Raw genomic sequence first — 72,089 nt, forward strand, 5'->3', positions numbered from 1 at the left:
GGGGCTGACATGGTTTGTCTTTTCAAACATATACTGTAGATCATGGCTTATTTCAAGCATAGCACGTTTCCCGTCTTAAACACTTGAACCACTTCTTGTGGTTAAACAGTTTTTACACAAGCTCTCTGATTACTCTACACTGCAGGGGACTTCTTTTTCACTTGCAGTAGAGAGTAAATAATTAGGCTATTTGCAGTTCATTTGTCAAAACAATCTAAACCATCCAATGTCAAGTGTAGTATGAATGTTTGATCTCACACTAGTAACACCATTTAACCATTTAATTGTGTTGAATTTAACATTTTTTTTTTTAAGAAACATGGCACACCCAAAAACTATTATTAGGATATTTATTACAGACAGATGTGTACATTAGATACACGCTCATGAAATAACACAAGAAGATGAATGCTCCATTCAGCAATCAAACATTTGTGTATTTGTTGCTATGGAATATGTTTAAGAATCACAACAGTTCAACCTAAAACGTCTACTGACCCCTGCAAGCCCCAAGACCAAACTACAGCTTTCTTATGGAAGAAGTAAAGTACAGGCTAAAACATATATGAACCCTATGTAAAACAAGCAGGTGAATGTTAAAATTATGGAAGTACCACTTGTACATCCAAAGTACAGTTACAAAGTATCCATACACACTTTATGAAAAATGCTATCTTCATTGATGAAGCAAATTAGGAAATGCTAAATGTTTTACAGGGAATGATTTCACACTTTAGACATTAGGTAGTTTCAAAATCTCCCATTGAAGAAAAGCTTTGAGATACATTCTTCATTACACTAAATACAAGAGCTATTTAATTATCAAAATATATATATATTTAATTTGCATGATTTAATTTTCAGGTTTGGAATGCACAACATGTATTTTTTTAACTATATGTCTCACCATTTTCATTCAAATTGATGTTGAATATATTTCATGATTGCCTATGCTGTCCCTAATCATTCAAAGCATAAATAAAACATGTCACACTGTCCATTGCAGTCCCATTTAAACTATTCAAATGCAATGCTGCTTCAACACATGACCTTTTCAGACAATGGACATAAATGCAAAGCATTCACTAAGTGCAATATTTGCCTTAATTCGTGGACCTTTTAGAAACAAGTCAATAGTCTTCAATATAATATTTCCCACAAATAAGCAAGAACAACAAAAAAAAAACAAACAAAAAAAAAACAAAACATACAAGCTATTTATTTATTTTTTTCAGTAAAGAGAAGTTGTCATCTTGTGTCCATGTTAAGATGACACATGTAATGACTTTCAAGTCTAAGTAGCCTTTCTCTATTCGTCTTGGCTGATGATTAACATGTAGTCTAAGCAAAGCCAAATCTATTGCACTTTTCCAATCCTGCCCTTTTCCAGGGAACAGAAACAACTCACTTATATGTTATAAATAACTAGTCACATTGTAGAGCTTTTCATATTAACACACAACTAATGATCTGTAGTTAAAATACACTATTTAAATCATCATAACATAGGTTTTCATTTGAAGCATGGCATATTTTTCGATTGGAATAATACTTAAATATTAGTGTTTACTACCTACCCATGATCAACTTTGTGATAACATTAATGCCCACTAACAACAAACATTGACAAGCAAAGTTGTAATGGGGATGAACTGGTTCTCTAATGATTATTAATTACACATTGGAGCAGACAGATTCACACACATCATCTTCACAACCCAAATGGAAAAAGTGAGTCTGTATCATGGAACGAGCTGCTGATTGCACAGAGAAAGAGAAACAGAAATACACAACAGATTTAGAAAGAAATTTATATATTTGCATATCAATAGCGTGTCGTGTACCAGTCGTTGTCAGTCATCTGCACCAGTTCATTAACCACATCCAGCAGGTTGCGGTTGTGTTTCTGCAGAAGACGCTGATTTAATGCTCGGTCACCAAAGCCCATCTCTACCAGCACAGCCATCATGGCATCCTGAGAAGCTGCATCTTCTGGGAGCTACACATCCAATACAAGCATGTTAAACTCTTAAGGGCCTGAATTAGATTTGATTAAGACAATTATGTAACACACTTTTCCAAATGAATGTGTGTATAGCAAAAAAAGTGTAGACTTTTCATTGTCTTACACTATAGTCAATCACTATTAAATTAGAATTTTAAATGCGGTCTTTGTGGGGAAAACATTATTCCACTTTATATTTGGTGTCTTTAACTACTATGTACATTCATGTTGTTGCATTGTACTTACATTTAAAGTACTTGCATTTAACTACCTTTGAAGTAACTGATAAATTACCCATAATACCCTGTCTACACCTTGCACGTCCGCTGACACGATGTAATGGCTTGAGGCCGTCTATACTGACACAAACGTTCTAAACCGCTTAATTTGTGTAGTGGGGTGCAAAATGGAAAGCAACATTTGATTATTGTCAGCGCAACAGACACACCACAACGGAAGCTTCCAGTGTAGACAGCATCATTCTTTATAAAGGGGTTCTATTACTTTTGATGCGACACTTCGCTCGCCTCCGGTGTAGACAGAGTGTAACTCTAAATCTAACAATACCCCTACTCCTAAACCTATGCATACCTCAAACTCAGTAGCAGAAAATGTGAATCTTGTGAGAATTTTGAAGAACAACATGTAGTTACACAGTAAATACATTGTATTGTAATGTTAATAGTACACAGTTGTTAAAGACAAATAATATAAAGTGTGACAAAAAAAGTGCTTCTGTAGTGATGCAATCGTAATACCAATAACCAGTCATAATACATACAAAGGACAACATTTTAAATATATGTATTCGAATTTTCAGCATTAAAAATAAAGGGTGGCTCCGTCAATATGTCTCCCCCATTACTTAGATGTCATGTGCATACAAGATACAACCCGTTTACAAATACTCCTTCTCCAGCTGAGTTACTGTTAAAACCAGGTGAAATGCTAAAACAACATAAACTCTCACCTTCTCAGAACCAGTTTGCCCAGTAAAAAGAGCTTTATAGGCAGATGCTGCCACAGACAGGGCACCTTTCACCAATCCACCTGTGATGCTATTAGCCCTGAAGGATAGAAACGAGACCGTGAGAATGAGAGTATTAGAAAGAAAAGAAAACAATGCGACAACATTGACATAATGAGGAAGATTCTTGAGCCCAATGTTAAGTATGGAGGACCATACTTAAGGCTACATTAAACTTAGCTTTAGTGGTTGTTTGAAGTGTGATTTACCTGAGCTCTTCTGTTTCAGACTTTGCAGATACAGATGAGTTCTCAGGGTCAGACTGATTGGGCTCAGAATCTAGAAAAGAAAATGCAGATCAACTCCGAAGCATGACTTTGTGTGTGTGTGTGTGTGTGTGTGTGTGTGTGTGTGTGTGTGTATTTATCACTTTGTGGGGACCAAATGTTCCCAGAAGGATAGTAAAACCCAAAGGTTTTGACGTTGTGGGGACAATTTGACATAAAAACAATTATGTCTATTTAGAGTCCTCATAAAACATGGAAACCCAACATGTGTGTGTGTGTGTGTGTGTGTGTGCGCGTATGTGTGTGTGCATAAACTGATATTTCCTGCTCTAAATTCGGACTGGATAAGACACAATTGAAGCTTTTGCAAAGTAGTTGATATATGCTCACCAGTTGAAATCTACATTCATTTGCAGAGCCTGCAGTTAGGTTAATGAACAAAATTATTTATATAAGAATTGTTTATTGTGATAAATATTATTATTAATACATTTAAATGATGGTGTGTGTAATCTTTTCATTGTTAAAATGCATTCTACCATACCAGCTTAATATGTAGATAAAAATACAAGTAAGCTATCCATAGATTGATTTCCATGAAAACTGTAAAAATTTGGCTCTGTGGCTCTATTAAAATATTGCTCTTTTTGTCTCAGCATCCCAAAAAGCCTGACATGGAAACATTGGCTCAAACAATGGCTTGAGTTTGGGGTGGAACAATTAGTTAGACCGAACAATATGCATTTACGCGTTTGACAAATGCTCATTATTTTTGCAATTCTGTTTGGTGATGTTAGTGGTGCAGAAATGACACACTTCACCTTTAATTAAAATAATACATTGTATAATGCTTTAATATATCATGGTGTTTCCACCCACCTCTCTCTTTGTCTCCTGGCTCTCCTGGATCTCTCCCCTCCTGCTCTTCTGCTCCATTCTCTGTCTGCTCTTGCGTCTCTGTGCTGGATGAATACATTTCACATCAATAAGAAATAAGTTCAGGTCATTTTGCTATAAATCATATGTGACTGTTAAAGAAATTCAGGCAGTGATTAGTATGTGAATGAATGTTTGCAATGTTTGCATGCACTAAAGCTGGCATGTATTACACATGAATTGGGAATGTTCCATAGAGCATATTCTGTGCTTTAAAGGAATAGTTCACCCAAAGGGAACATAAAGGCAGTATAAAAGTAATCCATAAGTCTCTAGTAGTTAAATCCATGTCTTCAGAAGCGATTTGATAGGTGTAGGAGAGAACAGATCAATATGAAATTTTTTATTTTTTTAAGTTGTTTTTTACTGTAATTCTAAAGTAACTACGTTTCCATCCAAGTATTTTTTGCAAAAAAAATTTTAGCACATCAAAATAAAGCTGATGGAAATGCAAATTGTCACAAAAAATTCACAAGTGTCCAATGCTGAGTTCACTTTCATAAAACTAGCTTTTGAACCTTTTAAATATTTTAAATCTAACCCTCTTTACCTCAGATCACATTTGCTGAGCTTCTTCAGAAAATATAAATTGCATTATGATGATAAAATAAATTTTAGATGACAATCAAGTACAGTTGGTCATTAAAAGTTGCTGGTGAATTATGCGGGACATAATGCAGTTGTGATGGCGATGCTTTTGATTAGATGATTGTTCAAAATAGAATACCAGGTATATATCAGATGTAAACCCTGATATTACACTGCATGAATTTTGCTTTAATAGCTGTGAACACTGCATATAAACATCAATTGATGGTCCTTATACTAAGACTGAAAGTTCTGCTGCTACTTAGTGCAGGTTGCCAGCTTGAACAGGGCCATGACGATTCACTTTCGGGTCGGAACCGGTGGCACCTGCGATAAGGACCTATATTACAGTCCTATCAGAAGGGCAACTGCTCCCTTTTGATTGCAATTCCTCCTCTTCTGATTGCTTTTATTTGTGAAATTAAAATAACAGTAAGCTGACAAATTTCAATTTCAATACTTTCCCCATTTTACCAAAACTTTGTAGGAAAACAATTAGGGACATCTGGGAGGCAAATTAGTGATAAATACTAATTTCTGTATGTAAACGGCTTAAGGGCAGATTTCCTTTGCGATAAACCAAAACTTGTGCGACTAAGTGTTTTTTTAGGCCTGACGTCATCACGCAACATACAAAAGCAACTTACAAAAGAGGAAAATAAAATTGTATTATATTGATAAAAGTCCATTTAAATGGAAACAGGCAGAAAACGACAAAGTTCGCAAAATTTGTTTTACGCATTTTCACTTTGTCGATAACAAAATAGTGTGAAAAGTGGATGGAAACTAGGCTACTTTCACATTCAGCCACCTACTGGTTGGAGCTTGTCAAAGGTGAAGATTTATAGTAAAAAAAAGGACTTCAATATTGATCTGTTTCCTACCCTCACCCATCATATCACTTCTGAAGACATGCATTTAACCACTGGACTTATGTTTACGTTTAAACTGCCTTTGTGCTTTTGGACCTTCTGAGTACTGGTCACAACTCACTTGCATTGTATGGACATACAAAGCTAAATTGTTCTTCTAAAAATCTTAATTTGTATTCCGCAGAAGAAAGTCATACACATCTGTGATTGCATGGGGGTGAATAAATGATGAGAACTTTCATTTTTGGGTGAACTATCCCTTCAGTGAAAGCAAGAAAATGTGATCTTTTGTACAAAGTAGTAGTGACCTAGAAATACTGCAGAATCTCAAATACTTCTTATTCGTTTTACATCATAACGTTCCTTTATTTAAAAAATCCTATAAGGTTTATCTACTTTCAGGTTTCAATTAGATTTTTTTTTCTTTAATGTGGTATCAAACTTTTGGTCCCCTCTGTATAACTGCTCACATGCCAACTGCATACTCACCAGGATTTAACTGAGGGCCGGGGTGCCACTACAATGACAGGAGTTAGTGGAACAGTGTCCAGTGTCTGTGAGGCACAGAGCATGTCATTAGCATCTGCAGTAGTGGCAGTGGGGCTCTGGATCTCTGCAGTCTCCACTGATTCCAGTTTGTCCCCCTCCACTGATCCCTCTACAAGCTCTTCTTCGGGCTGGGAAAGGGCTGAGCTGTACATGGACTCCCCTAGAGGACGGGTGGTGTCAAAGCAGTCAGGCAGTATGATGATGTAGTCTTCAGAGGACGCAGATGAGGTCCTACTGCGGGTTTCCTTAGCTGCTACGACATCCTTCACTTCCACTTTCTTATCAACTTCCTCCTCTGCTTCCTGTACTTGATCCCCACGTGCAGGTTCCACTAGGATTTGCTCAATGTCAGACTCTTGACATTCATCTGATTATAAGTAAAATAATTTTAAAGTCTATTCAATTTGTTATTGGTAATAGTTACAAGTCAATTAAAACATTTGAAATTGAAGATAACAAATAAATTACATAATATGGCTGATTAAGTAACAGTCAGAAAACGAAGATTATTACCTAGTTTTAACAACTTATGCTTCTTTTAAAATAATAAAAAATGAACAATACTGTATGCATTAGTAAAATCATCAAGAGGGTAGATAATGCACTCTGCCAACACAGGATTCAGTGACACATAGATAGCAGTCTGACAAGCGACCGATTATCTTGTAGCACTTTGCATTATCTTTCCACAATAAAAGTGATCCTACCTGTGCTAATCATCTCTGTTGGACCTGTCAGTAGGGGAGCAGGAGTGGATATCTCAGCTGTCTCTGTCTGGGGTGGAGCAGGGGCAGAGACTCCTGCTGTCTCTACTCTGAGTGGTGCTGGAGCAGATATTACCCCTGTTTCAGGATCTTTCTCCACTTTTCTCTCACAAAGAGACACCGAACCTTGGGGTGCTGGGCGTACCACTGAAAGATGGCAGAAATTATGTAAATGTAATCTTTACCCACTTTCAATGGAAAGTACTGCTAAAATTCATTAACAAAAACCGCACAAACCTTTAGCGGGGCATCTCCAACAAAGTGTACCATGTTCTGCAGCTCCACAAAGAGTAAGTGAGCGGATCACAGACGGACTCACAAACTGAGGTCCAATGATGCTCTCCTCTCCTTTCTCTTGAGCTGGAACTCCCTCTAATTCTGTCCCTTGGGCCACATCTGTAGCAATGGCATTAGAAAATGTACAGAATAGCTTGTAGCTATCATAATCACTGGCAGTAATATACCAACAATAAGATTGAAATGTAATGCTTTACAAATATTTGGAGAACACGTTTACCCAAGATGTTGATGACTCCTTGGGCTTCTGTTTCTTCTTGGATTAGCCCCAATGTTGCTTTCTCCTGAAGAGGTCCATCATGGGGCAGAGGTGATATGCATGGAGTAATGTCTTTATACATACAGAGAAAAAGGGAGGATCAATGGTGACGACCGCTAACTGACGTCAAATCAAAGGCCGAACCTGAAGTCTACATTAAATTATTAGGACCTCATGAAATCGCTTGAAGATTGTCTCTCATTTTTTTAATAGCAATAGGCTTTAGTTATGTCACAGCAATGTACCATTATTTGCTTGTTGGTTAAAGGTGGTTTTGGGGAGGGGCATTCTCATTTAAGGGTTTCAAATCTGGCTTGTTTGGAGCATTTGTTTCCGAACCTGGTGCGTTTTTGTAGTTTGGTTAAATTAGGCATATATGAACACGGCAATCATACTCAAGTCCACACCATTGGACAAGGAGGTCTCGGACCGATTGCAAATGAATTCTGGAGCGTTTCACTTGTGGTGAGAATGCAATCCGACCCAGTGGACCAACGAACCAAACAATATCCCAATAAAAGCTATGAACACACCTGATGGATCTTTGGAGAAGACATCTTTAGGTCAGCTCGTCACTGTAATTCACCATCAAAACAGAGATATAGCTTTTGGTGATTATATTAGATATACAGTCAGGTTCATAAATATTGGGACATCGACACAATTCTAATCTTTTTGGCTCTAGACACCACCACAATGGATTTGAAATGAAACGAACAAGATGTTCTTTAACTGCAGACTTTCAGCTTTAATTTGAGGGTATTTACATCCAAATCAGGTGAACGGTGTAGGAATTACAACAGTTTGTATATGTGCCTCCCACTTTTTAAGGGACCAAAAGTAATGGGACAGATTAACAATCATAAATCAAACTTTCCCTTTTTAATACTTGGTTGCAAATCCTTTGTAGTCAATTACAGCCTGAAGTCTGGAACGCATAGACATCACCAGATGCTGGGTTTCATCCCTGGTGATGCTCTGCCAGGCCTCTACTGCAACTGTCTTCAGTTCCTGCTTGTTCTTGGGGCATTTTCCCTTCAGTTTTGTCTTCAGCAAGTGAAATGCATGCTCAATCGGATTCAGGTCAGGTGATTGACTTGGCCAATTCATAACATTCCACTTCTTTCCCTAAAAAAATTATTTGGTTGCTTTCACAGTATGCTTCGGGTCATTTTCCATCTGTACTGTGAAGCACCGTCCAATGAGTTCTGAAGCATTTGGCTGAATATGAGCAGATAATATTGCCCAAAACGCTTCAGAATTCATCCTGCTGCTTTTGTCAGCAGTCACATCATCAATAAATACAAGAGAACCAGTTCCATTGGCAGCCATACATGCCCACGCCATGACACTACCACCACCATGCTTCACTGATGAGGTGGTATGCTTTGGATCATGAGCAGTTCCTTTCCTTCTCCACACTCTTCTCTTCCAATCACTCTGTTTCAAGTTGATCTTTGCCTCATCTGTCCATAGGATGTTGTTCCAGAACTGTGAAGACTTTTTTAGATGTTGTTTGGCAAACTCTAATCTGGCCTTCCTGTTTTTGAGGCTCACCAATGGTTTACTTCTTGTGGTGAACCCTCTGTATTCACTTTGGTGAAGTCTTCTCTTGATTGTTGACTTTGACACACATACATCTACCTCCTGGAGAGTGTTCTTGATCTGGTCAACTGTTGTGAAGGGTGTTGTCTTCACCAGGGAAAGAATTCGTCGGTCATCCACCACAGTTGTTTTCCGTGGTCTTCCGGGTCTTTTGGTGTTGCTGAGCTCACCGGTGCGTTCTTTCTTTTTAAGAATGTTCCAAACAGTTGATTTCACCACACCTAATGTTTTTGCTGTCTCTCTGATGGGTTTGTTTTGAAATTCAGCCTAATGATGGCTTGCTTCACTGATAGTGACAGCTCTTTGGATCTCATATTGAGAGTTGACAGCAACAGATTCCAAACGCAAATAGCACACTTGAAATGAACTCTGGACCTTTTATCTGCTCCTTGTAAATGGGATAATGAGGGAATAACACTCACCTGGCCATGGAACAGCTGAGCAGCCAACTGTCCCATTACTTTTGATCCCTTAAAAAGTGGGAGGCACATATAAAAACTGTTGTAATTCCTTCACCGTTCACCTGATTTGGATGTAAATACCCTCAAATTAAAGCTGAAAGTCTGCAGTTAAAGCACATCTTGTTCGTTTCATTTCAAATCCATTGTGGTGGTGTATAGAGCCAAAAAGATTAGAATTGTGTTGATGTCCCAGTATTTATGGACCTGACTGTAATTGCAGGTTTAAAATATGAGTTTTATAATTTCTAAGGTAATTCTATCACGATTGCTTCTCTTTTTTGGATAACGGTTGGCAGAACAGAAGTAGGTCGGCATTAGCAGCTTTTTGACAGTTTAAAAACTAATTTTGTACGTGGGTTCACTCTTTCTGCTGTGTATGTGTGTCTGTGGGAGAGAGGGAGAGCTCTGTGACTGTGAGAAAATACACTTCTAAAGGGGTCATGACATGAGGAATCACATTTTCTTTGATCTTTTGACACATAAGAGGTTTCAGAACTGAAAACTTCCTCCTTAATAGACAGAACATTTATTTAAACCAGACATTTGGAAGTTGTGGAACGTATGACATCACAAGGACCAAATACATCTGCATATGACTGCCTTTTCAGCAAGACCTCAACGTTTATTTTTTGTCATTGTACTCTTGGCCCCAACAACTGGAGTTCAAACAGTCAGTCACAGATGAAGAGGACAGAGATGGGCCTGTCATAGGAGATTCAGCTACAGCAAAGGATACTTGCACAGGACACCTTATTACTCATAAATTTTAAAAGATGCGATGTCAAGTTATAACTTTAAATAGGAGACCCTCATCCCGTTTCATCTTGCAGTTTGCTCTCTTGCTTTTGTGCTGCTTTGAAGGTATCCTGGACCATTTTTGCACCCATCTGTGTGATTTTAAATAGTTTTTTTTTGTAAACATGTACTATAGGATATCTTTGATCGTTTTGATGCGTTTCCGGTGAGGTGCGCCACGTTTTAAGAGCAGTAAAATCCCAGCTTTTAAAAATGCCTCTCATTCTGCTGTGGCCACTGACTGGGAGAAACACATGCAGTCCTATGTGTAAACAAACAGAGAGGATGTGTGAGATGTCGCTCCTGTGAAGACCAGGCTCTCTGCTTTGGCCTGTTGAAGCACCCCAACATCACCATGGATTGTATTATGTTTGCTTATTCAGAACATTTCAGAATGGATTGCTTGTGAACCAGTCACAATATGATTCAAGCTTTGCAAATAAACTGTTATTGAAAGATAGGGCAGTTAAAATACTACTGAACAGCAAAAACGTAAGTAAACTATTTAATTCATGAATATTTCATATGCCATGACTGTTTGATAGTTTATGTTGCTGCTTAAGTGAACATTTAAATATTTACAGATGACATGCGTTGGGTGAACATTATGGGTTAACCCTGAAATTAGGGCTGGGACAACGCGTCGACGTCATCAAAAAATACGTCGACGCAAAATATGCGCGTCGATCCGTCAGACCCAAAACAAAGATGGCGGCGCCCGAGAGAGTAACACGAGTAGCTCCTCAGACTATCAGAAGTGCAAGGCACTCGTTCCTCTTAAGTATGGGAATTCTTTTACATTAAAGGAAACAATTCCGTGATATGTCGTCTTTGCAAAATGGAGATGGCCTTCCATTCTAGCACCACGGCAATGCACCAGCACCTGAAGAGGCGCCGCGCGCGCACATTATTCTTAAGGTGAAAGGAAAGTGTCAGCGTGTAAGTTGTTATTTGCATGTGAATGAAGATGCTTTTTTTCAGTATGTTCAACATAAATGTTGAATTCTGAATGTTTATTTTTTGTTGGAAAAGCACTTTCTGTATTAGCTTAAAGCCCCCAAGTTTACAATAGTTACTGTATTCTTTCAATAGCTCTAAGAAAGGGTGGCTGGGTGACCTTTTTATTTTTTATTGAATGCTAGACATCAGAATGCATTATTTTGCTCTTGTACACTTTTACTTGAATTTTATTTTTGAGTTTAAGAAAAAGGTGAGTGGCAGAGTGTATTACTATATGTTGTTGTTATTTTTATGTGAATGAAGAATTAAAAGATGCACTTTTTTCAGTAAGCTAGGACTATGTGTTTTCAACATAAATGTTCAATTCTGTTGGTTCAGGAAGGACGCAATGACAGGCTGCTGGCTCCCACTGTCGCTGTTAATTTTTATTTATTTTTTGTTGGAAAAGCACTTTCTGTATTAGCTTAAAGCCCTCAAGTTTACATTGGTTACTGTATTCTTTCAGTTGCTCTAAACAAGTATTTTGGGTGACCTTTTTAATTTTTTTATTGAATGCTAGACATCAAGTTGTTGTTATTTTAATCTGAAAGAAGAATTACAAGATGCACTTTTTTCAGTAAGCTAGGCCTATGTGTTTTCAAGGCTTCAAGATTTTATTGAATGCTACCTCTGACTAAGAATGCATTACTTTGCACTTGTATAGTCTTTTATTTTGGAATTTTAAGAGCAATATACATATATTGCAATGTTAAGGAATTCATTTTTTTCCATTGAGATATGTAAATCAACATGTATAAATTGCTATTAGTCAATTAATGGGGAGATAATCGAATCGAAATCGAATCGGACTGGAAAAATGAATCGTTAGATTAATCGATACATCGAAAAAATAAATCGCTAGATTAATCGTTTAAAAAATAATCGTTTATCCCAGCCCTACCTGAAATGTAGTTTTATAATGTTGTGTGGAGTGTGTTAATTTTCTTCGGACTGCATTTCAAACATGGCTGTATTGGAAGGACTGCAGGATGTTAGCCAATCATAACAGTGGGCTTTTATTTTGAAGTCTTAAAGGGCCAGAGAGCATTTAATACAGAGGGCCAGATACAGGGTCGAAAATAATTATATATGACCAAATACTTTTTTGGTGCAAACAAACATTAACATTATAAGTGGACCTCAGGGAAGATAATAAAATTATTATGTCATGACACCTTTAATGCTAATAATGCAAAAGCATTAAAAACTAGAGATGGATAAAAATGTCCATGTCATATATTTTACAAATCATATCCATCCCTGTGACAGATAATGTTTATTTTCCACTCAACCTCTGACTGGAACGTTCAATCTGTACCATGTGGTGATTTTGCATAACCGTGGCATTAACTTATTGGACCTGACTTGTAATGGTTGACAAATTTTTACAGGTGTATAATTTTAACCGGTAGATCAATGGAGGAGCTATTTCACAGAACATAAAATTTGTGACCAATGAGGAGACAGCTTGCTCACATGTGATTTAATTAATCACTTTTGGTCATTTTTGAAAAATATATCTGAACCAAGAAGAAACTGCAACACAGTAACAATTTTGGCCCCTATTTCAGAACAACTCAAATGAGCTACAGGTCTGAAAATGCCCTTAGACAGCTTTCGATCAAAACTGAGAAGTGCAAGAAGGGTCATCAATATTTTTGGTTTATATTCCTGGAAGAGAAATTTCCTCGTCATTACAGCGGAAATAACATAACATTTTGGGGCATACAATTTAGTGTAAGACATCATTAGAGACTATAAAGGGTCTACTTTTATTTGTGTACACTCACATTAACAACAAAACCTTGTGCTTTTGTAAAATAAAGAAAATAAAAAGGGTGAGCTGTCAGCAGTCTCTGGGTTCACAAGCATATTTCTGAAACATTTCACAAAAATGAACTGAAACTCTGCGAATACGCAAATTTAAAACAAATATTCTCCTGCAATGTAATCTGTATGAAACAAAGCAATGTACAGTTTTTACTGGCTCAGCTCATTTTCTCTAATGTGATCACACCCACCAGCAGAGCGCGCCATTCATACGCTAATGTGCTGAGACGATCAAATCAAATGGTGAACGCCCCCGACTGTGCCTTGAAAAAAATATAGTTCATTCACTTATCTGCGCATTTGAAAGAGAGCACGATACACAAGTGAGAAAACTCCTGGATAGTGACGAAGAGTTACAATTTTCCTCAGAAGAAGAGCGGGACTCCGATGAACACTGACGTGCTATTTTATATAAACATGTACATATTTTACTAGTGGAACTGTTTCTAAACTTGCCAGACAGGATTCAGAGTACTGACATCTGAAATATGACTCCTAATAAGCAATATTTAGTTACATTTAAATGCTGTTTTGGCTGAAGCAGGCATTAACATTGTATGCTGTATGATATGTGTAATATGATATAAAAAATAATATGAATATTTAGATTATATTTTAACTTGTGTTTATGCTGCCTCATTATCATCAACAAAGCTTGTGCTTGCAAATATGTGTTCAGGTTAAATGAGTAAAATGCACTTTAAATATGCCCATATTCGAAAATCAGCATCTTATAATGATTTCTGAAGGACCATGTGACACTGAAGACTGCAGTAATGGTGCTGAAAATTCAGCTTTGATCACACATTGCATTTTACAATATATTCAAATAGAAAACTGTTCTTTTAAATTGTAAAATGAGTTCACAACATCACTGTTTTTACTGTATTTTGGATCAAGTTTTTACTGTATTTTGGATCAAATAAATGCAGCCTTGGTGAGCAGAAGAGACTTCTTTTAATGGTAGTGTAGGTCTAAAATTAAGTAAAGTCTTTATGTAAAGAAAATGTATAGTCAGGCTTCTTTTAACTTAAAACTTGATTTTGATCATTAAGTCTCCTCACATTCATTCTCTTTCTGTCACATTCCTGTGATAGGCCCAGGGGAGGGGTCTTTTGTCTCCTCAGGTGTGAATTACAATCCATATTCATAATAGTTCATGCCTCCTCGCATATGACTTTTCTAACACTAAAAGTGTCTTACAAAAGTTCAATTACTATATTGTTTTGTATGAATGAGTGATAAGGATGGTTTTCACATCATTTTGTAGCAACAACTCTAAGCTACAAGATCCAGTTCTCAAAAGTCTTGTGGACAATGTTTAGTATGTATTATATGACCTTATTTCAGTGACTTAAAAGTTTTGTTTTTATAAAAACCATGCATAAACGTTATTTTCTCAAAAATACAAACATGTACACACATGTAGCTCACATATATTTTAGCACAGCTTGTGCTGAATACAGTGTTATCAGAATTTAGCCATTAATATGTTTTTAAGAAACTGAAAAAAGCACAAATGTCAAGGCATGTCAAAATGTCTCCAGGGCCCAAAACACCCTCAGACCCCAGAGGGTTGCCCTCTACTGCTCAATATTAATATGCATAGCTCGTATGAGCATTCCATGATAATTATTAGGAACATAATAAATAGACTGATTCCAGAAAGATTACCTGCAGGAGTGTTGTTTGGGACACTCTCCAGTTCCTGCACAATGTTGATGTCAAGCAGTTCAAAAGACAGTAAATCCTAAGTCAAAGCAAAAGAGTGTGTATTGAACTGGCACAAAATCCTTTACATAACATGATGAGAAAGTGATAAACATGAAAAACTTGATTTTCAATTAAACATACCTGAGCTGTGAGTAAATCCACAGATGGAATGTAGAATTCCTGATTACAGTCTTGGTTCACAGATAAGAGCAATTGGTCCCTTGAAGCAGCCCGGCATTTCTCCTCCCTCTCGAGAGTGCGGGAAGACTTTTCCTGAAAGCCACAAGGACATACGTTTTATTCCGAAGGTAACACAGTGAAAGTCTTTTAAAAAAGATAAGTTCCTCCACTTCACAATGTTCTACCTAGAAGCCTATACTTCTAACCGCACACTCATGTAGAGGTGTGCAGGCAGAAGTGTATTAAATAGTAATTGTATATTTCAGGCAATCAGAAATAAAGTTAGCTTTTTTCCAACTGAAATCAGGCATTTATATGTTCATTTTATGACCGTGAATTAAAAGCAATCATAAATCATATTAAAGATAACCACACTGTGGTTCACAATGCTTTCAATAAACACCCCCAAAAGTAGATCTCTAGCGTTTTGAGCGGTATTGAGTGAATTTCTTCCACACCAGTGGACACGTAGGGTGGGAGATTCCAGTGTACATAACAATAGCTGTCCAGATAAAGTGGATTTCTTTGGTGGTTGAGAGTGTCTCCACATAGCTGCCTTACCTGTGGGGTGACACATGGAGACACAAGCAGCCCATCAGCACAGATGGCAGTAGGAGCATGTGGATCCACCACAATGCTACACCACACACGCGGCCCAAACTGCTCTCCTCTGTGTGCTAGGCGCCAGTGGGAAGTGTAGGTGCCCTCTAGCGTCGGAGCACAGAGTGCCACGCTGACCACACCCACCTGTCCTGGCTGTAGTGTGGGAACTGCGATCTCTCGCCACCTTTCACCCGAGCCCACTGCCAGGTTCCCCCACATGAACTTCAACTGAGGAGGGATTGAGATAGGACACTCAGGTTTGTATGTTTATTTGTGTGTACACAACAGTGTGTGTTTATTCAAGAGTGTGTGTGATTACCTTGGTCTCTGAGTCCCAGCACACTCTTCCACTGTTTTTCATTTTCCAGTATTTGATGAATTTGGTCCCAGGACGCAGACGTGATCCATCAGGCAGGTTTTCATCCAGAAGAAGAGCCGTCATAGCTGGCACAGACAATGGGCAAGGACGTTTAGGACGACTGCAATGACAAACAAAAATAAATTATAGGACGCAACACAACTATACTATCTCATATTCAAAGTGACTGCTTAAATTGAAGAATAAAGCAACGCAGCAAAAAGGAGTTTATTTCTAAAGGTCAGAGAGAGGGTTGAAAATGTTCATTTAAAACGAAAAAAAAAAAAAAAAAGAAATCTGGACTTTGGAGAAAATAAATCTATAAGAACTGCATTAAAACAAAAAAAGATAGAGGTTTCAAAAGATAGAGCAGAGGTTTCAAAACGAAATACTATTAGAACTCTTTCTAATTTTATATGTTCTTATTCATTGAAAGATTATTAACCTCATTTGGAAGAGAGGTGTAACTCTTACTCTGGGCTGTTTGCCTGTGTGGCCCGTGGCTGCAGCAGGACAGGTGAAGAGCTCCCTTCTCCAGCAGCACTCCACTGCAGCCCTCTTCTCTCCATCCTCAGCTGTTTCCTGATCTCTTTCACCTCCGCTTTAAGCTGTCGCTTCTCCGCTTTAAGGCGCTGCTTCTCTGCCTTACGAAAGCTCCTGTCACCCCTTCTGTAGAACCTTTAGAGTAAGATTTGATTATTTATTTCAGCCTTTTCTGAACTTTGATACCAAAGCATCAAACAGAGGACAAAAGCCCACCTGCTGTGGTCTGGTGCTGGAGAACCATGCTCAGGAATGGACAAGGGAGTTCTGGCTCTCACAAGGTTATGGCTTGGATCATGTGAAAAGCTGCAAGGCTCACACAGAGTGCAGGAGGTACACACACTGGGTAACAAGAAACCAAACAAAATAAAACTTACAATGGGTAATGACAAGATGAAAGTCTACTACATCTATTTACATCATGCCAGATTTTCGTGTGACTTATAATTCAAGCAATATTACAAAAGTAAAGGGAGGTGTGATCCCCATACAACCGTCAGACCAAAAACCCAAGACAACACAGTGATCATAGATCCAATATTGTTTTTTACTGGAAGTAAATATTTTCAAAGATGTAACAAATAAGCAGCAAGTATTTGGGCTTCAGGGTGACCCCTGGCCCAAAATAATAAACCAATCAACCTAGAAAGAAAAAACTAAAATAACTAACCTGAAAGGAGGAAACAAAAATACAATTAAACTAAAATAACTTAACCAACAAAACAGGACGAACAGTCAAAGAAACAGGGCAGTTCACCCCTACAGAACTAGCACAAATGCAAAGAACTATCACAGTTCTTGAAACACAAGGTCTGGCGACTGGTGGGGAGCCTGGAGGAGTGCGACCAGCCTGAAGTCGCAACAGTTTTGTATCTCAACAGCAGCACAGAGATTTTATAAGGCACACACTGAGGAATAGTAAGTCACCATCATATAGGTGAAGCAAATGATTGGCAAATTAGCTGCACCTGGAACAGACACACCAAGAACCAACAAAATGCTGGGTTTCCATCCAAAATGTTTCAAATTGTTTAAGCGCATATCTAAAAATTGGACTTAAGAAAACACGTATTGTTGCGCATTTCAATCCACTACGTAATGCGCATATCATGAGGGTGGAGCGGCTGAATGACCTCTCCCTGCTTTAGGGACAGTTTTATTTGCAAGATTGGAGCAAGTATCTCATTTTATTAAATGCATCCACTATACACCGCAGAATAAGTGAAATATCTGATATAATGTGGGCTGAAATATCTGCGATGCTCACACACCGCCAGTCTCCGCATACCTGGGAGCGCCCACTCTCAAAACTGTTCTGGCAGATTGAGAAGACACACTTTATCAGACAGCTGTGTTAAACACTTCTGCTTGATAAGCGCTATGTTCAAAGAATTGTGTGCCAAGGTCGGACCTTTCGGTGGGCTAGTCACATCAAGCCATCGCACACTCATAACACATGCACGAATGGTCAAAACACATCATCGTTTCGCGAATAAACCATTTCAATCACCTTAATGTGCATTTTAACTAATGCGAAACTCTAGAAAATCCACCTCCTCAAGTGCATTAAATTTTAAGCTAATTTAGAATGTTTATTGGCATATCAAGCATTTCCATTCAGGATTTCTTATGTGAAATTTCAAAATGTGCATAAAAATAGTTGGATGGAAACCCAGCTAGAGAAAGAGCAAAGCACAACAGTAATAATGTACAAAACAAACACGGATGTAACAACAACAACATTTTTGCTCACTTGGTATTTATTTGTTAATCCTGCACATAGTAAAATATTTCTGGTCAAAGCAGTATTTTAAAAAAATGTTGTTGCTTTCAGAGGCCGACCGATAGAACGGTTTTACCATTTAAATGGAGCCGATAGTTGTTTTTTGGAACTATCTGCAAAAATCAACACTGATATTTGCCTGTATTTTTTTATTATTACTATTCTCGGTGTTCTTCTGTGGCCTGACACCTCATTGAGATTTGCTGTATCTAAATCTTTCTTCATTGACAATATTCATCCATATTTTTATCCTCAGCTTGTTATTTTGATTAGATAATCAAGTGTTCTACACTGAAGCAAGGGCATGCAATGAAAAATGTGGCTATAAGAAAACATCAGAACATACATCAATCTACTATTAATGAATAATTATCTACTACTGATGAATTACTGCTCATAAAGTATTTATTAGCCTATATCACAATGTTTCCTTTATAGTGTTTCTATTGTAATACATTACATATGATTGTATGAGTGTATGTTTTGTTTCCCTTATGCGATTGTGAGAGTAGCTGGGAGCACAGACATCTCAAAATAAGAGTCTCAATGTCTGTGCCCATCACAGTAAGAAAGACTAAGATTTTTTTTTTTACATTTATTAAATATATTTTAAAAACTATTGCCGATTAATCAGTCATCTGCATTTCCAATACATTAAGCCCAAAGTATACTTCAGTGAGTCACGAACACAAGGCATCTGCGTAAATGATGCATAGAGCAAATTTCATCATCAGCATGGTGCTCGATGTTTCTAACCGTGCGTACTCTAAACGCAAAGAATGCGCATGTGCCAGGAATTATTTGCACTTATCAGTCAGTCCACAAGGCAGCAACACTCACAATTGGGCCATTGCCTTCACAAAAAAAGCACTAGAAGATGTAATCACTGCTAAACATCAGGAGACAAAGGTAGAAAAAACAACAATGGACACTCAGATCTAACCTGCATTGGTATCCGCCACCTGCAGTCTGGCCCCGGCAGCTGCTGCAGGCTGGAGCTGAACTTGGGGCACCAGGCAGAGTGGATGAGGTGACCTCAGGAATCTGTGCCTCTGCTCCCACTGGTTTATGAATGCAGCATTGTCCAGAGAACTCTCTGCAGATCTTTTCTACTGCTTCCCGAACCACCTGGTCCTTAAACTGTACCAGTAAAAAGATTTTGGAAAAGGGAATAATAGAGAGAAGATGTTTCCATAATGATGACAGTTTTTTTTCACCACTGCCAAAGGTGTCAGAATCTTACACACTTCGGCACTGAACAACATTTGTCAATTCGAAATGTTCCATTTCTCGTACCTTTTCCATGTATGACGTGAACCAGGCTGGAGGTGTCTTATCCTCCGCTTTTCCACCTTTGAGTTCATTTACAATTACCTTTAAAACAAAAGCAGTTTAATGATATTAAAACAGAAATAAATGTATTGAATGTTACAATGCAACCAAAGTATAATACAACTTTTAAACCATATTTATAAAACAAATCCAAATGTAATATTACACATGCAAACTTAATAAGTAGCTGTCATGAATTTGCTACAACAACAACACAGGCTACATTTGTGTTTGTGCAAAACCATTGGATCATATATTCTTACCAATCCTTCCTCTGGGACTGCAGCTTGCACTTTGCGACTCACTACTTGTGCCAAAGTAGGGCAGTGTTGAGGAGGCCTGAATCCCTTCTTGGGTTCTCCAACACTACTAGGTTTCACCTGAGTCAAACCAACCCCAGACCCTTGTGGTGGACCCGGTCCTGGCACTCTGGCTGTATTGCCCCTTGTCTCATACACATTCATTTGCAGTCTGTTCCCCTGTCGTGCAGCACTCTATGGGTTCAAAAAAAAAGACATGTGAGGTCTCACCTTTGTTTATTCCAAAGCAATAGGTTTACTACACTCTACAAAAACACTCTAAACAGGTAAAGCAATAATCGTTTACCTTCAGGGCCTCTTCATATTCCACTGAAAAGAGAAAAAAGAGAGCTAAAATCAATATCTATCTTCCAATTTATCAAATGTTCTTCCTGAATTCAAAATGTATTTATTTATTTTGCTTTGATTTGTTTGACTGTTGGTGACACAGATGAAGACCTTTTACTTACATTGGCTGTTTATGGATACCTAAAACCAAGAGTAAAACACAAAATTATATTAGCAATATTCCTTTAAAGAAAATTCTGAATAAATGGGGATTTCTTCTACTTTTTTTTCTAAAGTCCTCAAAATTCCCACTACAGTGTTATTTCACAGTATCACATCTCAAATTCTGTGTTGTGCTAAATTAAACGATGTGGTAGAAATGACAGTGACAGAAAGAAAACTCCTTTGTCTTGCTAAGGCTAATTTTATAGCTAACATAGTATGTATCTTAAATACACACAACTAAATCAAAAACAAAATTTTTTTTTTTTTTTTTTTTTGCATAATTTTTCAAAATTACAGCTGTATTGGAAATTATGCTCTGTTCTTCTAACATAATTTGTTTTCTATATGATTTCGAGCATGCTCTTCGCTGACCATTTGTGTTGACTTGGTAAACTGACGTTTTCAAAAAAAATTGTTTGGTGTGTGGTGGAAATTACAGCACAACTGGGATTAAATTGATAGAAATAATTTTCACAATAAATTATGAAATGGCTGATGCTTTTTTCACTTTTTGTTTAGATGATCATAGTTTAAAAAAATAATCTTATATATATATATTCTTATCTTAATATTGAAAGTCTGGGTCTGGTCTTGGAACAAGTCAAAAACAGTCAAATCTTTAGGAAAAAGGGCATTTGAAAAGTGCCAAAAATAAATAATGATGTTTCCTAGTCAGTTTTAATGTGACCTTCATATAACAAAAAGCAAAAAGTTGAAAACTGTTTGGGTTAATAAAAAGTAACCCCTGAGACATGTAATTACCCGAAACGGAAAAACACAATGCATCCAAATTCATGAATGTACGCTTACCTCTTCATTCTCCTCATCGATATACGTCACTTGTAAATTACACAGGCTAAAAGACCTCTTCACCTGAAGAACAAAGCAATACCGAAAGTCAAGACACCACTCCCTTAATGGAGGATTATAGTTTATGTTTAATAATAAACACAACTGTCTACAACTACCTATTGCTCTCCTTTTCTGATATCGCTTTGCAACCTATCAGTTTACTCATTCTCGATCCAGTTATATTGTGCCACAATTCTGCGCGCGCAAGATGATACTGCGCATCATTTACATGACACAGTGTTTTGCAAGTGGACGAGAAAAATACAATTTACTATAGCAGTCAATTGTTATGTTTCAAAAACTAGTGAACTATTCCTGGACTAGCTACGCGGCTAGCAAGCACAAAAACGCTGTCCAGAGCTCAAAAGGTTGAGACACAATCCGTGATCAACACAACATACAAGTGCTGGAACTTCAGACGTGACAGCAGGTTCGTCACATATGGCTTTCTACTCAATGGCCTGTATTAGATTGAAGGCCTAGACACGTCAGATCCGAAAGCAAAACTATAAAGCATTTATTTTAATAGCAATACATATTTTAAAACGTGGCTTTTTAATTCTTAGCTTTCGGCAAAATGGTCGCTTGGCCCACTCTTTCAAAACGATTAAGATTTTTACTGCATGCCGCTCGTCAAAGTAACACTCAGAGACGTGAATGTCAAAACAAATGCTTTGTAATACTACTCTAATCGCACAAGACATCCATCGGATAAAAGGACTTTGCGGCATGAAGATGAGCGTTCAGACTGACATCACTTCATCATCATCTTGTGCTTACCATTGCCTCCATAGACTCCCAACTCTTCGTCTCTGTGCCAGACAGCAAGAAACTCTTCGCATTCCCTCGGAAATTCACCTTCAGATTGATGTAGAAATCCATGGCGCGAGGACTATTTGAGGCGTTGCATAGATGATAAGAGAAAGGCTTTGGTGAGTTGCTGTACTCTTGCCTCTGGATTTCTCTGATCAAAATGGTCCTCTATGTTTACATCAGCGACGTAAACGCTACCACTGCATCAGCTGACAGGAAAAAGGCCTGACGTCATTCAAAGCGGAAGAAGCTGATGAGTAGGTCAATATTCCGCTGTTGTGCAATATCTGGTGAATGTTAATGTAGTATTGTTACATAGCATATGTAGATCGATAGATCTGAACTGATCCATGATTAATAATTAAGATAGTAATTGCATTTTGTAAGTAAGGGGAACGATATGGCATAGCCTACTGTCTTATCACCAAGCCAACTGTACATATTTTTGTTCTTTAAATTTCACACATCTATAAGATCTGATAAAGGACTTAATGGAGTCAACTGCTTAGTGTCTCTTTGCTCTGTGTAAATCAAAATGTGACCGCTGGAAATACATTATCTCTCTAAAAAGATAGATCTTGCCACACTGACACCAGTAGCATTATTATAAGTAATACTATTTGTATGATATTAACTATATTTGTATAATAATACGTAATCATTATACTTAATTATTTTACTTAAAGGAATATTCTACATTCAATACAAGTTAAGCTCAGTCTACAGCATTTGTGGCGTGCTGTTGATTACTGCAAAAATGTATTTTGGCTCGTTCTTCCTTTTCTTAAAAAAAAAAGTAAAGAGGTTACAGTGAGGCACTTACAACGGAAGTAAATGGGGCCACTTTTTGGAGGGTTTCAAGGCAGAAATGTTAAGCTTATAATTTTATGAAAGCACTTAGCCTATATTAATTCTTCTGTTAAAACTCATGTATTACTTGAGCTGTAAACTTTTTTAAATCGTCATTTTTACAGTCGTTTTAGGTTGAGTTTACATTACATTGTCATGGCAATGAAGATTTAAACTTTACACAGATAAAGTTAGTAAGTAATTTTGTTCACAATAAAATCATGTTAACGCATATATCAATAATTTCTTGTGACTATACTTTTGAAAAAGTGAGTATTTTAACATTAAAAAACTTTAAGAAAAGGAGGGACGAGTCAAAATTCATTTGTGTGTAATCAACATTATGCTAAATATATTGTCAATGCTGTGTCCTCCAAAATATAGAACTATATCTACATGTGTACACTCACCTTGATCGCTCCATTACCAGACACAGTTTTTGAAATATTTATATTTCAGTCCACATAAATTGCTCCCATCAAACATGTTTCTCCCATGTTTCTTTTTACATTTGAAAGCAAATTATTAATTGATCTGATCTAAAAGAGTTGTGGTAAATGCCTTGTTTTGGTAAATGCCTTTTTTTTTGTTGTTGTTGCTGCATAATATCACAATCAGTCCAAGTACACTATAAGTTTGTTTTAGTTTTCAGCAGGTTACCTATGTTTTGAGTTGTCCGTGTCTCCACAATGATTATGCAAGAGTTCATAATGTGATCTATCCAGTTTTTCTACTTTTCTTCAAACATCTGCCTCTAGTCTACACTTGTATTGAGTTATTTAAATTTTAGTATAGAACTGTGTTTGTTTATCTCTATTTCCAATTAATGTATATGTCAAACTTGGCTTAAAAAAATAACACATCAGTAGGTTATCATAAACACAACAGTAAATGATCTGGTCTGTAGGGGACACAATTGCCATTGTTATTTGCATTGGTGCGATTGTAATGTTGTCAATTCCTCTAAGTGCTTTTCAAATGTAAAACAACTGTTCAAATAACAGTATAAATGCAGCTCTTTTTTTAAGGTTATTTTTCTCCTTATCTTCACATGTCAATGTTGTGCCGATTGAATTTGATAACCAGGGCTGGACTGGTAATCTGGCATACCGGGCATTTTCCCGGTGGGGCGACGCACTTTGGGGCCAATCAGGGGATGACTGGCCATTGCGAGAACCGAGGGGTCCGATGGGTCGGCCGCGGAATGGGCCGACACATTATGCAGAAAGGACCGCGATATGCAGAAAAGGACAGCAAACTGAAAAACTAAATAATAATAATATTGGACTCACATGCTAATTTGAAAGAAGCATCTCCAAAAGAAGTTTATGTATGAGCACCTGAAAATGTTTTTGATTAGGCATTAGGCTACATTAAAGTACAGTAGATCATAATTGCAGCTGAAAATGTATATCCTTGCACTAAACAAAATTATTAGCTGGGGGAATTTACAATTAATTTTAAATGTCTGAATTTTGTATACATTTTTTTCCATTTCTAGGGAGTATTCACATTGTTTCATGAGTCTCAGTTAAGGGAAGAATGTTCAAATGTGGGAGGGATACTTTATTTTCCTCTACACAAAGGCTTTTCCTGTTTTTTACCAATTCAGATGAGTTGGTGAGGACAAAAAAATCACGAAATCAAGCATCTGCTTTTTGTAACAAACAAAACAATTAAGAAAAGTGGATGAAAAATGATGAAGACCTGGAAAAATAACTGGTGTCTGGAATGCTACAGGCTGCAGAAATGTTTCATTAATTCTGATAATTCATGCAATAAGACAGGGACGTGCAAAGACATTTTGAGGGGCAGGGGCTCAAGTGAAAAAAAGGGCACTTCTCATAATGACGTATTTTTTTACTTTTTTTTTAAACAAAAAAGTATATATATTAACACAACTCTGACTTCCTTTTTAAAAAATTAATTTAAAAAGTTAATTAATTTTATCTTCCTCAAACTCACGCAATTGTTTCATTTTCAAAAGATGTCTACAAAATAATCAGTTCACACAGAAACCATGGTCTCCTTAGTATTCACTAGGTGTATAGAGCAGCAAAGGAAACCATGCCACAATGTGCATGTTTTCTATGCTACTAGTTTCAAGTATATATTTAGAATAACCTAAATAACTGTATCAAGCAGAGGGGCGTGTTTTACTAATAATTTGAAATCAAGCAACAGAATATTGAATTGCCTGAATGTTTTAATCAAATACATAATATGTACATAATATATTATACAAAAATATAATATTATTATTGCTATGCATGTACACACACACACATACACAATAACTGATGGTGACATGGACTTAGTTTCACATTTGAGGGAGGACTGTATCATCATCATCAAATAAAACCTTCAAAATCCACATTTAGATGGAGTTTGTTTTAAACCTACTATCCTCCATCTGTTTGCATCTGTAGATTTCTTCTAAATTCACCAATTTAGATTTCTAAATTTCAGGGGGAAAGACTCTTGATGTATGTAAGTCATTAACTGGGGAAGTTCTGTGGTGATATGCTTTAATTATTTTGTTTATCCTATTTACCTGCATTGCCCTGTCAATTAGATGCAAATATGCGCATTTTAACTAGTTGACGCCTAATTTACATATCAGTTTATCGATTGTGATGATGTTATTAGACACACACACTGTATGGGAGCGCTTCAGAACTCCTGTCCCGATATTTATATACACTATTCAATAAATATATTAGCTTGACAGGGAAGCTGTGCGCATTCTGCGCAAACAGGAATATATATTATTTTTAAATTTTTTTTTAAAAAAGCACCCCAGAAAAAAGGGCACTTTCTCTCCAGGACTAAAAAGGGCAGGTGCTCAAGCCCCTTTTGATGCCTATGTGTGTACGTGCCTGCAATAAGAGTTCAAGTTTGAAAAAGTTACAGCTAAAATTCTGCTGACAAAAAGCTTTCTCTCTCTCTCTCTCTATGATATTCATATTCATGTTTTTAATACCTTTATTGTTGTAAAGTTAACCTGTAATAGATTACAAACAACTAAGAAGAAGCTTTTGCATGAACAATATCACATGCAAATCTGATATAATATCAGCCACATCATTAAAACCACCTGCCTAATATTGTGTAGGTCCCCCTCGTGCCACCAAAACAGCGCTGACCCACATCTCAAAATAGCATTCTAAGATGATATTCTTCTTAGCACAATTGTACAGAGCAGTTAGCTTAGATATCGTAGACTTTGTCAGTTCAAACCAGTCTGGCCATTCTCTGTTGACCTCTCTATTCAACAAGGTGCTTCTGTCAGCAGAACTGCCGCTCACTGGAGGATTTTGTTTTTGGCACCATTGTTGTGAACATTAAATGAAGCTCCTGACCCATATCTGCATGATTATATGCACTGTACTGCTGCCACACAATTGGCTGATTAGATAATCGCATGGATGATTGTTGGTGCCAGATGGGCTGTTTGTGTATTTCTGTATCTGCTGATCTCCTGGGATTTTCACACACAACAGTCTCTATAATTTACTCAGAATGGTGCCAAACACAAAAAAACATCCAGTGAGTGGCAGTTCTGTGGACAGAATTGCCTTGTTGATGAGAAGTCAACAGAGAATGGCCAGATTGATCAAACTGACAAAGTCTATGCTTTGCTGTTCTGAGAGGCAGGTTGGCGCTGTTTTGGCGGCACGAGGGGGACTTACACAATATTAGGCAGGTGGTTTTAATGTTGTGACTGATCGATGTGTGAACATATACCATTAACTGAACACTTTATTAGGAACACTATTAATACTGGGAATGGCCTCATTTGCTCTCAAAACAGTCTCAGTTCTTAATGTAATGGATTCCACAAGATGTTGGAAACATTCCTTTGAGATTCTGGTCCATGTTAACATGATTGCATAACATGAAAAATTTGTCAGCTGCATATTCCTGCTGAGAATCTCCCATTCTAACACCACTTCTATTGGATTCAGATCCAGTGACTAGGAAGGACACTTAAGAATGGTGAACTCATTGTCATGTTAATGAAACCAGTTTGAGACGACTTTTGCAATGTGATATGGTGGGGAGATGGGTAAATTGTAGCCGTGAAGGGATGCACATCGTCAGCAACAATCCTCAAATAAATTGATTAGTATTAACGGGACCAGTGTGCCAAGAAAACATTCCCCACACCCCATTATATCACCGCCACCAGCCTGGTCTGTTGACACAAGGCAGGTTGGGTCCATGGATTCATGCTGTCGATGCCAAATTCGGACCCCATCTGTGTGCCTCAGAAGAAATCGAGATTCATCAGACCAGGCCATGATTTTTCAGTTTACTGTCCAGATTTGGTGAGCCTGTGCCCACTGCAGTGGTTATTTTAGCAACAGTAGCATTTCTGTTAGCTCGAACCAGTCTGGCCATTCTCTGTCGTTCACTGGATGTTTTTTGTTTTTGGCACCATTCTGAGTAAACTCTAGAGACTGTTGTGTGTGAAATTCCCAGGAGATCAGCAGTTACAGAAATACTGAAATCAGCGTGTCTGGCACCATCAATCATGCCATGGTCGAAATTACTGATATAACATGTTTCCCTATTCTGATGGTTGATGTGAACATTAACCGAAGCTCCTGGCCTGTATTTGTGATTTTATGCATCGCACTGCTGCCACACGATTGGCTGATTAGATAATCGAATGAATAAGTAGGTGTACAGGTGTTCCTAAAAAAGTGTTCAGTAAGTGTATATAAAATAATAGTTCATATATTTAAGCATATTCAGATTCAATTTCCACTAGTATTTTGGGAAAATATATGTTATGAAAATGGAAGTAGCATTATGAAATATATGTTCCATATACATTATGTACAAGTATGTACGTGGTGAAAAACATATATTAATATATTTAATTCTGTATGTGTTTTACATGCCAATTGCCAGATTTCTGTATGGGATATACAGAATCTGACATGCTCTTAAAAGACATAATTCCTGTGTTTCTTTATAAAGGTCTACTAGGCATATTATCAGCAGCAAGATCAAGTTGTTTACTTTCAAATTCCACACAAACTGAAATTAAATTACATTTATAGTGTTGCTGAAACATGCTGCTTCATGAATGACCAGAAATTACGCACGAGGTGTGTCTTCCATTTATTTACTGATGGCAAGTGTAATGCATGGAACAATAAAACCGACATACTGACAGATGTAAGTGCATAAAAAGCTATAGTATTTAGGGGTCGTGTGTGGACTTTAGTGGGAGCAGCCCAGGTGGGTGTGGCTATAGATACAGTACTCGCAATGAACTTACCATGAGTTCCTCTTCCACCCACTCCACACTCGGGATCAGAGATGTGGTTGCTACAATAATGCATTCTCTATTAAAATACTCACTGATACTTCTAGGACTCATTTCGGTGATAATCAACATCGTGTTAATATGCCTAAATACAAATAGGCGTCCAAAATGCATGTCCCAGCCGCAAGAAATCCTGAAAGACAGACATTCAGACAAAAGTCTGATTTATGCGGACCTCACTGCAGAGGAGTACAAATCAGTTCGCGATTACATGTGGGCTCAAAAAGACCTCCAGATTTCCCAGTTGGCCACAGCGAGACCCTCAGAGAATTTCATCTTTTTAATTGACCTCTCGCTCCCGAAAAAGGCTGACGCGCTGCGATACTTGGATGCCAATGGAAAGAAGCCGCCACGCGACGCTACTGTTGTGGTGTTCCACGGCGCGCGCGGTTACCTGAAGGAGTACGTAGTGGGACCTTTGCCTGGTCCACTGCGGCATCGGGATGTTACTCAGGAGAAGTATAATACTCCATCTTTACACTTCACAGCCCGTACGGTAGCAATCGGAGAGTATGCGCAACTCTTCAAACTCTTAAATCAAGTTTTCCAAAAACTTGAAAAACCACTGAAGGAAAGTTTTGGTTATGTCCCAAGAAAGCGGGAATTGCTGCCTTATGAGAGTCTGCCAAGAGGCGTAAAGGCCGGTGATTGCAAAACATGGTTCTCTTACGAGAGGTTCTCTCGTATTGCGTAAGCTAGCTTACGCTACGGGAAAGATTCATCTTTTCTGAGATATTGAAGCCAAAAAATGATCCTTAATTTTTGTATCCATTCTCAACGCAGTGCGGCAGCTGCAGACCTTGAGCGGGCTAGCTAGCGAGCTCATAGGTTGCTCTGCGGCAACTGCTGCAGCCTATAGACGAGCTTGGGCGAACTCGCATCCAATGTGAGGCGTCCGCGCGCTCACTGCAACAAAGCCCGCCAAAATGGGCGTGACTAGAGTGCATATAAGTGTAGTTCGTAGGCTGGAACCCTGATTTTCATCTCTTCAGCGAAGCTCTTCGCATCTCTGAACTGGAAGCCGCGTCGCTGTTCGAGGGGCATCAAGCAAGCGTGGACAGCGCTCGAAGAAGCCGGCCGTCTTCGCCACCTTCAGCCGTCCTGCGAGCTACGCCATCCGGCGACGTATCCTTTTTAAAGCAAGCTAGTTCTTATGAACTTCACAAAAGAGTACGAGCGTCTTTTTAAAGATGCCTCGCTCCACTTGCACCGCGCCCCTCTCAGCACCGGAGACCGCCACGTCATCTGCGCTCTCTGCCTGGGACTGGGGCATGCAGAGCTCCCCTCGCTGAAGGCGGATGCGATCTCTGCGAGGAGCTTCCGATGTCGACCCTGCAGGCTCGACTTCGAGCGCTCAGGACCGAGCCGCCGCGCCGCCTTCCATTCAGCCGCGCAGTAAAAAGCGGCGCTCTCAAAGGCTGCCGGAACCAGTGGTAGAAGCGATTGCATCGCCTTCACCCTCCCCGCCCACCCGGGACGCGCAGTTGCCGCCGAGCGGCTGCTCTGCTGCCATCTCGGACGAAGAAGCGGAGGATAAGGGCTGTTCCATCATGGCTTCGGACAGCGAGGAGTGGTCAGGCTCACACGCCTCCTCCTCGGCCCAGGAATCCAGCAGGACCCGCGCCGGAGTCGAAGGGGAACTAACGCGCCTCCTCACACAGGCCGTCGACCGCCTCGGGCTTGAGTGGTCACCGCCTCCTGAGCAGGCTTCCATCAGACTCCACGCCGCACCTTTGCCCGCCCTCCGCAAGATGGCGGTCTAAGCTGGTGCTCCCGTCTAAGGCCTGCAGAACTACTTCCGCCTGTGTTGGCTGCGCCTATACCGCCGCCGGCCAAGCCGCATCTGCTCTGCATTCCATGGCCGTCTTACAGACAGAGGCTGTTTCAGATCTGACTAGCCGACTTGGGAGAAGCTGAACGCACTACGCGCCGCTCTCTCTGTCCGGTCTCTTCGGTTCCGTGGTGAGTGGCATTGTTGACCGTTTCTCGAAGCCCAAGCCATGAATCTCTTTCTGCCTCGTCGCGCTAGCTCCTCTGCAGGCCGCCCACGTGACCAGCCTCCTGCACGAGCCTCTTCACAGCGCCCAGCTCAACAAGCCAGACTTCTCAGCGTCGACAGGGCGGCCGCCCTCGATCGCACTCAGACAGCCGCCGCAGACCGCCGCCTCCTGCGGGCCTCGGCCTAAGATTGTACTGAAACCTGAGCAACCGAAGTCCTCCTAGCGTTGTTGAGAAAACGACGGCTCAGTCCCGCCACGGCCGGACCACCGTCAAAGCTTCGCCCCCTGTCAGTCCCCTTCTCTCAGGCTACTGCAGTGGTGGATTCAGCAGCCAACAAGCCGGTGATACTACCCGTTTGCCTGCACTCAAACGCCGTTTTCACGGGGACCCAAAGAAATCTTGTAAAGAGTAAACATGCCTTATGTGTAGAAAATGTGCCCACAATCCAGTGCTCACCCCTACACACAAGCATTACACGTTCCGTGTCCCCATCAGAGCACACTCAAAAGCGGTTACGAACCACTCGAGTGTTAGAGTCAATAAATGCGCTCACGAATACGTGCGCGCGCCCATTCTCTGCCCGCTCTGTCACACGGCCAGCAAACACTTCTCTGTATGTAAGTCCCGTGCCCGTGGCTATGCTTGCGCATCACTTAACAGACGTGACTCTTTCCCCATTCACCTCAATCGGGAAGTCACTCACAGAACAGCCTGTCCATGCAGTCTGCGAGCAGTCCAGCATAAGCACAGTAAGCGCGCTCACACATTCTGTTCAGCGCTGTGTGCAGCAATCAGAGCGATTTGGCCATTCACCCTCTAACATTACGCTTCAAAGCGTGGGAAGATATTCCAGGGATATCCGAATGGGTGTTAAGCACAATAAAACAGGGCTATTTGCTACAGTTCGATCGCCGTCCTCCTTGCTTCAGAGCGTGCTCGAAACTACTTTGAACACGGAAGCAGCGTGCATGCTTCGTTCAGAAATAGCAAACCTTCTGTGCAAAAGGGCCATAGAGAGAGTGCCGCCTCCCTGAGCGAGTCGGGGTTTTACAGCCGTTATTTTCTTGTCCCCAAGAAAGACGGCGGCCTCAGACCAATATTAGATCTCAGGGTTTTGAACAAAGCGCTTGCAAAAAGACCGTTCAAAATGCTTACAACCAGCAAACTCCTCGGCTATGTAGCCAGGGGACTGGTTTATTTCTCTCGATCTGAAAAATGCATACTTTCAGATTCAGATAAATCCCGTCACAGGCCATTCTTGAGATTCGCCTTCGACGGCCAGGTTTATCAATACACCGTCCTTCCGTTCGGCCTGTCCTTAGCACCCGTACTTTCACAAAGTGCATGGACGCGGCGCTCGCACCCCTGCGGAGTCAGGGTTTCGCGAATTCTGAACTATTTGGACGATTGGCTGATTTTGGCACAATCACATACGGAGCTTCTGTCTCACAGGACAGTTCTCCTCAGTCATCTGAACAGTTTGGGCCTTGCAGTCAATTGGACCAAGAGCTCACTACAGCCCAGTCAGGCAATTTCCTTCCTTGGAATAGAACTAGACTCAGTGGCAATGAAGGCTCGCTTATCTACACAGCCGCGCGCCGTGTGCAGCGACTAGCCAGCGTCATTTCAGATGAACAGCCTCACACCTCTGAAGAAATTTCAGAGAGTGCTAGGCTACATGGCCTCAGCCGCAGCAGTACTTCAGCTGGGTTTACTGCACATCGCCCGCTTCAGCATTGGCTAAACACCACGGCGTCTCGCCGGGCTTGGGCCACAGGCCGCCAGCCCATCAAGGTGACTCAGACCTGTATTTCAGCACTGCAGCCCTGGACAGTGGCCGAATGGTATCAGCGGGGAGTGACAATGGGAGCTGTATCTCGCCGAAAAGTCATCTCGACAGACGCGTCCAACACGGGTTGGGGCGCGGTCTCGCGAGGGCTCTCCGGTTTTCGGCCTATGGTCAGTTCAGGAAAAGCTCCTTCACATAAATTGTCTGGAAATGATAGCGGTCGAGTGCACGCTGCGTGCGCTTTCTCCCGGTCATTCAGGGTCACCACGTCCTGGTCCGTTCGGACAACAGATCTGTGGTATCCTACCTAAACCGTCAGGGCGGTGTCAGATCCAGGAACCTCTTCCATCTGACCGAAATGCATACTGAGTTGGTCCCAGTGCCACCTGCGCTCGCTGAGGGCGACGCGACGTGCCAGGCCACCTGAACGACGGCCCGGACAGACTGTCCAGAGACAATATTCCCCCAGAGGAATGGTCCCTGCACGCTCAAACAGTCCAGACGTTATGGCACCTATTCGGCAGAGCGGAGATAGACCTCTTTGCGTCCAAAGAGAACTCTCACTGCCCAATATTTTTCTCGAAGCGAGGACGCGCTGGCCCAGGACTGGCCCAGACGCCCGCTTACGCCTTCCCTCCCGTCTCGCTATTGCCACAGGTAATGCAGAGGATCAGGGAAGCGCGTCACTCGGTGCTCCTCATAGCCCCGCGTTGGGAGAATCAGACATGGTTCCCGGAGCTTACGCAGCTGTCACTGACAGCGCCGTGGCCCATCCCAGTGAGAGCAGATTTCCTCTCTCAAGCTCGCGGCACAATCTGGCATCCCCACCCAGAGCGCTGGGCGCTGCATGCGTGGGTGATCAACGACTACCCATCGCTCTGCCAGAAGGAGTAATAAACACCATCATACACGCTAGAGCCCCTTCCACGAGAAGACTCTATGCGTCAAAATGGTCTGTGTTCTCAAAATGGTGCACCGACCGAGACCTGGACCCGCGGACATGTGGGGTGTCGTCGCTGCTCAGTATTTCTACAAGAGCTGCTGGATAAGGGCAGATCCCCATCCACGCTCAAAGTGTATGTGGCGGCCGTTGCGGCGTTCGCTGAACCCCTGCACGGCCAGTCATGGGGTAAAAGCGAGCTGGTCATCCGCTTCCTCTGGGGAGCTAGAAGGATGAACCCCCGCGCCCCCATCGGTTCCTATCTGGGATCTTTCTATAGTTCTCGAAACTATGAAAGCCCCCCTTTCGAACCACTTCAATCCGTGGATTTGAAATACCTTTCACTCAAAACCGTTTTTCTGACTGCCCTGTCATCAGTCAAACGTGTGGGAGACCTTCACGCGCTGTCTGTCAGCGCTGCGTGTCTTGAGTTTGGACCAAGTGACTCCAAGGTCATTTTAAAGCCTAGACACGGCTATGTTCCCAAGGTGATCGGTACTCCTTTCAGAGCACAGGTCATTTCCCTATCGCCGCTGCCAGCACCGATAGCTGAACGCGACGCCAATCTCCTTTGCCCGGTCAGAGCACTGAGATTGTATACTGCGCGCTCCGCCGCTTTCAGACGCTCTGAGCAGCTTTTCGTTTGCTCGGAGGGCGCACCAAAGGTCTCGCCGCTCGAAACAGACACTATCTAGATGGATAGTGGACGCTATTGCTGCTGCATACGCCGTCAAAAGACCTGCCATGCCCGTTGGGCATTAGGGCTCACTCCACTAGAGGCATGGCATCCTCGTGGGCATGGTCCAGCGGGATTTCCATTCACGACATATGTGTGGCAGCGGGATGGACTTCCCCTCCACCTTTGTCAGATTTTACAATATGGAAGTGCCCGCTCTGCAGGCAAAACTACTAGCGGTTTAATACGCTACAGCTCCCCTGGTGAGCTGCACTGATGGGACACATTCCACACAGACCGTCACCGCCGCTCTGTCGTTCCCTTCCCACTATGTGCTTATGTATTACACAATCAATGACCCGCATTCTTGCCGGCCAAATATTATTTCCCCACTCATAAGGGCTCCCCGGGTCCCCCTTAATTCCCTGGGGCTCATACAGTGGATGCTTGGCGCGCACGGCGTTGACAATGGGTTCCCGTAGCGTAAGCTAGCTTACGCAATACGAGAGAACCTCTCGTAAGAGAACATATTCATACGTTAGGTACGTATACGTTACCTAACGTAACCTCGGTTCTCTCTAGATGAGGGAACGAGTATTGCGTAGCCGGCCGTGCTCGCGCCACGAGCGACTTTTCGCTTCAGTCAATGAAAACCAGGGTTCCAGCCTACGAACTACGCTTATATGCACTCTAGTCACGCCCATTTTGGCGGGCTTTGTTGCAGTGAGCGCCGGACGCCTCTCATTGGATCGCGAGTTCGCCCAAGCTCGTCTATAGGCTGCAGCAGTTGCCGCAGAGCAACCTATGAGCTCGCTAGCTAGCCCGCTCAAGGTCTGCAGCTGCCGCACTGCGTTGACAATGGATACAAAAATTAAGGATAATTTTTTGGCTTCAATATCTCAGAAAAGATGAATCTTTCCCGTAGCGTAAGCTAGCTTACGCAATACTCGTTCCCTCATCTAGAGAGAACCGAGGATACGTTAGGTAACCGATACGTTTTCTTTCTTTCGCGATTACAATGGCATCCATCCCGTGGGCTTCGAAATCTTGCTTTACCACGAGAGCAGAAACTCGTCAGAGTGGACAGTTGAGCGGCTGCTGTATAATGGTCAATATTTCAACAGCGTTGACGAGTTTAAAATGAGTTATGAAAAAGGTCCAGTAAAAAAGATTGCCTACAGAGAAATCCCAAATTACGCGTCACTCAAGGCCAACAACAAACCCTCTGGGATAATACCACACTAGTATTATCTTAAAGGTAAACGTTTCAGTGTTCAAAACAACCAGGTGGTTTATTTAGACTGGAGCTTTGCTTTTGGCTTGAGCTCCATGACTGGCATGAGGGTATTTGATATTCGCTTTAAAGGGGAGAGGATTGTGTACGAGCTCAGCGTGCAGGAGGCGATGTCTGTCTACGGCTCCATCACTCCTGGGATGATGCTCACGAAGTTCCTCGACTCAAGTATCGGAATCGGATGCTTTGCGCACGAGCTGGTGCGCGGAATCGATTGTCCGCACGTAGCCACCTATGTCGATACGTACCGTTATATTGACACAAACGTCACGCTGCGTTCCAAAAACTCCATCTGCGTTTTCGAGCACGACGCTGGCAGACCTCTGAGACGACACTTTTCAGATTTGTTCCATTATGGTTACGGCGGTATGGCAAACAGCGCTTTTGGTGTTCCGCACTATTACTGCTATTGGGAACTATGACTATGGGTTTTCATAAGCTGTAAGCCATAATCATCAAAATTGTATCAAATAAAGGCTTGAAATATCTTACTTTGCTTGTAATGAGTCTATATAATATATTAGTTTCACCTTTTAAGTTGAATTACTGAAATTAATGAACTTTTGCACAATATTCTAATTTTTCGAGTTTCACCTGTATATGGAACTTCATTTTCTATCAAAGCGGCTCCGTGGAGGCAAGAGTGCACGCCACTGGCTACATATCATCCTCCTTTATGATCGATGGAAGTCTAAAGTATGGTCACCAGGTTGCAGAAAACGTCCTTGGGAATATCCATACACATTTCATCAACTTTAAAGTCGATCTGGACATCTTGGGTAGGTGCCATATTATGAAGTATAGCCTAAATATCAGATATGCAAGATACATAATATCATATTAAATAAGTCACATTACTATTTTGTTTATAATACAGTTGTAAATGGCACAGGCCTGTTGGTTTTAATTAGATCGTATTAACTACTCACCAAACACTGCATGACAATAAAGAGCATTTAACTCATGCTATTGCCCAGAAGTGCATCTTCGACAAGGTCAATTTCTTTCAATTGACACGCCTTGTACTTTTCTCTATGTTGCCACAGACAGACAGACAGACAGACAGAGATAGATAGATAGACAGACAGACAGACAGACAGACAGACACCATGCAACCTAACTGAATCAAGTAAGCCCAACAAAATTGCCAAAATAACTAAAATAACACTTTAGTGACATGCTAGCCATGAAAGGAAATTTTAGCAAGCTAAACTTGCTGGGGGGAACACTACTGTTGCAACTTGGACACTATGCTATTGTTTAGCAGCACAGCAATTGCTCAAAGGATAAAGCAATATGTACAGTAGTAGAATACAAAAAAAATATGTATTCATCATCAACCTATAGGGTCAAGTTTACATTTACATTTATGCATTTGGAAGACGCTTTTATCCAAAGCGACTTACAGTGCATTTATTACAGGGACAATCCCCCCGGAGCAACCTGGAGTTAAGTGCCTTGCTCAAGGACACAATGGTGGTGGCTGTGGGGATCGAACCAGGGACCTTCTGATTAACAGTTATGTGCTGATTAACAGTTATGTGCTTTAGCCCACTACACCACCACCACTCCATAAACAAGGAAGTTGAACTCTTCACATTTTCAACATGACAACACAACAAAACATTAAATACTAACAAGTCTTCCACTTACACTCATTGCACAGCGACACCTTAAAATACAATTTTACCACATTTTAACATTTACATTTACTCTCCCTATCGAGTCCCATGCAAAGCTTGCTAGGATCTAGAAATCCTCTTCCCAGTTTCAATTAATCAAACAAAAAATATTTACGTTGTCCCAACGCACATGGATTATGTAACACTGACAAGAAAACTTTTTTTAATTTAATCAACTAAGTTAATTTAAATTTTCTTGGTTACACACATTTAAAAAAAAATAACATCAACATGGGATGATTGAGTAAAACTGATGATTTTTTTTTGTGTGTAGATAGACAGACAGACAGACAGACCATCTGACTTTCAAATGACACTTTTCTTATCTTGTGAAATTAAGTAAACACACATCTTAGATCCAGAGGTGCAAGTTATAGCAAAAATGTATAGGAAACAGAAACAGTATAATTGCACAACCCAAAATATAGGCTCATTTATTCATCAGCCTTTTTCAATTCACAGTATGTCTATATTATGTGTTGTGCAGTTATACTTTCATTTTCTTATCTTGACCTAGTTATCAATCCAGAAGTGACAATATTTAGGGAGGTTTACTTAGGAGTCTCCTAAGTAAATACTCCTTATCCTTACGTACTGGCCATGCCTACAGCAATACCGAAAAAGTTGGGACACTGTCCAGAAGTGTTGCCGACTTCTCTGGGCTCAGTCTCATTTTAGATGGAAAGTAGAAGAGTGGAACTTAGCATAGTAAATTCTTAACTTGCACCTGTGGGAGCAGCAGCGAGTGGTGTTGAATAACAAAGGATTACTAAAGTAATCCCAAGACCATGTTCATGATATCCATTACAGATTAATGATGTTAAGACAGTGATGTCTGAGGGATCAGAAATCACACACATTCAGAAGTGGTTTTCGTCTTGCCCTTTACGCACAGAGATTTGACCAGATCCCTTGAATCTTTTAACTATATTGTTCACTATAGAGGGTGAAATGCCCAAAATCCCTCCAATATGTCTTTGGGGAGCATTGTTCTCAAAGTGCTGGATTATTTGCTGAAGAATCTGTTGGCAAATGGACAAGTCTTGAATGATCTTTGCTCTTGAAGGACTAGGCTGTTGGAGGCTTCTTATGTACTATGACACGACTGCCTCACCTGTTAAACATCTCCTGTTTCACATTAGAATTTAGAATAGAACCTATTACAACCCCAATTCTAAAAAAAGTTGGGACAGTATAAAAATGCTAATAAAAGCAAAAAGGAGTGATTTGTAAATTATATTCACCCTTTGCTATATTGAAAACAATACAACTACACATTATATGATGTTTTACCTAGTGAAAACCTTTTTTTTTTAATTGCCTTATTTCAACTCATCAAATTGTTATTAATCATAAATTGCTCCTGTCTCAACATTTTTGGAGGGCGTTGTAATCGTCTGATTTGCAGTTACTGTACATTCAAAAAATAAATATGAAATTCACAAGGTAAATCATCATATAATGTGTAGTTGTGTTGTTTTAAACATAGCAAAGGGTGAATATAATTCACAAATCACTCTTTTTTGTTTTTATTAGCAACTTTATTAGCAAGTCCCAACTTTTTCGGAATTGGGGTTATGATAAGTTCTATTCTAAATTCCAATTATGTTATGGTAAATTAAAATATGTCCATCTGATAGTAGAGAATATCACAGGAAACAGCCTCCACAGATGAAGGTTGCAAAACAGTTATTTTATTATTATTATTTATTTATTTGTATTATTATTAATTTTATTTATTTTTTGCAGGTGTAAAGAATGTGTTTCAGACTAAAGACATGGTGTATAAGGAGGTGTCATTGCCATGGATGCCCTCACAGAAAGCAAAGATACCACAGCTGGTGGAGCAGCAAATCAGGACAGAGAAAGAGGCGGCAATGCAGCATAACACCAAAACACCCCGTTACCTTCATATAGCCAACAACCGTACCAACCGATGGGGCCACCAGCGCTCTTACAGGCTTCAGGTGTTGAGCTTTGCTGGTGATCACCTCCCTGAAAGTGAGCCTGAAGAGAAGTCCATGTCCTGGGCTCGGTAATGCCTCCTACACACTACACGACTTTCAAAGATGTCAGATCGTGGTACTATTCATATTACAACTGTCTGTCTTGTCATATAAGTCATAGCGTTTTCAAATTACCCGAGGAATCGGCAACAGGTGAACACATTACAAGACATTTCACTGTTGACGAATCCCCGACAGGTCTGCCCTGACTCCAAATTACTTTTCACAGCAGAGTACACGCGAGAAGTGATACGAGATATGAAAACAAATGCATGATCATATATTAATCGTTTCAGAATATGATGTGTATGTTTTTAATCACCTAAAGGCATCGTATATTTTATTGGTTACAATAATAAAAAGTACCTCCTACTGAAAAATCGACCTATTTGTTTACCTGACTGTCCAAGAGAATTGGCGATTTTTCTCCAACTCTTCTCTTTCTCCACCCGGTTGTGGTACAGTTCAGAGGAAACGTCAAATCTGGTGCTCCTACCAATGTTCCACTATTTGTTCCTCCATTGCTTCGGTCCAATGTGACTTTCTCGATACCGCAGCCTGTTGCAGGTATATCAGGACTCCTCCCACTGAAACTTCCCGTGCCCCGTTTCTCATTGGCTGTAGGTCAACGCTGCAGTTGTATTCAGTCAAAACATATTTCACATTGCGCAATTGGGAATCGCCGTCTGGTCCAGATATTTAACAATCTAAATATCTCGCTGACATCTGCGACGCGTCGGTGATTCTCTCAGATTGCGTCTTTGATAATACATACATTGCGATCGTCGTTCACGGGCGCGAGCTCTGATCTGCCTACGATTTCGGCCTTTTGTCGGCGATCACCACAAAAATGTCAGCGAGCGAAAAGCGGCCTTAAAATCATGTAGTGTAAACTCGGCATAAGGGCTCAGTCTCTTTCAGTCATACACACAATATGCAGACTGAGATGCATGCATGTTGTAGAAGTGTGTTGTATTATGTTCAAGTTATGTAAAGCTTATCGCTTTCTTCTTTCTAGGTATAAAGTAGCTATAACCAAGCATAAAGATACTGAGCAGACTAGCAGTAGCCTGTACAGTCAGAATTACATGCAGTCCCCATACATTGATTTCAGCAAATATATTGAAGATAATGAGGTGATCGACAACAAGGTATGTATAAGCCAGTCAATAACTGACAGCATCATCAGACTCCGTTTCTATTGGTGTTATTAATGGTATAGTTCACCCAAAAATGTAAAGTCTCTCATCATTTACTCACTCTCGTGCCATCCCAGATGTGTATGACTTTCTTCTGTTGAACACAAACGAAGATATTTAGAAGAATATCTCAGCTCTGTAGGTCCATACAATGCAAGTAAATGGTGATCAGATCTTTGTAGCTCCAAAAATCACGTATAGGAAACATTAAAGTAATCCATATGACTCCAGTGTTTAAATCCATGTCTTCAGGAGTGATATAATAGGTTTTGATGAGAAACAGATAAGTCCTTTTTTACTCTAAATATCCACTTTCACGTATACATCTGAAAGTCTCATGTGGTGCCTGTTTAGTTACAATTTCACACCTGAAAGTAAAAGTGAAAGTGGAGATTTGGCGTAAAAAGGAGTCGTATGGATTACTTTTATGTTTCCTTTATGTGATTTTTGGAGCTACAAAGGTCTGGTCACCATTCACTTGCATTGTATGGACCAACAGATCTGGGAAAAATTAACCATGGTTTTACTGTAGTAATAATTTAGTAACCATGTTTTTAGTGGAAGCCATATTAACCATGTTTAGTATTGTGGTTACTATGATTACACAATACCATGGTGATACTATTGTTACTGTAGTAAAACCTTGGTTAATTTTTGTAAGGGAAGGTTAGGGTAAGGTTTAGGGGTTGGTGTAGGGTGGCACTCTAAATAAACACAATAAACACACTGCATTGATTCCCCTATAATGTATGTTAGTATTTAATTAGGGTAAAAATAGCACACTAAGATGCTTTCTGTATTTTCATAAAATACAGTGGTCCTCAATATGAACACTTAAAGTAAGCCTTACTAAAAGTTTGCATTATATGACTAAATATCAAACCAATTAGCAAATTGCCATTTTGATCTAAACATAAAACAAAAGATGTTTGTTAGATTAAAAAAAAATACAATTATAAATAGATATATAAATTATAAAACAATAAATATATCATTCAAAATTAAGAAAGTAGTAATTGTATTCTTTCTGGTTGTCAAACGTAGTGGAACATGTCTATAGTTCACCTGTGGTTACTTTGCCAAGACATCTGCTTGAACTTCACACATCCACTAACAATCACCATGACTCTAGGTAAAAGTCGTTACAAAAATGGCTCAGAAGTATGAAGTTAGTTCAGTGAAAATACCTAAAACACTTTGTTTGCAGATGTCACTTGGTTATATATTATTTCTGTGCAGTAAATCTACATCAGACTACAGTGTTCATATACTTTTTGACACCATTGTATATCATCTTATATTTTCTGTTTAGCTTATTTTGTACTTAGCAGATGCTTTTATCCAAAGAAAATAACAATGTACTATCTTCCTAACATCTGCATCAGGACTTGGTTGCCTGGGTGACCACTGGTTTCCTTCACATTCCACATGCAGAGGACATCCCCAACACTGTTACTGTGGGTAATGGCGGTGGTGTCATCCTTAGGCCACATAACTACTTTGATGAAGATCCATCCATCCACTCACCTGATGGAGAGTATATCTCTCCAGGCTCTGAGAATGAGTGTGAGTACAACAAAATGGCGTGCCTGGAAAAGGATATTTGCAGTTCCTCCCTGGAGCCATTCACTTACCATGGCTTTGAAAGTGTTATGAAGTTTGAATAAAGGTCTTATATCAGATTGTGATGTATGTAATGTTACACTCATTCCAAATGCTGAAAACTATTAAAAAACTATTTTCTTCATCATCACTCTGTGCTAGTTACTAGTTAGACAATATTTCTTGCTTTTGTATCTTATTATGTAAATAATAAAAACATTCAACCATGAACAATAAAATATTAGGATATTTTGGGCAGTGAAATGTTTTGTTTATAATGTAATTATAGACTATAAAATAAATGTATTATTCATTTACATTTATGCATTTGGCAGACGCTTTTATCCAAAGCGACTTACAGTGCACATATTACAGGGACAATCCCCCCCGGAACAACCTGGATTTAAGTGCCTTACTCAAGGACACAATGGTGGTGACTGTAGGGATCGAACCAGCAACCTTCTGATTAACAGCCCTGTGCTTTTGCCACTACGCCACCATCCCTCCCATTATTATTCAATGACAGTTTGTGTATGAAGTTAAACTTCATGTTATTAGATGAATGTTATGAATTGGTTATGACGTTTTTATTTTTAAAAAAATTATTTATATTTTTATTGTAAACCACTGGGTAACTTATGCACGTCTTTTTTTGCTTATATCTCTGACACTTTGAAGGACAATTCTGATTAATTTATGACTCAAAATTATTATTCTCCATGATTTTTCGGTTAAAGAAGAGCCCAATGAAATTTTATTTGGTTGGTATTTAAAGATTTCAAACTGATTGCAGACCAACGCGGCTACTGCTCAAGCAAATATCAATTATTATTATTATTATTATAATTTTTAATCTCCTGCAGCAGTTGCTGCGAGACGCAAACGGATGAATCAGGGATGTAGTACATGAGCAGCACGCAGAACTGCCCTGCAATACGGTTTCCTGCAAATTACTTGTTCATGAACAGATTCATTCAGACTCGACTCTGTTATGGACTCAGTCTTGAGTTAGACTCGGCCCTTTTGACTCTGACTCAACTCGGACTGGATTGTTTAAAGACTCTGACTTGACTCGGACCTGACTAAGGTGGACTCATACCCAACACCACAAATTTATTCCATGTATGTAATCGAGGATAGTGTAAACATGTGTGGCTTGCTGTCCCTGGTGGAGGGACTGAGGCTCAATACTTGACCTGAGTTTGACGCCCCTCTGGACTGGAATAGTATTGATGGATAAATAGAAGGTGATGGGGAGGTGGTGGGATGTTCTCAATGCTACGTAGAGCAGCTGTTTATATACCCTTACTCTGGCTGTGACATTGGTCGGATTAAATGAACTTGCTCCTGCAAACTTTGTTAATAAAACACCATTTCAGTAGTTTGCAAGTTAATGTAATCCTGAAGTGAGGATAGCGTAAACGTATTTGGCTTGCTGTCCCTGGCAGAGAGCTTGAGGCTCGAGACTTAAACCTGAGCTCGAAGCCCCCCAAAAGAAGCCAAGAAACCGAGTATCCAGATGAATTCTGTAGTCTGATGTTATAAACTTAAGTGTATGTTTTGGAGCTTTGTAGATGGTTTCCAAAGTAATGAGAGTTATTTCATGACTCTGTATTATTGGAATTGGTTGACTAGTCTCGTTTTGACGAGGACATATGAAATCATAGGAGTTTGCGCCTGTATCTGCTTCCTGAAATGGGGAAACAGCACAGCACATTGCCAAATAGAATAAAAAAAAACATTGATGTTGCCCAATTGTGATGCAATTGTGATGAGACAGACAAGACCAACTGAAGTTCACAATCTGGTTAGATCTTGTAATTTTTACATTTTCTCTGTCATGGAAGGGCCTTCAAAAGAAAGAAAAAACTGTTGGAGAAAGTGCATTAAAAGCCTGAGGCTTTGGAGTATAGAGTTATTCAATCATCAAACAAACACTATCAAACACTATCCATCTATCCATCTATCTATCATCTATCTATCCATCTATCTATCATCTATCTATCCATCTATCTATCTATCTATCATCTATCTATCTATTTCAAAGTATATACAGTACATGCAAGAAAAGCCTGATGTATATATATATATTTAACACATTCTCTCTCTCTCTCTCTCTCTCTCTCTCTCTCTCTCTCTCTCTCTCTCTCTCTCTCTCTCTCTCTCTCACTCTCTCTCTCTCTCTTTCTCTCTCTGTCTTAAACAGATCCCCACTCATACACACACAGCTAATCTGTTAAAATCTCTTCAGTCAATGAATTCCAGATGGTATGGAGCAACAACAGTAATGACCATGTTATCATTTAGTTGATGTATACTTGTACCATCAGTCCTCTCTATTAAACATTATGGAACAAGTTGTGCCCAGCAGGCATCCTATGGAATTTCTCGATTCAGAGCATGGTGTCTTACAAATAATAAGGGATTGTGGCTACTATAATGCCCTTCTGCAGCCATTCCACACACATAACATATGGAAAGATCTGTCTGTTGCTCTACTGTATATTACCACATTGTAAATTATTGAAAAGTACTAAACTGTTGCGTTGAAGGTGTAATGGCTCTGTCTCTGCGATGATACCCCTCAACATATACCCCCTTTTTTTGTACCTCTGGTTAGAATTGCATAATTGTGCATAAAATGGATAGTCACCCAAAACTGAATCTTCAATCTCAGATGTGTATGACTTTTTTTTTTATTATTATGATTATGAAAATTATGATTTTTAGAAAAATATTTAAACTCTATAGGTCCATACAATGCAAGTGAATGGGTGTCAATATTTTTAAAATCACATAAAGGCAGCATAAAAGTAATTAATATGACTCCAGTGTTTAATCCATATTAAAGAAGTGATATTATAGGTGTGGGAGAGAAACAGGTCAATATTTAAGTTATTTCTTTCTAGAAATTCTTCTCCCTGCCCAGTAGATGTGCATGAAGAATGTGAATTACCAAAACATGAAAAGAAGAACGTGAACTTGATCTGTTTCTCACCCACTCCTGTTATATTGCTTCTGAAGACATTTATTTAACCACTGGAGTCTTATGGGTTACTTTTATGATGTGTTTTTGTTTTTTTAGCAAAAATGTTTTGGCACCCATTCACTTGCATTGAATGAACATAAAAAAGCTGAGATATTCTTCTAAAAATCTTAATTTGAATTCAGCAGATGAAAGAAAGTCATACACATCTGGGATGGCATGAGGGTGAGTAAATGATGGGAGAATATTCCTTTTTGGGTGAACAATTCCTTTAATGTATCCACCCTAGTGACGGCCATTGTACCTTCAAATGTACAGTTTTTATTTTTATTTTTCAGAGAGAGCACTAACAATAGAACAAAACACCAACAAACTGGTGGTCTGGACAAACCAGGAGGTACCATTTCAGATGTGAATAAGAGAAGTACTGTATGTGTTTGTTACTATTCTGGAATGGACTCAAAGAGGATTGTCTGAGTGATGAACAAGGTTCTACTGATAGAGAGTGGACAGATCTGTCTTCATCATGTGAGACAAGGAAAAAGGAAACAATAAAACTTTTGCGGTGAGATGGTAGTGACTTTTAAAAAGGCATTCAGTCCAAATGATCTCTCATTTTAGTGAACTACAGATTTTCTTTTCTGTTATATATATTTATTATTTTTTTTTTTTTTTGTGATACTAATTTATATTTTCTTAAGAAAAATTGCTTTTTATTAGCATTCAATCCACATGCTTTACTGTATTGAAGGGATATATTTTGTAACAGCAAGTCTTTTGGAGTGTGTCCCTACTTTGCATATTCTAATTGGAATGTGGAATGCAAGTTCCAGATTTTGAGGAGATTGAAGCATGTTCTATTGCTGTGTCTCCCTGAACATTTGGACCATCCATTCTTCTTTTTGATAACAAGATGGCAATCCAGCCCCTACCTCGACCATCTTCTGCCAGAGCTGTTGACCCGGCCGGGGCATGGATCCCTGCCTCCTAAATGAACACACACACTGTACTGTCCAGACTGCAACAGGCCAGATTATGGAAAGATTATTCACTGTACCAAGTGCAGAAGTCGTTTCCACTACAAGTGTGTTCAGATCAAAAGAAGGCCAAGTGGCTTTGCAAACAGCGCAAGACCTAAAATGCAATAAAGACATGGACATAATGTAAACAGTTAAAAGCAAGTTAGTGTTCATTGTTCCTTTACAATCTGCCACTTCAGTTCTCATTTTATCATCTTATATGTGCACATTTGCTTTACAGTTTGTGGTTTCACAAGCATTTGATGTTGCTCCTAACATCTATGGATTTTGGTCAATAAGATTCAAATTTGAAAAACAAAATACTTCTATTTAATAGTAGAGAATGTCCAATATACATAATATGAACTTAGTATATTTTCATCTGAAATGTTGTGTTGATTTGACAAAATGGCTTGTAAAAGCTGAAACATTGATTTCTGTACACTTTAAATGTTTTCATCATTTTGTGATGAATGCACATGCAGTTTTGTGACTACTCACAAACTGCATGTGAAGTAATTCAATTCATTGTTAAAGAAAAACACACTTTCAATACATCCTTGTGAACTTTTATTCTTAAGCATTTGACTTGTATCGACAACAGTAAAACAATATTTAAAGACGGAGCAGTAGTTTCAACTATTACAGCAATGTGGTAATGAGACCAGACTCAAGTGCAAGTATAATACAAATAAATTCTTGATATATATTCATTAAATTGACAATGTTAGAACTTAAAATTCCCTGTAAAATGTCAATGCAGTACTGTCAATGCAGTACTCATTTAATTATTGGTGTCAATATAGAATGTCAATCAAAATCAATTACAATAATTCATTCAACGAGAGAACAAAAAACATCCCACAGTTAAAACACATTGAAACACTGGAAATATAACATATGTAGCACCATCTTAGTTCAACCTATAAGCAGTTTGCTTCTTTTTCACATTGTGAAATATTAGCTGCCTTTTTAGTGTGTCTATCATTTAGGCACCACACTTTATCAAAGATTTGTTAATGCCCCGCACACTATCACCATATCATCCAGGAGGTCTACCTGAGTAAGTGAAATTACAGATGTTCAAATTTTTTATTTCAAATATATCAAATCAAGGGAGTAGATAACCTGCCCATTTTGTTTGAAGCTTCCATACACTGATCCTGCTTGGAATAACTGAACAATGAGGGAACAAAGTCTGGACTTTCTGGATCCATGGATGCCTCTCCTGTAAGACATCCTCAGTCATTACATTGTAACGTCAATAATATTATGTGGCCCCAAGGCTTAGCTAAGTTTGTGCTCATTCATAGTGTATGACTTGGATAGTGTAAAGTAAATATCATATCACAGACATAATATTGCTGGATGCCCCATTCATTCATTAAATGCTCGCATAAATACTGAGTGATGTTATAGCTAAACTGTCTATGATCAGTTTGGTTTGTTTACATGCTACTGTTTAAATGCTGATGTTGCTTAAGTTGGACTATGGTGTTTACCATTATGAAATACAGTAGCCCACTGAGAATGCCAGAATTATGTGTTTCTTTTACTGGTTTATTGTTATTATCTACATCACTTATTTTGCCTTTGTGTGTATTTTATCATCTTTTTTTTTGTATTCCTATTCTGACATCCAACAGCACAACAATAATTTTTTTTCCTTATTCTGTGGATGTCGCCTGTTTTCCTTGACACAATGCGCACAACTGCAGTGATCTAATTGTGACGTCTACTCTAAAATGGTCTATATGTCAAAGAATTCAAAATCCTCTGGCTCTGGAAACATTAAAAGACACATGCGTGCTCAAGCTGACACCCATGCTGGATGCCCCGAGCCAGGAAGCCAATTTGGCTGGAGAAGTACGGGAAATTCAGCTAGAAATGTTGAACAATGCTGACGTTGCTGACTTGGAGGGTCTTGCTGTAATATGTTGCTCGATCACTGCCATGGAGACATTCACTTGACTGTCCAAGGAAACTGAGCACCTTTTTTGTTTCTTTTTGTGCTGGTTCCAACTAGCAGCTGGAGTTTGTTTTGTGGAGTAACACTCCTATGGGACAGTGTTCTGGATGAATCTGCACATTCTTTGTGCTTATGCCTCCTATTGGGGGAGTATTTCTTGCAAGTCATTGGAGTGATTAGGTCATCTAAGGTTATATGAACTCATGTAGCAGCCAAATGGGCCAGCTCACTGAACATTCGTTTGATTGTCCAAGGAACTGAGTGCCATTTTTAATTTATTAAAAAAAAATCAGTGGGGATTTCTTTAAGACTGCAAGGGAAGCTCAGCTTCCCCTATAATGTCAAAAAAATAATGGTCAAATATGTACTATTGTGTAAACAATTTATTGACTAAAAATGCGTTAGAACACGTTCATCTCGAAGACGAGTTCGTTCAGAATCGTCGGCTGACTCGATTTACTTCTCATACATTCCCGTAGCGTCAGTGCATTTCCCTGTTGAAGCCGAGCGTCCATTGACTTCAATGGGGCTGCTCTGAACAGTTTTTTTCAGTGCTCCGAAAATAGACGGTCATTGGATAAATGCTGCGATTATGTCCCGCCCACGGACGCTCAGCGTCTCTGGGGGTGAATGAGGAGTGGGCTGGCCCGGACTCCGGGCTTCCACGTGATGATTGGAGGATCTGTCGAAAGACTGCATCTCCTTTTGATTGACAGCGAATCTGTACTATAAGAAGTCACTGAAGCTATTTCGCGCTCAATCCCATCGCGGATTTCTCAAGTGTAGTCGAAAGACAAACTGCTGCAGCCTATTTCTTTATATTTGTTTGGCGAAATTGCTAGTCAATTTGCATAATACATTTCACACAATTATACACCACATTCCTTGTTTCAGTTTTACCAAGTTTAATATATTTTGTTTTAGAGTGTTCGTTCGTTTGTTGGTTCGTTCGTTCGTTCGTTCATTCATTCATTCATTCATACAGTAGGCTAGGCTAGCGTCGTACGGGTGAAACTGCGCACGATGGCAGACGGTGCTAATATTGTCGACCTGATTTTGGCGAAGCCATTTGAAAGTCTTCCTTACGAGGAAAAAATTTGAATTAAACAGCAGGGCAGATCAACACCCAAGATTGATTTAGTGCAAAAAATAGGGTAAATAAGTTTATAATGTAGGCCGAAAATGAGCTTCCCCTCTTTGAAAGACCAGCAGCCGCCACTGAAAAAAATGTATGCTGGTTTTTATGCTGGAGTTCGGGACAGTTGTGTGGATGAATCTACTCATTCTTTGTGTTTATTCCACCAACTGGCTGGAGTTTGTTTTATAGATTATCTTTTGGTGTGTAATTCTGTCTCACTATTCCTCTATTTGAGTTTAGAGGAATGGACGCTGTCGTGCACAGGGTTAATGCGCAGAGTTTTCTTTTTTCTGTTTGTTTTGTTTGGAAGGGAAGTTTGGGGTTTGATTGTTTTACTAATAGGGAATGTGATCTGGATAATCTTGTTTTTGAAAAATAATTTAAAAAAAAATATTATATCAATAGGTCAAATGTTAATATGAGTGGATTGTCTTTATCCACTTGGAATGTGAATTGGTTAAGGCACCCATAAAAAGAAGGAAGGTTATTTATTTTCTTAAACATAAGAAATATGATATAGTGTTTCTTCAAGAAATGCATTTTTCCCCACAAGAGGCTGAAAAATTTGGGAAGATATGGGGTGGACATGTTTTATTTAGTGCTAGCTCAAGTAAGAGTAGGGGAGTAATTATACTGATAAATAAACATCTACAATTCAAATTTCTCAAACAGATTAAAGATCAATTAGGAAGAGTCATTATTGTTTTAGCAGAAATTCAGGGCAGAGGATGATTTTTTCTAATATTTACACACCTAACGCTGATGATCAGGGCTTTTTTATAGATCTTGAAGGGATGTTGCAAGCCGCTGGCACCCGTCATGATATAATATTGGGAAGATATTTTAATATTTGATGGACTCAGTCCTTGATCATAGTGAAGCAAAGGTGTGTAAGCCCCTAGAACAGCACTGATGCTTAACAGGATGTGTAAAAATCTTGGTCTTACAGATATTTGGAGACTTTTGAAAATGTTTTCATCAGTTCATAAGATTTATTCTAGAATAGATTTTATATATAATGTAATGAGAGTCCCTCATTTCATCTGTTGTTGACTGCTCAATTGGAAATATCTTTGATATTGGAATTGGAATTGTCTCAGATCATGCCCTGGTGAGTTTAGAGGTTTTGCCACAAAAAAAAAAAAAACAAAAAAAAAAGTAAATCATATAGTTGGCACTATAATGTATCCCTTTTGTAAAATCCTGATTTCCAACAAATGTTAAAGACTGAAATCAATGTCTATATGGGGACCAACTGGTCCTCAGTATCCTCTGTGGGTGTGGCTTGGGAGGCACTTAAGGCAGTTCTTAGGGTTCAGATCATACAGTATGCCTTATTCACCAAAAAATCCAAAGCGCGAGAACTTGTGGAGTTGGAAGGGAATATTAAAAGTGCAGAGGCACAGCTGAAGAGACAAATATCATCTGACAGCCTCAGAGAATTGACCCATTTGAAATACAGATATAATACCATTTTGTCGCAGAAAGTGGAGTTTTGGTTATTCAGGGCAAGACAGTCATACTTTGAGTCGGGGGACAAAGCAGGAAAGCTTTTGGCTAGATATTTAAAGCAGAAAGAGTATTTTTCTACTTTTCTATTTCTAAGTGAAATCTTCTGGTGGTGAAATATTTACCCCGGCCATTGATATTAACAACGCCTTTAATCTTTAATCTTGATCTCTATAGTTTCACATCTTCGTCTACTGATGAAGTTATTAGAAACTTTGTGGAACCATTAGAACTCCCTAAACTGATGACTGAGCAAAATAATTTTCTTGAATCTGAGATAAACTTGGAGGAGCTTGATGAGGTAATTAAGGTCCTGCCTACTGGCAAGGCTCTGGGGCCAGATGGCTTTGCCACTGAATTTTTTTGGATCTTATGTTAGAGAACTGGCTCCACTTTTGTTAGATGTTTATACGAAATCAATAAAGAATTGAAAGCTTCCACCAACCATGACACAAGCCCTGAGAAGTCTGATTCTTAAAAAAGACAAAGATCCAAGTGAGTGTAAGAGTTACCGTCCAATTTTCCTGATCCAGCAAGATGTAAAAAGTTTGGCAAAAATTCTGGCTAACCGATTAAGTAAAGTTAAGACATCTAGATCAGGTGGGGTTTATTCGGGGCCGCAGCTCTTCTGACAACATTAGGCATTTCATTAATATCATGTGGTCGGTGGTGAATGATCAGAACCCGGTTGCTGCCATCTCACTTGATGCCGAAAAGGAGTTTTATATGGTAGAATCTTTTTAAGATTTTGGGAATTAATGGGTTCGGAAATAATTTTATTGGTTAGATTAAGTTACTTTATACACACCCGGTAGCAGAGGTACAAACAAATGGATTAATCTCAGATTATTTTACTCTGGATAGGGGCACCTGGCAGGGTTGCTCTGTTTACCCATTATTGTTCTGTCTTGCACTGGAACCATTAGCAGCCGCAATAAGAAAGGAGGATGATTTTCCAGGGGTGATGGCTGGAGGTATGGCGCATAAACTTTTGCTTTACGTAGATTATATTTTATTATTTGTCTCTGACCCCACTAGATCCCATAAAAATCATCCTAAACTTTTTCAGGTAACCCTGCATGCTGGGGGGTGCAAAGCAATGTGCCAAGCATGGGAGCAGCCCGCGCCATCCGAGTCTTTTCTCTCTCTCTATGTTCCTTGCATAGAGATAAAGTGGCTGGGGCCATTTAACGCTATCACACAAAGGCGTTCTTTTCCAACTCCTATTCTTTCAGGGGGAAAAGACCCCGTGGAGACTACCACCTGCCCAGTGAAGTGTGGTGGACTACGTCACATGGGTTTCCACATGAGGAAATCGCGCGGTGGTAGATACTACCTGCTGTGAGGCAGGAGTTGCTACAAACACGGCGCCCTGGGGGGCGGCTGGGACTGCCCAAGTGAGACACGGGTCCACGAGTAGGGGGACTGTACCATGGAAAATACACAAAGGGGGATTAATCCACAAAGGCCCATCCTGTGGAGCACCTATTCCAGTACAGATTAATTCTAGTACCCGTAGTGTGTCTTGTCAGGGAATTCCTCAACTGAATTTGTGAGCCAGAGGGCTAGGGAGGAAGAACATCCAGGGACCACGAGTTTAGTGGACTCTCCTGGGCAAAAAATGCGCACGTGATCACCTCAGTGGAGGGGAAAGGTGCTATGTGCAAGTGGAACACCCGGTCAGAGGTTCTAAATACTCGGACATGACAAAACACAGGACGAGACCAACTCAACCCTGAGATTGTAAAATTTTGTTGGCATGGCCTGGTTGTGATGGCGTCAACAACCCAGTGGGAAAACCTCTGTTTGGAAACAGTGTTCCCTTTCCGCTGTCCACCAAAGCAGACAAAGAGCTGCTCAGAACATCTAAACCTATGCGTGCGGTCCACATAGGTACGCAAAGCACGTACCAGACACAGCAATGAAAAGGCTAGGTCAACCTCCTCCTGGGGCAGCACTTGCAGGTTCACTATCTGGTCCCTGAAGGGGGTCATAGGAACCATGGGAACGTAGCCTCATTCGTGGTCTTAGGATGACATGGATGACTGCCGGACCAAACTCCAGGCAAGAGTTGCTGACAAAGAACGCTTGCAGGTCCCCAACCCTCTTTTGTTGAAGCGATCGTGATCAGGAGGGCCGTCTTCAAGGAGAGGCCTTTGAGCTCGACTGATTCTAGTGGCTCGAAGGGGGTCTCTGAAGGCCTGAAAGGACCACGGAGAGATCCCATGAGGGGAACAGGCATGGCCTGGGAGGGTTCAGTCATGGTGAGCCGATATGTTCTTTCCTCAGGGAAATTCGCCAGGGAGGGGCTGTCGCGAAGAGTGTGAGATCCGAGAACCAAGTCCATGTGGGCCAATAGGGGGCCACTAGAGTGATTTGTTCCTCATCCTCCCTGACCTTGCACAGCACCCGTGCAAGTAGGCTCACTGAGGAAATTGCGTACTTGCGCAGCCTCCACTCTCCGCTGGGCGTGCCCTGTCGTGACAACGCGACTGCTGCCCAGTTGAGGTTGCCTGGGATATGAGTGCCGCATGAGTGTTCAGGGGTTGAAAGTCTGGGAAATGGCCTCTGTCTGTTTCTTCACTGCTGAGAACTGCTGGGTGAAGTCGTCGACGGTGTCGCCGAATAGGCTGAGCTGGGAGACGAGGTGTTGAGAAACCTGGCTTTGTCTACCTCCCGGATCTCGACCAGGTTCAGCCATAAGTGACGTTCCTGGACCATGAGGGTGGCCATTTCCTGTCCGAGTGGCCGCACTGTGACCTACGTGGGCCGGAAGGCGAGGTCGGTGGTGGAGCGTAGTTCTGAAACAGGTCGGTGTCAGGACTACCCAAGTGCAGATCTTTGATGCCTTGGCCTGGTGAACCTGCAGGGGGGGGTGGTTGTGAGCGGCACCCGGACCCGAGGAACCAATTGTCTAGCTGTGAGGGCTGCGGGGAGGATGGAGGGTTCCAGTCCAACCCCATGCTGTTGCCGGCCTGGGCAAGCATGTCGGCCATCTGGGCGTCAGCCTAAGACTGGGCATGCCGACCCAAAGGTGGCAGTCCAGTCGAGTCTTCCGCATTAGACGCCGGAACACTCTCCAATGCAGTGGCAAATTCATCATTCAGCTCAGGGGTCTCGAGCCTCGAGCCCGGACGGAAGTCAACGAGCATGCTAGGGGCGGGTGGTTCGTGGAGATCTACCCAGCGAAACCGAGTCGCTGCCATCCCTAAATCGCCTCCATCGCCAGCCGGGTCAACCTCAATCCCGTGGGAAGAAGGAACGAGGGGGGTCTGGAGTGGCGTTCCTCTTTAAGAAGGAAAGCCGTGACCGCAGCGTTGCCATGGTTAATTCTCACAGTGAGAACATGAACCATACACAAACGCCGCCTCAGTGTGATCGCAGCCCAGACACACGAGGCAGTGTCTATGACCATCAGGAGCGTAGAGAAATCGACCGCATCCAGGAACTACTTCTTTGTGCTAATTTATGAATCAATAAAAAAAATTATTTTAAAAAAAGTTGAGTGGATTAAGACTCATTAAGTCATGTGTGGAATCCACGTTTGTATATCAGTGTCAGTATTGGGTGCAAAACTTTAATGTAGGATTCATTGTAAGTTCACTGAATGAAACACTGATGGCAAATTTTATTATAACTTAATTAAATTAAATGTTATCATCAGGGGCGAAAATTTCATCAAAATGTTGTGGGGGGGCAATAAACATAACAATTCTCAAGAGCAATTTTTGAAGGGGACACCAAGGGGTTTTTTGTTGTTGCCCCGTTTGCATTTGTATTATTTTATTTCTTAAACAAATATTTTAAGAATATATCATTATATTATTTACAATACACATATTTTTATGATATTTTAGGGGGGGACAACCCTCAGATAGGAGGAGTCCTGACCCCCCCGCGATTTCCGCCTATCATCAGTATGCCCTTACATATGGCTTTATTGAATGTGTTTGTGCATGCCGTGTGTTCTAAGACGCTGGCGTATTAACGACGTGATTACGTGAGGACGTAAATTAACTGGTTAATAGTTTTTTTTTAACCAGTTCATTGAAACGTCCAGAAGACGGTTCGCGGAAAAGAATCTTCTCATCACTAATTATTTATTTGTGTGTGTGTGTGTGTGTGTGTGTGTGTGTGTGTGTGTGTGTGTGAGAGCGTGTATTTATCACTTTGTGGGGACCAAATGTCCCCATAAGGATAGTAAAACCCGAAATTTTTGACCTTGTGGGGACATTTTGTCGGTCCCCATGAGGAAAACAGCTTATAAATCATACTAAATTATGTTTTTTGAAAAGGTAAAAATGCAGAACGTTTTCTGTGAGGGTTAGGTTTAGGGGTAGGGTTAGGTTTAGGGGATAGAATATAAAGTTTGTACAGTATAAAAACCATTATGTCTATGGAAAGTCCCCATAAAACATGGAAACACAACATGTGTGTGTGTGTGTGTGTGTGTGTGTGTGTGTGTGTGTGTGTGTGTGTGTGTGTGTGTGTGAGTAATTTTTACTGAAATTGAAATAAATGTAGGATATTTTAGACATTGTTTTATGTTCTTAACCGATTTACTTTAACCAGTGTCTTTGTTTTAACTGGTTATGTTGTTGCGGTACCCTGTAGGGCTCTTTGAAAAAACTTGAAATTATTTGGTGAAGTGATTTGAAACCGTTATGCAGTCAAGACCTAGAACTACTTTATATCCGTGCATTTTTTTTTTTTTAAATAATTACGCACCTTAGAATGTCCGTGAACCAATCAGAATCAAGAATGCAATAGACCCGTGGTGTGTGTATATATATATATATATATATATATATATATATATATATATATATATATGTCTATTGCATACTATTGCATATATATATATATATATATATATATATATATATATATATATCCTGTCATTATACACTTTGGGACCACAATGAAACATTTTGTTTGGGAGGGTCTTTAGTGCCACTGTACACAAATCAAGAATTTATTTATTTTGAATAGTCTTCAATATGGGTAAAAAATGACCCGTAGGACAAAACAAAAGTGGGTGCAGTTTCTTAAGACAATAGAATGGTTGGTTTCCATATAAACTAGATCAGGAACATTTATTTTCAAAAGCATAAGGCCCATTTGTAATTTGGCATTAATATGGTGCATCATCAATGATGATATGATGATGATGATGACGATGAGCAAATTTTTTTATAGATAAATAAAAAAATTCAGAACAGTGCAAAATGACTGAGCACCACAATTCAAATATTACAAATTCTACTATATTACGATACAGAATCTGATGAGTTGTTTTATATTGCTTTTTTAAACTACCACCCTGTAAATAGTTAGTTGCATGAATAATTATTAGAAATATTATTAGTATTTTTGAAGCTAGCTGATAAAAGAGGCTAAATGTATGCTTCCAGGAATTCACCATGGTTTTCATGATTATCCACTGCTAAAAGGAAAAAGGATTTCTTGTATGTATGCTTAGATATGACCTGAAAGCATGAGATTATGCAGCCCTTCGAAGCACAGAGCACAGGACGTGTGTCTTCCTGTGTAGAATTGTGAGCTACATTTACAAAGACAACTACTTTAGTAGGCTTCAAAACAGTGCAAGATCGCTGAATACTTTGAACAGTGTCATCACTTAAAATGTATTACTAGCTAAGATGGATAACACATTAGCAATATTTTTTTTCTTATAGCAGAATGTCCATCAGAGCATATATTTTTCACATGAACTGTTATCTGTAGATGGCCGCTGTAAACATTGTGGAGCTCTTAACACTGCAGGTAGTGCTCTTGTTTACAGTCTGCCCTGGACATGTTCCATCTTTGTTTTTCCACATGGCCAAGTTGATTTAGCCACAGCTCTTAGAATTTCTGGAACCTAGTGGAAAATTTGCCATCTCACAAAGACGTGAGACAGTGCATGAACAGACCTTCTAATGACCTAAAGAACAGGAAAATGTTATCACAGGGGAGGTTAGTGGAAATCAACCATCATGTCAAGGTAAACAATGTCAAGTCATTATCTAGGTCAAACTCAAAAAACTATTCTTCATTTTAATGGCATTTGTTGCATAACTGCACCAGTACTTGAGTATGTTTATGATGAGAATAACATTTAATGTAATTTTTTGTACACCATAAAATGTGTTAAACCCTGTTCTAGTTATTAGCAATCAAGATGAAAGAAGATCTAATGCAATATTTAGTGATAATATATGGATTATGTGAGATTCATAAAGCATTTAAATGGGTCGGTCATTATGACCCAAGAACACAAGGAGTGGTAGCCAATGAGGAACACAGCACAACAGTTACTTTTTGACAGAAACTCCTACTATTGACTAAACTTAGATTACATACAACACTGTATGTAATCCTTAAAATGAGTTTTATTGGTGTAAACTAATATATTCAGGTTGATTCAGTGATGTTAACTAATATTTTGACTTTACCACATGAAGCATATTGTAAATGTTTTTTCTTTCAGTGTTGTGTTTTTGTTGCCTTTTTTTTTTCAAAGCAAATCCCTTGAAATTGTATATTATTCTTCCCTCAAATTAAATATAGTAAACATTAAACAATAAGCCTAGCAAATCTTGAAATAAAAACGAACATTAAGGTGTTCTCTGTAAATCTGTGACTCGAGAAACAAAACAAGCTTTAAGTACAAACAGTGCTGCATGATCCCAAGCATGTCATCACCTCATTCACCTACAAAGTGTCTTTATCGTAACTGAGAGCTAAATTTAGCCCACAAAATCTGCCACTTCACACACAAATGCACGATGCGTTGCGTGAGGCCCCCTCTTTAATGACCACTGTTTAATGTTTGGAGACAATTTGCCCTCTATTTACTCCGATGAGTCCAAAGCTCAGGTGGTGCCCAATGACCAGGCAACTGCGTGGATGAATAAAAGGAGCAGGCTGAGTTTGTGAAGGTTGTCCCGAGACTGAGAGACTGGATTCAAGACATCATAATACTATTTGTCGAACTTGGGAATGAGATGACAAGATTTTTCAACCTGAGACTTGTGCCTGCTATAATTGACAACATTAAAGACTAAGAACATAAATGAGGATTTGTACTGTCCCTGTTAAGATTGTTGTTTTACAACAAACCTAAAGTAGTAATGGAAGTCCTGTATGGTTATGGGATAAGCAGTACGTTGTATCTGCAGATGCAATATGGGTACGCCCAAAGCTGGTTTGCATTTGTGTCCACGGTGGCAGACCTACGTACAACGTTTTTATTCTTTTTTCCCATTTGGTTCCACCTACAATCAGCAGTAGGAGTGAAGCTGATCTGGGTTGCTGTTGTGGGAGACTGGCTCAACTTAATCCTCAAGTGGTAAGTGTGAAATGTTTTTATTTCAGTATCCAGTTATATAGATGTTAAATAAGTATTTGGGGCCTCTTGATACTAAACAGAAATCAAAGCAAAAAATCCTTTGGAATGAACACAAGTAAACAACAATATCTTAGATATGGAAAATCTAAAGAGTTAAATAGTGCATTTATTTCTAGTAATTGATCATGAACATTTTCCTAATCAGCATTATTTATGAAATCATTAAACAGGCTGATGTTCGGACAGCGTCCTTATTGGTGGGTTAGAGAAACTGTTTATTATGGCAACTCGACTGTGCCACAAATCAAACAGTTCCCTATGACCTGTGAGACTGGCCCTGGTGAGCCATTCCTTATGTTTCTTATTGTAATTGTACAGACCAACCAACCACACAGATTCAAAAACAGATTTCACAGCAGTTTCTGTTTGTTTTTCTAGGTAGCCCCTCTGGTCATGCAATGGGAGCTGCAGGGGTTTCTTACGCCATGGTCACGTCACTGTTGCCGATTTTGCAGGGCAGTGACCCTGTTAAAAGCTGGTGAGGTGTTCTGTCCTACAGCTATTACCCTTCACCTGTTTTAAAGTGGTAATCAAAAAGATGAATTTGTTTATTTATAAGATTATTTCAGACTGTATACATTGAAATGTTCTACAAAGACAAGGATTCCTCCACACACATTGAGAGATAAAGAGCAAGGAAGGAAATCTTTGGACTTTGTCAAGGGACTAAAAACAATACTTAATGATAATGAAACACACTCCAACTCTGCAGTGAAATGGAAATACCTAATTAGTGACTTGTTAACTAATTTATCTTATCAGCTTTGGTTTATCTCCATAATGAGTTGTATATTGTAAATAAGCAGTGTTGTTATAGTAAGCAAATTTTTTATAGATGATAATGGCCCTATTACTTACATTACATTCAAGCAGATGCTTTATCCAAAGCAATTTATGGAACATCACAGGAACATCACAAGCAACTTGTTGCACAAGTGCAAATAATATTGCACTGCCAAGTTTCAAGTGTAAGCTAGATTAGTACAGACGCTAAAGAAGCAGAAAGGAGAGAACATATTTTTTTTTAAAGTCTTTCTGAAATATAAGCAGGAGTTTCATCTCAATGTGTTCCTGTTTAATATTAATGTCTCTGCTTTTTTTCTTCCTTTGCATTTGTGCCAATCTAGGTGCTTGCAGGGTTTTCTTTGGACTCTGTTTTGGGGTGTGCAGGTGTGTGTCAGTCTTTCTCGCATCTTCATTGCAGCTCATTTCCCACATCAAGTCATTGCTGGAGTTGTTACAGGTCAGTTACAAAATAAATTCCCTATTTTTCATATTAGTCTCGGTTTTACATCTGATCACATTAAAACTGCACATAATGTAACATTTAATTGCATGTAATGCATGCATGCATGCAAGTGCTTTGGAACGGATTACCACCTAGACCTTTTTTCTTTCTTTTTTTTAACTGAAACATGCTTATCAACCCTGACCTAATTTAGAGGTTTCCAACTTTTATGTCCAAACCTTTATGACCAAACAATTTACTTGATGTACCCCCTGAGATTTCATGTCATTTTAACCTTACAATAAATCTTAATGTTACTAATGGCAAATGATTAAAACAAATATTTATAATGTAAAGTTTTAAGAAGATCACTTAAGTATTTTAGTTAGTTCTATTGCTGTATTTTATTTATACATTCTGTTCAGTTAAATTCACACAATTACTTTACAAACCCCTAGGGGCTCATGAACACCTGGATGGGAAACCCTGTCTTTGTCAAGTAATTGTTGTTCACTTTCACATTTACCTGTACAGGAATTGCAGTGGCTAAGGCTTTTAATAGCGTTTCCTGGATCTACTCAGCAAGCTTGAAGGGTTATGTGCATACCATCCTCTGTCTTCTCTTTGTTGTCCTTGGCCTTTATGCCCTGTTGGATGCTGCCTCAATAGACCCATACTGGAGCCTAATCAAGGCACAGAAGTGGTGCATTAAGTCTGAATGGGTCCATCTAGACACTACACCGTTTGCTGGCCTCTTGCGCAACACCGGGGCCCTGTTTGGCCTTGGGCTGAGTCTTAATTTGCCTATTCAGGGTGACATGGAAAAAAATATGAGCTGGGCAAATAATGCCATTTACAGACTGACCTGTACAGCAGCAACACTGCCACTCCTGAGCCTCTTAGACTCATTTAGACCACCAACAAGCACTCAAGCTCTCTTCTACTTGCTGTCTTTCAGTAAGAGTGCCACAGTACCTCTGACCACAATCAGTTTTGTGCCTTACTGCATAAGAACATTTGTGAATGTATACCAAAGAATAAAAGTGCAGTAAACCTAATGACATTTTTAAGTTGGACAACATGATGACATTTCTATTTGCATTGTGTATGGGCAGTTTATTTAATACATTTTCTTGCTTTTGAAATGCTTGGTTAGTAGCAAAGTAATTATTCTGGTTAACCAATGATTCGTTTGGATGTTCTGATTCCGGTGCAACTTCACTATCAAACAAGGTGCATGGAGGTAGCAAATCACTAGAGAAGGTAAACCAGCAACACTTGCTGATTGGAAAACGTACATTTTATTTAAACATAATAAATAAATAAATAAATAAATAAAATGACAAAAACTCAAATAATTCATAACTAAACAAACATTTTGGCCCTTAATTAACCAGAAAATGTACTGCCTATTTTTGTCATTTACTTGTAAGAGATTGCTTGCATTTAAGTAGCAGATACGATCAATAATAAAAAAAAACCCAACTGTTTTCCCATCTTAAACGTATTTTTTTGTCCCCAATCATATTAACTTTTTAACATTTTGAAGAGAGAAAAAAAATATTTTTGTGTTATCTATTGAAAAATTATATTGTTGTAATAAATGAATGTTAATATGGTCATTTTTCTCATAGCCATTTAATTTGTATTTAATTGTATTCTAGTGGTAACAGTATTCTGCTTTATTGGGATTCATGTGGATGTTTATTATAACCAAAAATAAAGCTGAAAAGTGAGGGATGTCCTGAATCTATGTGCAATCTATAGCCAAAGGGAGGACATTTTGGTTAGTTCTTCATTCATTCTTTCTGAAAGAAAGAAAGAAAATGTTGCTGGTTTACTTTCTATACAAAGTTTTTATTTTAGCAAATCAAATAGAATAAAATAGAATAACGTTATCAACATGAATGTACATTAATAATGGTTACAACATATAATTAACTTTATATATTTTGTATAATTATAAGTTATTTATTATATGAAGCTGCCCAAAACGTTATGAATACATTGTTATTAGTTACTACACATATTATGTTATATGACTAACTGAACAAGTGATAAGGAACGCAAAATTTCTGGAGTGACAAAAAAGAATGAAAAGGATGTGAAAATATAAGGCACTGAAATTAGTCTTAATCAATAACACATAAAGATAAATATTTCCATCTGTTGGCAGGACCAATACTGTACTGTAATACATTGATTTAAAAAAAAAATCGTTTTTCTTTGTGTCTTTTACTTGATAAACTTTGAAATGCAGTAAACAGATAGGGTTAGGGTAAATAAATTGTCCAATGTGTAAACAATTGCTGTTTATCATTTTCTACGAGACCTTTACGTTAGAATTCTCTACCGGAAGTGTTCATAGTGTAAACAGAGGAGCGCAGTCATGACCTCGCACTGTTTCCCTGTTCGTAATTAATGCTTCCCCTCAGCTTGTATGCGGCCAGCGACAGTTTTATATCATCTAGCTGCATGAAGAAATAAGGCAGAAATTATACCCTCCGAATCGACTGCAGGACTGATAACGCAAGACATGCCACGGAGGAAGGTAGGACTGCATCATCTTTCAGTTGTATGTTTATATACAGTAGTGCCTGTGCTCAGCATCACGAGAATACTTACTGGAGCTTTCACCTGCACGAGTCAGACATGCTCGAGACACAACAGCATGCATGCTGGGCACCTCTCTTAATCATCAAAAACAAACATCTTCTTGTGTGATGACATATTTTTTTGAATGCAGCCTCAAGTTAAAATGCTTGAGTAGTGAATGTGCAGACTGGCCAGTTTAGGCCCCTTATTAACCAGGAAATTGATCGACTATTTTTGTAATTACATTGTAAGAGATTGTTTGCCTGTAATTACTAACGATAAAATAATACTAAAATAAAAAAACTGTTTCACCATTTTTATTTATTTATTTTTGCCCCATCATAAAGTTGTTTACTATTTTTGCGTCAATTCAAACATAATGTTGTTGTAATTAATGGAAAAAAGTTCAAATATGGTAATTTTTGTTCAAAGCCATTGCAAATTTGTATGCAGTATTTACTGTCAGGATAAATAGGTATAAATACCTAAGTGTAAAGGGTATAAGTGTAGTCTGCTTCTTTGGAATTCATTTGGGTGTTTGTTATTAATCATAACAAGCATACAGTAGCCTATAGAAAGTAATGGCTTTTCAATAAATGTATTATTATTGTATTATTAACAAAAATATTTAAAATAATAATTTGGCCCCCCAAAATCAATTATTAGCCTACATCTCTATCTCTCTCTCTTTCTCTCTCTTCCTCCCTCTTCCCCTCTCCCTCCTGCATACACGTACACACTGCATGGGCACGTTTGGACTAAAACTAAAGTTTTCACTCCAGAACAGTTGAAAGGGATTTTGTTCCCTTTTTTTTTTTTGTTTCGTTCAGCTAAAAATAAAATTAGTTTTGGTCTCTATTTCCGTTCCTTAAACCATTTTTAGTCCTTGCCTCACAGTGAGGGCTGGCATAAAACTATGTTCAAAGACGTTAAAAGCATCATGGCCCAAGGGATGACACTTTAGTCAAATATTAATTCAATGTACACCCATTTATATATGAATTAACCTAGTTTAAACTAACAAGCTATAGCTCAGTGATGGAGATTGTTCTTGAGAACTATTGTTTTTATCAAATGAGTATGTTGAAAAAATATAAAGCACATTTCGTCTTGCACTTGTGTGAATTCAAATGTGATGCAGTGTCTGTGTAACACAAAATATACAGTGTATATTCAGTCACTAAAATAGGCTTTGATGTTTTGGACACTTAGAGAAATGCTGGGAGTAGCTCTGAAGGTACGGAGGATTCAGACTTCTCTGCTGAGCACACAGACAGCTCTGAGAGTGACGCCCACACAGTCAGGAATACCCGCCTCACTCGCTCCTCAATGCGACTCATCCGCAACACACGAGGTAGGCTACCCTGATACTAGCAGTTGTCACTGCTGTATGAGTTCTTTAGTAAAAACATGATTTACTGATAATGCAGAATTTTTTATAGATGTATAAAACTGGCACTGATGTTTGTCTTAATCAGTAACATAAAGAAGTAGTACAGACATCTAGTGTTCAGACCATTGCAGTTACTAGAAAAGATACACTACTCCTGACCCAAAATAAAAAAAGAAAGAAAAGAAAATAGACATTTTACACCACAATATATATATATATGAGGTGAGGTGATCAAATTTGTTTCGACATATTTTTGGAAATTTCTTAACATTGTAAAACAGATAGAATTATGGAGCTAAACGTATTACTAAAGTCTTTGAAGCATAAAAGCATGTTGAATTGCTCTAATCAAAAAAAGAAATGCATTGTATTTAAATGCATTGAATTTACAGTGCTTGCATTTTGGGAGGCTGAAATTTAACATGGTTGTATTTTTAAGTGCAACATTCAGCCTGTTCTACTTCGCTTAACAAAATTTGCTTCCTCAAATTCAGTGGTTCAAATTCGGTTGGAAATTCACCCTTCCACATCCGGGATGTGGAAATAGGCTTAATCAGTTAATGTTTGTATATTTACCTTATGTTAGTGCTTCCACTACCCTATTGTGCACATGAAATAGGCCTGCCAACACATTAACCTCTTTATACTTTTTATATCTTCACAGACCCTAGAAGCTTGCACCCACAGATGATAAATTAAACATTGCAAAAACATTTGAACAAAGCAGTGATTTTGTAAAAGCTGTGGATCATAGTCTCCTGTGCAAAAATAATAACAAAACTATGTATTTAATTATGTAATTTTTTAGTTTAATTATTTAAGAAAATAACTTTTAACATTTCTTAGTGTGCTAAATTACAAGTATTTATAAAGTTATTTGCAAATCTATGAATGAGTGACACTATACGGTCATATTTCAGCACGTCACAATGGACAGCAAAGAAGCACTTAAAAGTGTATCGCGTATTCGTGTTAAGTGCGGGTTTGGAAAAAACGTGCGAAAAAGGAAAGAACGTTCGCAATTTCACATGTAGAGAATGCTCTTAAGCGCCATAAGACCCGTAGTTATCGGAAAAGCACACAGCTTTTGTTTCTCATGATCAATGCACTTGGCTGGGAGCGCTTCTCATAGAAGCAATGGTAGCTTAAAAATGGCATGCAAAGAAAATAGTGCAAAACAATGTACATAAATTAACAGAAATGTCAAGAGCTTTAAAGCTCCTCACTCCCTCATTACACATGCATTTTGTGCAGCGTAAGTGGTGCTCGCATTGCGGATTCGGGGAGGGGGGATCCGTTGCCATATTTACAATGAACAAGAACTCCATTTAGCCATGTCTCACACACACATATTTGTATTTACTAAATCCAACGTAATTAAAATTTCGTTGTACAAAGCCGTTTAGGATCTGTTTTACCTTACCTCAATGAGGAACCACAAGTGCCCTGTCAAACATCTTTAATTAAGATGCAACTTTGTTTCTTTAACTGTTGCATTTCATATAGTAGTTAAATAAAATCAGCAGATAGTTAGTTAAATAATAGAAGTTAGTTGAATCATAATTGGATGTTACATGAGATAAATAAATGATAAAATAAAAAACTCAATTGTGTTTATTGTTGATTTGTCTGTCTTTGATTTGCCTACGAGAAGACCTGATACAAATTTAGCATAGCATTTATTTTAATTTGTTGTTTATAGTTTCATTTGAATTAAGGGAAATATTTTTGGGTACGGTTTATGATTAGCATTGATGACATGTCACCCATTGAAATCAGGTTTCATTTTGCTGTTTATTTTAACCTGGTAAATCTACTTGTGCACTCATGTGCTCCCAAGCCCTGGCTTTCAAATAATATCTCTTTATGAGTTTATCAAAGGATCATGTATTTCGTGAATTTTAAAGACATGTATCTTTTCTTCCATTTTTTCAGCAACCTGATATGAGTTCAGTAAACTGTTGTATGATTGGCTGTGAATAATAAGCATTTCAATGACTGCTGCAGAGGCTCAGTAAAAGATAAACAATTTTACCTCTCGCGGCACCTGTCGCGAAGAGCCGTGCACGTGAAAGCGTCGGATATTGGGTGCACGAGCACCGCCTGTGATTTGCTACTTTCCGCATGCATCTCATTGAAAAAGAATGTTCACTTTGATGCGTCCAGTGTAGACAGCTTCAAGCCGTCATGGCACATTGCGCAACCGGTGTAGACAGCAACATTGATTATGTCAGACAATTGACCAGAAGTCCGAAAAAATGACAGGCTCGGGTAAAAGTGAAAATGTGAGAAAGATACATTTTAGTTGCATTTATGACTTTAGAGTGGTTCAAAGCACTTCTTCATTTACTTAATTTTTACTTTACTACTTTGATGCTTTTTGGGAAATGTGCCAAAGAGATTATGTGCTACTTTATTGATACTAATGTTCTACTTAGTTCCTTGGGAAACCCAGCCATGGACAAATAAGTGAAATGAGGACTGGTCATCCTACTACATTATACGTAATGGCTACCTACACCGCAATCAGCGCTTCGAACATCTGAGTTATGTACTGTAATTTCCGGACTATATAAGCCGCACCCACTGATTTTTAAATAAAATATTATTTTGAACATAAATAAGCCGCACCTGTCTATAAGCCGCAGGTGCCTACCGGTACATTGAAACAAATGAACTTTACTCAGGCTTTAACGAAACACGGCTTGTAACAAAAATAAATAGGCTTTAGCTGAAACACGGTGTGGCAGCGGGGCGTGGTCAAGCGCCCGTCCGAGAGAAAAGCGGTAAGGCGCTTACACCTGAGCTAAATTATGTCTAACACCGGTGTCTAATTTCAGTAAGCATGGGGAGAGCGGTATAAAAGGCAGCAGCCACAGAGCTGAGAGAGTGACACACGCCAGTCTAGTGTTGGCGATAGAAGAATTGAGAAACTTTATAAAATTGATTGTAAACATTGCTGTGGCCATTAAAAGCCTTACCTGGAACGTCAAGTGCCCTGCTGAAAACTGTCACACTGGTGCCCGTGTGACAGTTTTCCCAAGAAGGACACGTGAAGCAGGGCACTTGAAATTAGACACCGGTGTTAGACATAATTTAAGCGCAGGTGTAAGCGCCTTACAGCTTTTCTCTCCCGGACGGGCGCTTGACCACGCCCCGCTGCCACACACGGCTTGTAATAAAACATTTGCAGTAAATAGTAGCCTACCAAGAAAGTCATTGGTCACTATCTTCCTCGCCCTGTGCACTGAAACCACTGAAGTCATCTCCTTCGATGTCGGAGTTGAATAGCCTCAGATTTAGTTGTCTTTTGCACTGAGTCAATTCCTCACGCTGCTGTTTCCAGCGTCTTATCATCGACTCATTAAGACCAAGCTCCCGTGCAGCAGCTCTATTTCCTTTTCCAACAGCCAGATCAATCGCCTTCAACTTGAAAGCAGCATCATATGCGTTTCTCCATGTCTTTGCCATGGTGAGGGTGACAAAATTACTACCGTAATCAGAATGATGGGAAGTTTGAGCGTGCTCGATTTAATCTAAACAGTAAACAAAAAAAGTTGTTTTGACCTTAACCCGCTCGGCAATTTCATTGGTCTAATGAAAGCTTCACGCCAAAAAACTGAGCACGCCACAGAATGTTTTTTTTGTTTGTTTTTATGAAATTTGAAAGCGGGAAAAATCCATATATTAGCCGCGTCATTGTATAAGCCGCGAGGTTCAAAGCGTGGGAAAAAAGTTGCGGCTTATAGTCCGGAAATTACGGTAATAACCTGGACAATGTATCGGTGATCTTTTTATAAGCATTTTTAAAAGCCAGTGCCTTCCACATGCTGCTCTGTGCTTCACTACAACGTAAATGCATCCGCTCCACCCGGTCCTGTGGATCACACTGTGCGCAGCTTCGCCACACATTTTGATAGAGATCTTGGTAGCTGACAGCTAAATACAACTGGCTGTGTGTCTTAAGATGTAGGTTTAGAAATGTTGCATGCAGATGCGAGGGACATCAATTGGCTATTTCTAAAACAGACAACTAATATTTCTCTGGCACACGTAGATTGCAGAACCCATGACTACGCAGAAAAATGTTGGCACAAAGCCCTATCTGTAGACTCTTCCCTAACTAGTTGGCTACGGTTTGTGTCACAGGCATTCCTTAGTCAGGTTGCTTAATGAAAGAGAAATAATATGTAGTTGCATTAAAAGTTGAGCAGCATTGGAAAATTGTTAAAAAATTGAGGAATGGATGATGACGCGGGTTGACCAATCAGTGGAAAGGTGTGTTTCATGCCCACCCACATGTGCAAGTCAAATATGTATCTGTTTTCTATCCATGAACATTTTTGAAAAACAAACTATCAAAATGTGCAAGGCTGTACTCTCTACCTGTAGCTTTGGTCTTCAGCAGTCAACACCCGGTTGCATTGCACCACCTACTGATGAGAACAAATAGCACCAGGTTAAGATTGTGCATCGGTACTCTGCTGCTTTTCCTGAAGTTCCTGGATGGGGAAGGGTGAATTTCCAACCGAATTTGAACCACTGAATCTGAGGAAGCTAATTTTGTTAAGCAAAATAGAACAGCAGAATTTAACCTGTTGAAAAATGTTGATGGTATTTTCAAATGAACTGAATATTTTGGTTTGGAGTTCGGTTTCAGCACTTTGGAAGGTTTCATTTTTAATAATGAAATTAGAAAATTTCAATGTTTAAAAATATAACCATGTTAAATTTCATCCTTCCAAAATGCAAGTATTGTAAATGCAATGCATTTAAATGCAAGCACTGATAATAAAATGCATTTATTTTTCCGATTAGAGCAATTCGACATGCTTTTCTGCTTCAAAGACTTTAGTCATGAATTTAGCTCCATATAGAATCCACAAACTAAATATTCCATTCCAAATGTTCAATTTGACAGAAAAGGTTTTAGTTCTACAGCGGTATGCTTTTAATATGTTGATTGTTAGGAAGCATGATAGATGGATTAAAACAAAAATGAACAAATAAAAGAACAAACCTGAGAGCTTTGTTTCTAGATTCAAGTCCTGTGGGGAATGCTTCTACCCTGGTTTCAGAAGAGGTGGCAAACTTTTCCACCCGTCGTGTGACACGTAGTCAACAGCAGGGGGTGACAGTCTCACCAAAGAAATACCCCCTGCGGCAGAGTCGCTCTTCTGGCTCAGACACGGAGCAGCATGGGGAAATCTCAGAGAGGGGTAGGAGGAGAAAACCATATGGTTCTTCACACACGACTTCCCTCGTTTGAGTATCTCCATGCTTTGCTCTTCTCACGTATGCTTTTCTTCATTTGCTTTGTGTATTTCTTTCTTCGGGACAAGTGAAAGATTGTATTTGCCAGTTTTACTTTTATTCCCCTTTGCCCTGTTTTTGTTAATATATAAAAAACAATTACTATTTGGATTACTACATGGGGTTTGGGCTCTATATTTCTATACATATTTCTCCAAGACAATTGCTTATTTTTTCTGTTGTCATTTTGCTGTAGTGTGAATTGATTCGCACCATCCTTCAATTCTTTTTTTAATGTAGTTAAAAAAATACACACTCTAAAAAGTTAACTCCTTTTACTATGTTATAAGGCAATATTTTGACTCAAGCATCAAAAAGTCAACATTACAATCAGATCCAATAACAGGATTATTTGAAACTGTGACTTTAACCCTTGAATGGACTTACGGGTCAATATGACCCATTTTAACTTTTAACACTGATTTACATAAACTTAACTTTTAACTTTTTGGCCTGAAACTTCATGTCATCCTCCACGGAGGTGATCTGAATCTGGCAAAGTAATTTAACTTTTTTTAGTTCACGGATTTAATAACAAACTATGAAAAAGTATCTAAGAGTGTTATCTGGGTCAATTTGACCCGGTTCAGTTAAAGACTTACGAGAAAGCTGTAAAACAGTCCAAAATGTTGTTTATAAGTACATTTATACTCATAATTGCAGGAACACACCCACACGCACGGACAGCCCCAACCACCCATCCACAAACACACATGCACAGACACATACATAAATACATAGTATACATATATTCTATTGTAAATTTGGTGCATTTTCTGTATAAAAAATAATAATTGTACATTTTTTAATTAGTGAAAGGTTAGTTATTGATGATAAAACAATTCTTTTGGAGAAACATTTCAAATTGTGACTGTTGAACTGTGATTTAACTAGCCGGGTCAATTCGATATGATGAGTTCAACAGTGGGACTTTATAGTCAAGTACATTCAAGGATTACATTTTTCAAAAGGAAATTAATCACAACGACAGTAAACTGACAGAATATAGTCTTTCTGTTATCACTGGCAAAAACACACTCTGGAACAGCAACAATAACAGTTTTTAAGGACAGTTTTCACCATTTAAATGTGCCTTGATCCATCTAGCTTGTTATATTAACAAGATAACCATTTTTATACTGTATATTTCTGATTGACTTGATTAACACTCTCTATAATCTAAAACGTTTGAGTGAAATGGTTTGCACTGTTGGTGGTTAAATCCTTTTATTTTCCCTTTCCTTTGAAATGATTTACTCTATTGAATTGATGATTTAATTTGAATCATAACAGCTATAATACTGATGTCAAAAAATAAACTTGATACAGCCGTGTCTTCTCATGTGTTGGTAATACAGACAGTAAACATGGGGTAGACCATGAAGAGTCCCCACCTAGAACGCCTACAGGCAACGCTCATTCCTCTGAGTCGGACATTGACATGTCCAGCCCAAATGTGTCTCATGATGAGAGTCTGGCAAAGGAGTTGTCACTAAAAGAATGTGGCCTTGCTCACCGTCCCAAACGCCGCCGCTTTCATGAGAGCTACAACTTCAACATGAAATGTCCCACACCTGGTTGTAACTCACTTGGTAATTGGATTCCAGGTCCTCTTTGTGTCAAATTTTAATGCTCAAACATTTTGATTCAACCTATTTTCCTTTTTCAGGACATCTGACAGGAAAACATGAAAGGCACTTCTCAATATCTGGATGCCCACTGTACCATAACCTTTCAGCAGATAAGTGTAAGGTAATGTTGATTATGGTAATTGGATTATTTTTTTAGCTAGATCGAACTTCACAGGATTGTTTTATCAGAATAGTTATCAGTTAGATGCCAAACCAGCCAGATTTATCAAAATAACCTTTACTCAGGTGAAGGCAAGCTCTCGTGACAAACACGTGGAGGAGAGGACTCTGTCACAACGGCAGGATGAGAACCGACATTCTGCTCGGCAGCAGGTGAAGCCAAAACAAATATTTAGCTTTATGTCCTCACTCTTGGAATGGCATGATCCCCATTTTATTATGTTCTCTAAGAGGGTGTTTGCAGTGATTAATACAGGTTAGTTACATGTTAATAAAGCTTTAACTAGCACTCACATTTTTTGAGTTACGTCCCCTTCAGGCCCAATCAGAGCGACAGCAGCGGTACAAGGACAAAGTGACAGAAATGAGGAGGAAGAGAAATTCTGTTCCTCTAAAAGAGCAAAAAGATAAGTACATGGTGAGTGTTGGAATATGAGATAGTTTTTCACTCTCAGAACTCAACAAAACAAATGTATAGACTATGTGGTGGGTGATGTATTCAACTATTATGAATAATTCAGTTTCTCCTATATTTATTTTTTTATTTTTACTGATATTTACAATTTTCTGCTTAAAGTGAAAATGAAAATGTTCTCATCATTTACTCACCCTTATGACTTTCTTCTACTGAACACAAATTAAGATTTTTAAAAGAGTATCTCAGCTGTTTTGGCCCATACAATGCAAGTTAATGGTGGCCAGAATGTTGAAGCTTAAAAAGCACATAAAGGCAGCATAAAAGTTTCCTTAAGTCTCCAGTGGTTAAATGTCCAAATTTTTTTGGCAATTCGCATTCTTCGTGCAAAATGTTAAAATTACTTGAATATTTCTCTGTTTCTCACCCACACCTATCATCTCGCTTCAGAAGATATGAATTTAACAACTACAGTCGTATAGATAATTTTTATGTTGCCTTTTATGTGCTTTTTAGGGCTTCAAAGTTCTGGCCACCATTCACTTGAATTGTGAGGACCCATAGAGTTCAAATATTCTTCTAAAAATCTTAATTTGTGTTCAGCAGAGGAAAGAAAGTCATACACATCTGGGATGGAATGAGGGTGAGTAAATGATGAGAGAATTTTCAATTTTGAGTGAATTATCCCTTTAATTGTGATCGGTTCTTTAATATTTGGTCTTTTATAAATGGCATCATTTTGTGAGTCTCTAAAGAATAGCAACACAATTTTGTACATAACAGCCATTCACTCTCTTTTAGTGAGAACTAACAGTAAATATTACACCACTCAAAAAAATGTGAGATAAAATGTGTGACTGTCTAGTTCGCAAAACAACTTTGCATAAATAATAGTAATAATAATAGTAGTTATTATTGTTATTTAAATATTCAAACTGAATTTTATGTTTTTACAGTTGAAGTCTAATGATGAAGTAGTCATTAATGAGTGAAAAAGTAGAAAAACAACAACAAATAAAAATCAGAACTGCACACTAAAAAATACAACTAATAATTTTTAGTTTTACAAAAACAAAATTGGTTGTTTTGTACTATCTCTTTATTCAGGAGCACAGCCAGACCCATGGCAGCAGTTGGGAGCCCCTGCTGGAGAACATCACAAGTGACTATGACCTGGAGCTCTTTAAAAAAGCCCAGGCACGTGCCTCGGATGATCTTGTAAGAGAGAAAACTCATGACACTTTCTCCCTCTTTTTGTTTTACTTCCCTCTCTCTCTTTTTCATGAATCTGTAAAGATCAGGGGTGGGTTGACCCCTCGCTCACTGCTCTCTGGGTAATTTAATGGCCTACGCTGGACTCTTTTCCACTATCACTTCAACACTGCTTCCTTTCTGTCTCTCTCATCCATGCCATATCAGTGTCACTCAAAGTTCAATACATTATCTGTTATGCCAACTAGTCCTTTCCTTAAAAGTGGATTAATCACTTGACATTACATGTACCTTCTTATTTTCTCCTGTTGATTTTATGTTTGATGACTTTCATTTCCACATTTCCTTCTCTTCTGCACTGCCAAAAAAATAAATAAATCTTAATCAAATGAACAGTTCTTAAACAGACAATTTCAGACAACCATTAAAAATATCTAAATATCCTTTAAACATGAAATCCTTTTTTTTCTGGTTTTAAGCTTAAATCTAGCTAAATATTGTTTGA

At 39.1% G+C, this 72,089-nt stretch overlaps 3 protein-coding genes and 1 pseudogene across 4 annotated transcripts in view; 3 read left to right on the top strand and 1 right to left on the bottom strand.

Moving 5' to 3' along the window:
* Positions 1 to 346: 346 nt before the first annotated feature.
* Positions 347 to 22,437, bottom strand: nbr1b (NBR1 autophagy cargo receptor b). The gene is made up of 21 exons (XM_052132405.1): positions 22,171 to 22,437; positions 21,349 to 21,411; positions 20,496 to 20,514; positions 20,333 to 20,355; positions 19,990 to 20,220; positions 19,691 to 19,768; positions 19,338 to 19,534; positions 16,828 to 16,953; positions 16,543 to 16,746; positions 16,030 to 16,189; positions 15,669 to 15,938; positions 15,069 to 15,200; positions 14,889 to 14,964; positions 7,486 to 7,596; positions 7,206 to 7,364; positions 6,912 to 7,115; positions 6,145 to 6,571; positions 4,139 to 4,221; positions 3,242 to 3,311; positions 2,976 to 3,072; positions 347 to 1,999 (listed from the first exon to the last, which is right to left on the bottom strand). The coding sequence occupies exons 1-21, from the start codon at positions 22,270 to 22,272 to the stop codon at positions 1,826 to 1,828; spliced, it is 3,006 nt and encodes a 1,001-aa protein (XP_051988365.1). The 5' UTR covers positions 22,273 to 22,437; the 3' UTR covers positions 347 to 1,825.
* Positions 22,438 to 28,394: 5,957 nt separating this feature from the next.
* LOC127647888 (primary amine oxidase, liver isozyme-like) lies at positions 28,395 to 41,647 on the top strand (annotated as a pseudogene).
* Positions 41,648 to 57,086: 15,439 nt separating this feature from the next.
* Positions 57,087 to 59,897, top strand: g6pc1b (glucose-6-phosphatase catalytic subunit 1b). The gene is made up of 5 exons (XM_052132473.1): positions 57,087 to 57,557; positions 57,788 to 57,897; positions 57,996 to 58,095; positions 58,745 to 58,860; positions 59,380 to 59,897. The coding sequence occupies exons 1-5, from the start codon at positions 57,340 to 57,342 to the stop codon at positions 59,895 to 59,897; spliced, it is 1,062 nt and encodes a 353-aa protein (XP_051988433.1). The 5' UTR covers positions 57,087 to 57,339.
* A 1,332-nt stretch (positions 59,898 to 61,229) lies between these two features.
* The window catches only part of LOC127647862 (histone acetyltransferase KAT7-like), a 17,733-nt gene continuing 6,873 nt past the window's right edge, over positions 61,230 to 72,089 (top strand). The window contains exons 1-8 of one of the 2 annotated variants that reach the window (XM_052132366.1): positions 61,230 to 61,396; positions 62,653 to 62,794; positions 67,873 to 68,052; positions 69,505 to 69,738; positions 69,816 to 69,898; positions 70,024 to 70,110; positions 70,277 to 70,375; positions 71,480 to 71,590. In XM_052132366.1, coding sequence (XP_051988326.1) covers positions 61,382 to 61,396; positions 62,653 to 62,794; positions 67,873 to 68,052; positions 69,505 to 69,738; positions 69,816 to 69,898; positions 70,024 to 70,110; positions 70,277 to 70,375; positions 71,480 to 71,590 — 951 coding nt within the window. In that variant the 5' untranslated portion in view covers positions 61,230 to 61,381. The remainder of the gene's footprint in view (positions 61,397 to 62,652; positions 62,795 to 67,872; positions 68,053 to 69,504; positions 69,739 to 69,815; positions 69,899 to 70,023; positions 70,111 to 70,276; positions 70,376 to 71,479; positions 71,591 to 72,089) is intronic. The other variant, XM_052132367.1, reaches the window with a different exon arrangement.

The sequence above is a fragment of the Xyrauchen texanus genome, chromosome 8, assembly GCF_025860055.1.
Source record: "Xyrauchen texanus isolate HMW12.3.18 chromosome 8, RBS_HiC_50CHRs, whole genome shotgun sequence".
In the NCBI taxonomy this organism is placed as follows: Eukaryota; Metazoa; Chordata; class Actinopteri; order Cypriniformes; family Catostomidae; genus Xyrauchen; species Xyrauchen texanus.

What these genes read in the sequence shown, in the direction of transcription:
- nbr1b (XM_052132405.1), bottom strand. Translation starts at nt 22,272, where the DNA reads ATGGATTTCTACATCAATCTGAAGGTGAATTTCCGAGGGAATGCGAAG. An exon ending in CAGTCCCAGAGGAAGGATTG is followed by an intron (nt 19,769 to 19,989) that starts GTAAGAATATAT and finishes TTTGTTTTAAAG; the next exon opens with GTAATTGTAAATGAACTCAA. An exon ending in TGGATTTACTCACAGCTCAG is followed by an intron (nt 14,965 to 15,068) that starts GTATGTTTAATT and finishes GCTTTGACTTAG; the next exon opens with GATTTACTGTCTTTTGAACT.
- g6pc1b (XM_052132473.1), top strand. Translation starts at nt 57,340, where the DNA reads ATGGAAGTCCTGTATGGTTATGGGATAAGCAGTACGTTGTATCTGCAG. An exon ending in GACCTGTGAGACTGGCCCTG is followed by an intron (nt 57,898 to 57,995) that starts GTGAGCCATTCC and finishes TTGTTTTTCTAG; the next exon opens with GTAGCCCCTCTGGTCATGCA. An exon ending in AGTGACCCTGTTAAAAGCTG is followed by an intron (nt 58,096 to 58,744) that starts GTGAGGTGTTCT and finishes GTGCCAATCTAG; the next exon opens with GTGCTTGCAGGGTTTTCTTT.